Consider the following 71,519-nt stretch of genomic DNA (forward strand, 5'->3'; position numbering starts at 1 on the left):
CACAGGTTCAGGTTATAAAAAAGGTAAAGAGACCTCTGACCATTAGGTCCAATCGTGACCGACTCTGGGGTTGCTGTGCTCATCTCACTTTATTGGCCGAGGGAGCCGGCGTACAGCTTCTGGGTCATGTGGCCAGCATGACTAAGCCGCTTCTGGCGAACCAGAGCAGTGCACGGAAACGCCGTTTACCTTCCCGCCAGAGCGGTACCTATTTATCTACTTGCACTTTGACATGCTTTCGAACTGCTAGATTGGTAGGAGCAGGGACTGAACAACGGGAGCTCACCCTGTCGCGGGGATTCGAACCACTGACCTTCTGATCTGCAAGTCCTAGGCTCTGTGGTTTAACCCACAGCGCCACCCATGTCCCTCCGTTCAGGTTATATATGTGTGTAAATAAACCATGTATCATAAAGACACCACAGTCTCCATTGTGCCTTGTTTTCAAAAGGAAACAAGAACCCTCTACAATCTCGCACTGCTCAGAGATCGGGGTGACATGCAACAGTATATTTCACCAGGTGAGGCTGGTGCATTAAATCCCATCCCTCCTGGACAGGTAGCCTGGTAACACCTTGATTCGATGACATGGGTCTGCCTTTGAAGACTGCTTGCAAGCTTCCGTTTAAAATACAGTGACGACACAAAAGCTAACATCAGGCCAGGGGACCTGGGGCGGAAGGAAGGCTGCACCCACTGCCTCCCAGGAAGACCATTACAGCCAGTAGGATACCACAGCCAAATATGCTTTCCCCTTCCCCTCTGTGCCAGAAACTGTTCTGTTCCAGATGCCTGTTCTTCCAGGACTGCAGAACCAAGACGAAGAAGGGACACTCCAGCCCTATCTATCGGTTAGTGAGTGCTGGTTCAAGCAAGAACTGTGATGGCCTGGGAATCCGATTCAGAGGCTGAACCGGAGGAATCCCAGCCTGCACAGGAGTCCCTGCCTCCAGGGCCGGCTGAACTGGGGCAGGGCCTTGATTCTGAAGTGCCTGCACCTGTGCCGGATCCTCAGGAGCAGACACCAGCTGAATCCGCTCTGGCTCCAGAGGTGCTTGAGGACTCAGTGCCTACAGGTGAGTCTCCCCCTGGGCCCAGTAACCCTTCGGCATCTCCTGAACTGCAGAGGCTTAGGGCAGAGAGGCGAAGGGAACTGGTTGCTCCCAGGAGGAGTGCTCGCCTTAAGGCCAGGAGAGGCGGGTCTCCTGGGGGCCGGGACCGCCCCTGGCCTCAGAGAAGATAAAGGCCAGTTAGCCCGGTCCCAGGTTGCGGGAGCAACGTCGTTGTTAAGTACCTGTTCCTGCCCGGACCCAGACCTAACCCTCCAGTGTTCCTGTCCCCGCCTGGCTTCCTGCTTTGGACCTCGCCCCGCTCCTTGTGAACTGTTTCCAGGCTAGTGACCCAGGACCGGACTTTGACTACGCCAATGGTAACCTTCCCCCTGGGGCCAGCACAAGAACATTAGCAAAGGAAGGTGATCAGCCCAGCTTGAACTGGATAGCCATCTTTGTAGCTCTCCACTTTGTCCTGGTTGCTCTCCTCTGCCTCTTCCCCACTCCTTGTGTCTCTCTTGTGTTTTTGGTTTGCAAGGACGTGTCTCTGCCTCCCTCAATTGATGTGAGATGCTCTGGGAGCCAATCATGGTCTAGAAAGCAGGATGAAAACACAGCAAGCAAGCAAATATATAAATCCATAGGCTCCCTGAACTGGGGAATTGTTTGGAGTTTATTTTTATTTTTAAATTTCTCAAGAGTTCCAGCCTACCCATGCATCCTTGCTGGTGCTCTGCACAGCATTTTGCACCCAAAGCCATTCCCAGCCTGTGATTCTGAGGATCTGAAAAGTATGCCCTCTTCATATGCAAAGGCATATTTTGCAGAAGGCATATTTTGTAGGGAATCCTCCTGCCAGTACGCAGCAGGAAAGCCACGGTGAGGATCAAACACGGGACTAGGCAGGGAACCCAGGAAGGCTTGAACCCCGGGAAGTCTTGGTCTGTTAAATAAGCACAGAGGCAATTCTCATAATGGTAAAGAGGTTAGATGGAACATTTTGGAGCAAACTGCACTCAGAAGTGGCTAAGCAGAGTATTCTGCAGCGTGCCATGGAGACATTGCGTGGAAATAGCTCAGTGTGTCTTAAGCAGCTGTTGCTGCTGTTGCTGCAGCCGCCGTGCTGTTCCTGCTCTCTCAGCCACAGCTGCTAATGAACTCCGTGCACTAAATAAATGCTCTCGTGCGCACCCTCCCTGGGAAATGTTGGGCTTGCAGCAGCGAAGGTTAGGAAAACGGTGCAATGCAGGCGGCCGTCAGATGCAAGGCCTGGTTAGCTGCACTTGTTCCACATTACGTCACCCTTTATACGGCAGCAGAAGCCGGCTGAGTGTCTGGGTGGCAAGGCTGTGTGAGGATTTGGGGCCCAACAACGGCAGGATAGATGGGGTGGGTTGCATGAATTGTGTTTCATCCGTGTCATTAGCCAGCCAAACAAATCTGTCACTCGCTTTTACCTCTTGTTCTGTTCTTGCGTCTCTCTCTGTGTGTGAGAGAGTTCATCTCTCGGCAGCTTCATCATCAATCAATGGCTTTTATTCATGGCAAGACCACAGAAGTGCTGCGATGGGAGACAGCTGCACCTGTTGAACTTTGTGCTGTCATGCAGCTGCCGAGCAGCGAGGAGCCTTGCACCAAGGGGGTGGTAAAGGTAAAGGGACCCTTGACTGTTAGGTCCAGTCTCGGACAACTCTGGGGTTGCAGCGCTCATCCTGCTTTACTGGCCGAGGAAGCCGGCGTACAGTTTCCAGGTCTTGTGGCCAGCATGACTAAGCCGCTTCTGGTGAACCAGAGCAGTGCACGAAAACGCCGTTTACCTTCCCACTGGAGTGGTACCTATTTATCTACTTGCACTTCGTGCTTTTGAACTGCTAGGTGGGCAGGAGCAGGGACTGAGCAACGGGAGCTCACCAAAATTGCGGGGATTCGAACCGCCAACCTTCTGATCGGCAAGCCCTAGGCTCTGTGGTTTAACCCACAGCACCACCCGCGTCCCTGTAAGGGGTGGTAAGCTACAGTAAATGGCTGACACTTTCAGTACAAGTCTTGTCAACTGGCCAGACAACCTGCTCTGATAAAAAGAGATCATCTTTAATTTCAGCTCTTGTGCTTGGAATGGAAGACTTATTGATAGCTAAGTGTTGTGGAATTAGATACAATTCAGGTAGATCTTTTTATATAGTTCGTTAAGGTGACTGTATTAAGCTTGGAAGCAAAGAGGTAGGGGGAAAGTTTAATATATAACTTTAAAAGTTTAAAAACTATTATGAGAAATTGTTGTTGTTGTTTAGTCGTGTCCGACCCTTTGTGACCCCATGGACCAGAGCACGCCAGGCACTCCTGTCTTCCACTGCCTCCCGCAGTTTGGTCAAACATGCTGGTAGCTTTGAGAACACTATCCAACCATCTCGTCCTCTGTCGTCCCCTTCTCCTTGTGCCCTCAATCTTTCCCAACATCAGGGTCTTTTCCAGGGAGTCTTCTCTTCTCATGAGGTGGCCAAAGTCTTGGAGCCTCAGCTTCAGGATCTGTCCTTCCAGTGAGCACTCAGGGCTGATTTCCTTAAGAATGGATAGGTTTGATCTTCTTGCAGTCCATGGGACTCTCAAGAATCTCCTCCAGCACCATACTGTAATTTGAAAGCATCAATTCTTCGGCGATCAGCCTTCTTTATGGTCCAGCTCTCACTTCCATACATCACTACTGGGAAAACCATAGCTTTAACTATACGGACCTTTGTCGGCATGGTGATGTCTCTGCTATTTAAGATACTTTCTAGGTTTGTCATTGCTTTTCTCCCAAGAAGCAGGCGTCTTTTGATTTCGTGACTGCTGTCACCATCTGCAGTGATCATGGAGCCCAAGAAAGTAAAATCTCTCACTGCCTCCATTTCTTCCCCTTCTGTTTGCCAGGAGGTGATGCGACCAGTATGTATGTATGAGTGTGTATGAGAAATACATACTTTTAAAAATCTGATTAAAAAATCTGCTGTGATCGAGAAACACAGTGTTTGCAGAGTTTTGGGATTTGTTGCCAAAATTTTGTAATTACAAAAATATTTGCAATTTGTAATTCTTTTGTAGATGCAGGGCCTGAGTGATGCAAAACTCACAGGACATTAAACTCCCCCCCCCTTTGCTTCCTGCTACCCCTTTCCATTTGCCAGGTTACCCCCCACCTTTTTCTACACTAAACACATTAAGCTGCCTTGTCCTCAGTCAGACTTGGTCCATCTTTTTCAGCCTTGCCTACTGCGCCTGGAAGCCGATCTCCATTGTCTCCTGCAACATGACACCACTTTCTGTCAGAGGTGGGGAACTCGTGGTCCTCCAGATGTTCTGAAACACAACTCCCATTATTATGCTTTTCTAAAAAAAGAACGCCTGCCCTCCCTGCTCTGCATAACCTTGCTTGCTTAGCTGAGAAACACCTTGGAAAGGCTATAAAGGAAGCTCTGGGCATTTGCAGTGCTTTGCAGGACTGGGCCTATTGAACCAAACCAAACCAAATAAATCCAACTAACAGTGCAGCAGTGGTACAACCTGGGGTCACCATGAGGAGGGCATTAGCACAGACCCTCCAAGTGTTCCTTTTTTCCAGGGATAGGCCCGGATTTAGCAGAAGCCATCCCAGGTTCTGATTTGATCCTGGAATATCCTTCTTTTCCTTGGGACGCGGGTGGCGATGTTCCTTAGGACGTTCCTATTTTTATCAGAGAAAAGTTGGAGGGCATGGGGTTATGCAACGTCCCCAAGCTGAGGAGATAAGTAACCATACAACCTTTAGAAGGCATCTGAAGGCAGCCCTGTATAGGCAAGGTTTTTTTTTAGTATAATATTTTGTTATGTTTTTATATACAGTGGTACCTCTGGTTACAAACTTAATTTGTTCTGGGTGTTTAGTATCCATATTTTCGTTGGTTTAACATGGGTGAGCTCACCAAAAGGCAGGGCTCTTGCTATTAGGACTTGGTTTTTACTCGGTTCTTGGCCGGATACTGCTAACCTCAGTAGCCTCTCCAAACTTTTCTTCCGGAGGTATCCTTGAAAAGAGTTAGTGGCAGAAATGAACCCCATACTGGCTACGGAGACTTTGGAAGTGGGGAAGATCCATTTCAGTCCTTTATTCTACCAGCACGTGTTTGACTACAGAGCGGCAATACTTTTAAGCATCACCTGCAAACTTTCTGCCGCCATCTTAAGACGGAAGAAGTCTACAAATATTCCTCTCTGTTTTTGTGTCCGTCTGCGCCTCAGAAACTTGCAAACCTGCATTTTGAGTGCAAACTGGACCCTCGTTTTGTTTCTTAATCTGTTTTAGTAACAGGGCACCATTGTTTTGTCCAAAACCACCGTGATTGAGGTCTTGTGGATTTATTAAATTGGGAGTGGGGGAAGACAACTTCTTGCAAAATTGCACCAGGCTTGCTCAGTGAGGTGCATTTACTGTTGCCTCCATGCGACGAATTAACTGCCTGGGCAAATTCCAGAGGCAGTTTATAAAACATACAGATGGCATTCACAGCTGCTGCTTTCCATTCTTACTCCATCCCTGCTCCTGTTTTCAAATATGCCGGCAAAGGCTCGCCTCTGCTTTCCTCCCCCTTTTCTTAAAAAGACACCACCTGACCCTCAACCTCGAAGTCCTTTCATCCTACTATGGTATTATGTAGGTGTTGCAGTACATCAAGAAAGAAAACGCATTGCAGGCTTTTTTGGGAAGGGCGGGCCTCTCTTTAATCCCCTCCCCCAGTGCTCGCGGGACCTAAATTAGGTGCCCCATTTGAGCTGTTGGCCAAATGCTCTCTTAAAACCTTTCAGTCTTAAAATGATAAGTTTTGGTTGGAGTTGCTACCATCCAAAGCACACAAGCACTGCTTTTGACACCAGGTGGCACTTTGGACCAATCTGGCTCAGAGCTCAGTCTTTCATAGGCCATCATTCCAGAGCATCCATTGGAAAAAGGCTGGCGCAAGCCTGACAAACATGTGGGGCTCTCTGCTTTTATTTAGATAAAACTGCTTCAGTCGGGAACACACAGGCCCTGTTTGTTTCCTTTCACAGCACAAAGCATTTGGGGTGGGGAGGGAGGGGAAAGGGTGTCTGTAGCTCCTATTTCATGCTGGCTGGGACAACGCGTGGTTTGAGCATCTTAAGATGCTTTGCTTTGGACATCACTGGACACTCTCTCTTGGCTATATCTGCCAGGAGTGGATGCACACCCATAGAATACATTTTTGGAGTATGCAAGGTGTTATGTACTGAAGTTCTCACCCTGGGCCAGCAGGGGGATACTGTAGATAGTTTTCACTCAGGTCCACATATGCAAATAAGGAATTGAAAGTGACATTCAGGGGTGGAAACAGCAGGAAACCCCAACAGTGGAGGAGTGGAGATCTAAACTATCGGAATATACAGAGCTCGATAAACTAACGGGGAAAATTAGATATATAAAAGACCAAGTGTTCACTAAGGACTGGGGAAAGTACGTAGATTATCTGGAATGTATAAGTGAAGGGCAAATAACGCTAAAGGGATTTAAAGATGTACTGTGATAGATTATGGGATATTGTGTAAGGAAAATAGAGAACAAAAGTAGGTATAATGGCAATATCAACGATGAAACGTGTAACCTTATTTACTGCTTCGAATGATTTGCGGCCAAGCTGAAGGAAGTCCTGAAAGATATAGCCACGAAATAGGAGAGTTAAGAAAATAATAATTTTGTGTATTTTTGTATTTTTATTTATTTTTACTGTATGTTGTTTTTCTTTTATCCTTTTTTGTGTACTTTTTCCTTTACCTGTGTGTTAACCTTTGTTTTTCTTTATGGAATAACTAAAAAAAAATTTATATCGGGAAAGTGACATTCAGGGATTGGATAGTTACAGAAAGTCGTTACTGTTGTGTTGTAGTGGAGCTCTATATAAGCAGGCTGGCTGAACTCTTCAGTTCAGTTCTGTTCTGGCCTGTGAATAAACAAGAGCTGCTTGAAGAATCGCTGTGTCGTCTGATATGTTCACCCACAACTTAACACAAGGTAAAAAGGTAAAGGACCCCAGGACGGTTAAGTCCAGTCAAAGGCAACTATGGGATTCTGGCACTCATCTCACTTTCAGGCTGAGGGAGCCGGCATTTGTCCACAGACAGTTTTCCAGGTCATGTGGCCAGCAGGACTAAACCGCTTCTGGCGCAACGGGACACCACGATGGAAGCCACAGTGCACAGAAACACTGTTTACCTTCCCTCCACAGCCATATCTATTTATCTACTTGCACTGGCATGCTTTCAAACTGCTAGGTTGGCAGGAGCTGGGACAGAGCAATGGGAGTTCACCTTGTCATGGGGATTTGAACTGCTGACCTTCTGACCGGCAAGCCCAAGAGGCTCAGTGTTTAGACCCTCCACATGTCCCTGTCTACATACATCTGCTAAACCAGCAGATAGCTACCGTGGTTGTCCTTCAGATGTTGATGGACTCCCAAATCCCATCACCTCCACCCAGTATGGCCAACGGTCAGTGATGGTTGGAAACGGGAGTCCAGCCAAGATCCTGTTTTAAATAATATATCGTTGGCATGTTTGTCTGCAGCCACAGCCTTTGATGGAAGGCTCTGCTGACAGTGAATCATGTCTGTTGAGAGGTTTGGTTGGGAATAGTACTGCTCTGCTACATCCCCAAAGGTTATGGAATGTCCTGCAGGAGCCCAGGAAAAAGGGGACTTTCTGACCATAAATGCTCATTTCCTGTGACTCCCAGAAGGTATTCTGTTCTGTTCACTACTATGCCCTCTAGCAAACCATTATTAACTTCTCCCTAGGTCCTAATACCCAAGTGGGATGGACAGCAGGGCCGAACGGTGTCTGGTTTTCAACATTGTGATATATCACTAGCTAAACATTGTGATATACCAATATATATATATCACAATGTCTGAAACGTGGAGGTGAACAGGGTAATGTCCTGGCAACTGCTACTCCTTAGAAGTCTTTCATTTTGGGTTCTTTGGTTCCCAGAAGAAAATGGCAGCCACAGCTTGTGACGGCCACAAGTTTCTGCTTTGGTCGAACTCTTCCAAAGAGCTGGCTGTTAATGCTGTGAATCACCAGCGTAAGAAATTTTTGCAAAGGGAGAAGCAAATTTTGTTGGGCATGGTCCAACCTCCACCAGTACCGACTCTCCAAGTATCCCTATTTTCCAGGCACAGTCCCAGATGTACAGAGGCCATCCCACTTTCAGGTTTGATCCCGGAATGCCCCACTTTCCCTATTTTATTGGAGAAATAGGCGGAGAGTATGGAGTTATGTGACTCCCAAGCTAAGGAGATAAATTACTAGACAACCTTTAGAAGACATCTGAAAGCAGCTCTGTATAGGTAAGTTTTTAAAAAAATGTTTAATGTTTTATTATGTTTTTATATATATTGGAAGCTGCCCAGAGTGGCTGGGGCAACCCAGTCAGATGGGCAGGGTATAAATAATAAAACTATAATTATTGAATAGGACGTCCCTATTTTCATCGGAGAGATGTTGTAAGGTATGCCAATAGGCAGCGAATGAGGGCAGCCTTCCTTCTGATGCTTTAACCCCAACCTGCAAAAAGCCTGCTCAGCTTTCCCTGCAGCTGCAAAGGTAGAAAATCCACTTGGGAATTATGTCAACAGCTTGTTTTTGTCTAGATAAGCAATAAGCCACATGCCTAAGAAAACTGCTGGAGATATCAGCATTTTAAAGAAAAGGATCCCTACTCTCGACTTGTAGCACACGGCTTCTGGCTTTTGTGGACTAGCCTATGTGGGTGTTAAGTCCTGGAAGAGCCTTTCGGTCTCCCTTCCAGTTCCATAAATCTGATCCCCAAACACTTCTCTGTTGGGGATTATAGAGCAGGGTTGAAGGAAGCCATCTGATCCCCAGCCAACTCCTTCCGCACCTCGGGGCGATGCCTAGCAACGACAGGCAGATAAAACTTGTGAGCGGAGCGTTATGTATCGTTCAAGTAGCAACAAACCCCGAGAAAGCAAAAGCTCATAAACAAGATCTGTTCACTCTCTAACTCTGGAAGCAGGGCTCCTGCCTGGACCTTGCAATGTTGCTTGGAGAGAAGGACACTGAACCTGAGCATAGCTGTCAACTGTCCCTTATTTGGCGGGAAAGTCCCTTATCCCAGCGCTGTGTCCCACTGCTGTCCCTTATTGATGATGTCCCTTACATTTCCTGGGTTTCAAAGGAAGGAGCTCCTCTCCCTCCCTCCCTGCCAGCCAGGGAGGAGGGAGGCTCCAACTGTGTTGCTTGGCTGCGTTGCTCATCCAATAAGGAATCTAAGAACGACTGGGGGGTGGAGCTTACATGCCTTGTGCCAATCAAATCGGCCGCATTGCCTGGGGACTTGCCTTTGCTCAGCGCTTCCCAGCAGAGAGGTGACGGTGGTTTTCCTTGCTGCATCCCCTTTGCCGGGTTGCTGCGCTGTGGGAATCACCACTTGAGGCTTCGTTTGGCTGCTGGCTGGGCTTTCTGCCTTTGGCTTGGAGGGGCTCAGAAGTTGAACATACCCGTGCTTGGAAAATCCCTTATTTTGGCTGTTGATCCCTTACTTTTGAGGCTGCTGGTCCCTTATTTTCAAATCTGTAAGTTGACATCTATGAACCTGAGTGGGTTTTTCCCTGCACTGCCAAGTAGCTACAGCCACACACTTGAGGGTTGCCACAAAGGCAGCAGCCATAGCGTCATGGCAGGTAGACTTCAAGCCCACTACTGCTTAGAATCATAGAATTGTAGAGTTGGGAGGGACCCCGAGGGTCATCCAGTCCAACCCCCTGCAATTCAGAAATCTCAACTGAAGCGTCCGTGACAGATGGCCACCTAACTTTAGCTTAAAAGCCTCCAAGGAAGGAGAGTCCACAACCTCCTGAGGGAGGCAGTTCCACTGTCTCACTGCTCTTCCTGTCAGAAAGTTCTTCCTGATGTTTAATTGGAATCTCCATTCTTGTAACTTGAAGCCCTTGGTTCAAGTCCTACCCTCCAGAGCAGGAGAAAACAAGCTTGTTCCCTCTCCCATGGACAGCCCTTGAGATATTTGAAGATGGCTATCATATCTCCTGTGCTGGTCCCGGGGGAAAGGTTACCGAGAGGCAAGGTCAGGGTCCTGGGTCGAGGGTCTGTAGATTGGCCTCCAAGGGTGGAGCGGGGTCCGAAGCGAGGAACTGGGCAAGGACAGAAACTCTGAAGGTGCAGGTCTGGGTGCTGGCCGAAACAGCTCTTCAATGACGTTGCTCCTGCAACCTGGGACCGGGCTGACTGGCCTTTATCTTCTCTGAGGCCAGGGGCGGTCCTGGCCCCCAGGAGACCCGCCTCTCCTGGCCTTAAGGCGAGCACTCCTCCTGGGAGAAACCAGTTCCCTCTGCCTCTCTGCCCTGAGCCTCTGCAGCTCAGGAGAGGCTGGAGGGTTACTGGACTCAGGGGGAGACTCGCCTTCCCCTGACAGGGCTGGGAGAGGAGCACCTGTAGGCACTGTGTCCTCAATCACCTCCGGAGCCAGAGTGGATTCACCTGGTGCCTGCTCCTGAGGATCCGGCACAGGTGCAGGCGCTTCAGATCCAAGGCCCTGCCCCAGCTCAGCCAGCCCTGGAGGCGGGGACTCCTGTGCAGGCTGGGGTTCCTCCGGTTCAGCCTCTGAATTGGACTCCCAGGCCATCACATCTCCTCTCAGCCTCCTCTTTTCCAGGCTAAGCATACCCAGCTCCTTCAACTGTTCCTCATAAGGCTTGGTTTCCAGGCCCTTGATCATTTTGGACACGTTCCAGGAACATCTTCAGGAATTAAAAACATGCCCACTTCATAGATGAAAACAAGCTCTTCCTTCCCACCCACCAGACTCCATTGACTCTTGCTGGCTTTACAAACCAGGTGGAAGTGAGGTAAACATAGAAGCAGAGTCCAGGGTAGACTATTCTGAGGAAGGAGGCCCCAGACTTTGGCCCTCCAGGTGTTGCTGAATTAAAGCCCCATCAAGCCATCGGCCAGGGATTATGGGAGTTGTAGTCCAGGAACATTGGGAGAGTCATAGGTTACCTATACTGTTCAAACACATTTCAGGATAATCCCTGAAGTAGATTACCATCAAAGATAGCTGAATCTCCTTTCAATGACTACAAATACCTTGCCTGTCTTCCCAGCTTTGACAAACTTGGCACTGAGAAGTTGGGTTTCTTTGTTTTTTGTTTCAAAATAGGGGCCTTTGAATTTCAACCCATGGCCAGGGACCTAGTAAGGTAAAGGTACCCCTGCCCGTACGGGCCAGTCTTGACAGACTCTGGGGTTGTGCGCCCATCTCACTTATGAGGCCAGGGGCCAGCGCTGTCCGGAGACACTTCCGGGTCACGTGGCCAGCGTGACAAAGCTGCATCTGGCGAGCCAGAGCCGCACACGGAAACGCCGTTTACCTTCCCGCTGGTAAGCGGTCCCTATTTATCTACTTGCACCCGGAGGTGCTTTCGAACTGCTAGGTTGGCAGGCGCTGGGACCGAGCAGCGGGAGCGCACCCCGCCGCAGGGATTCGAACCGCCGACCTTTCGATCAGCAAGTCCTAGGCGCTGAGGCTTTAACCCACAGCGCCACCTGCGTCCCTGGCCAGGGACCTACTGCTAGTTAATTTGGGAGTTTATGAAACTTTTATTCAAGCAGCTTACTGAGAGGATGCTATTTAATGATTAATAAAGACCTCGAAAATTTGCTTTAGTGAGGTTCATTTATGGTCAGAACTATTATGCTAAAAATAGGATTAATAAATTATGAAGGCTCCCATTCCTGACAGGGAAAATCACTGCAGCAATGTATTACTCTTAACTTCCAAGGTGCCCATCACTTAATAGTTCATTATCAGCCATGGGCAAGGAGAAGAAAGGCAGCCATTATTATTTTATTCAGGACAGGCACCTTCCAGAACCCCTAGCACACAATCATAGGTACATTTGCCCATGCTCAGAGGCACTCCGGCTTCTTAAAGGGCCCTTGTGCCAAGGCCTTGCATTACAAAACACAGCTGAACACACCGGACAAAGGAATGGCATCCAGTAATCTAGTGGCGAAAAACAACAACAACCCCGAATATTTGGCAAACGTCTCCTTCAGCATGCTTCCCAGTGCAGACCAAATATGGAGCAGCAAAAGGAGCTATTGAGGAGGGAGAGGAGGAAAAACACAACTCTGTGAGGAAGAATTGTTCTCTTAATAAGGTTTTCATCTCATCAGGGGTTGCAATTTATGTATTAGAAGCCTAATAATAATCACACGCTGACGGCAAAATACCTAAGCTCCAAGGAATGATTTGGCTTAGCGGGCAGGTCATGCTAAGCGACTGACCGACTTTCGTCCCTCACGCAAAACGAAACTTGCTAACTGCCAAATTAGCCCAAACATTTTGCATTTGGGGATGCGGGAGTGAGAGGGGGGTCGAAGAGAAACAGAATTAAACACCTCAGCCCGAAAATTTATTATTATTATTATTATTATTATTATTATTATTATTATTATTATTATTCTATCAAATTCAAAATCTTTCGGCGATCGTTGTGGTTTCCCTCCTTCTGTAGATTCTCAATTCTGGCAAAATATATGGGGATAAAAGGTTCCATATCTTCCATCTGGATACCCTCCCCTCTCTTGTGCATACACAGGCATGCACTTTTTACCAATGAAGGCCTGGATGTGTGGGGTTTGGGCCTCATGGACGACCGTGGCCTGAGATAACCCCATGTCGAAATCCCAGACCAAGCAGAGGCTGGAAGGGAGATCCTGGAAAACCAGCTGCTGCCCAGCGAGGACAATGAAGCCGCTGTCCTCAAACCCAGCGCGGTTAACAATTGTGCCTTTTTTATTTCATTTTGGCAGAGAGGATGAACAGGCAGCCTCGGCTAATCCTGCCTGTGAATAGATCCCTCGGTGCCAGCGCAACTGCGGCACTCAGCCCGCTAACTCGAAAGGGAGAAGGGTTGGCTACCAAGCGTAGAAAGCAGCCACTGAAATCTCAAGAGTCCTGAAGTCCTGGTGTGTGGACAAGGCACTGGCTGCTCAGAGGAGAGGTAGAAAATGGAGACCCCCCCCTTCTTCGTCATATGCAGAGATACACCCGAGGCCTAGCTCAAACCAAGACCTATAAGCAGGGTTGGCAAGTTTGTGGCCTGAATTCTGCCAGGTGCTCCAAAAATCTGGAGGGTTATAGGTTAGCCACACCCTGATCTCAGTGGGCGCTGCCATGGTAGATCACAGACCCTCTAAATGCCCCCATTTTCCAGGGATTTACAGAAGCTCTCCCGGTTTCTGATTTGATGCCAGAATGTCCCACTTTTCTTTAGAACATCCTCGTTTTCACCGGAGAAATGTTGGAGGGTATGGAGTTATGCGACCCCAAAGCCAAGGAGATAAGTAACTAGGCAAAATTTAGAAGACATCTGAAGGCAGCCCTGTATAGAGAAGTTTTTTTTTTTTTAAAGTTCAGTGTTTTCCCTAATTTCATCAGAGAAATGTTGGAGAGTATGAGATCAGCCTACAAGACATTTGCTCAACTCGGGGGGCTCTGTCCCCCAAATCCCTTTGCTCCCCTTAGTTAGAAGCACATGACCGCTCCAGATTTTGCTTTATTTTTTCTTAGTCCTAGAATACTTGACCATATGCAGAGGTGGTTTTCCACACAAGCAAATCACACTTTGCAGGCAGGCTTGGACCCCAGAGCCACCACATCCCCTTAGAGTTTGGCATGCATTTGATCCAGAGAAAAGTCCTTCGATGGCACCAGAGGGTGGAAAAAGTTAATGGTGGTGGTGAAAATTAAATTGGTTTGTGTTTTAGGAAGAACGAGCTTTACACCCACCAAGAACCTAAAACAGTACCCATCCCCAGTGCTGGATTCCCAGATATATTAGGGAGCATGGAGTTATTATTTTGATTTGCAAGAAGAAGTTGCTTGACACACACAGCCACCTCTGTTCCCTTCTCTGGTCCAGGGCCCAAAGTCAGCAGCTTTCTCCCTCTCCTCCTCCAATCATTGCAGATTTGTCCATTGGCAACAATCCGTGGCTCAACCTCACTCTCTGCCAGGGCCCTTAATGAATGCTAATGCGACAATACTTCCTGGCCTCTTGACACACACGTACGCTGCGCTCCTGTCTATCAAGCCCATTTCTCCAAATCCTCTCGAGAGGGAATTTGCATGGCGGCATTTCCATACCTCCCGATAAACGTGCCTGGGTTCCCGCTGCCCCGAAGCAGCATCGTCCAGATACAACGTGGGAAGGAGAGACTTCAGACACAAATGCGCCTTGAGGGAAAACGAAAGAATGACTTCTCTTTGGCGCAAACCAAAACCATGCAGCGCCGCGGAACTGGAAGCCAACAGCAGCAATAAATTGCCAAAACAATGTCCTGGTTAATTTACTACCCGTGGCACAGAAGTGGAGCTCTCCTTCCTTCTCCACCCCTCCTTTTTCCCCAGGGAAAAGATATGATGAAAAAGCTCCCACCCAAACTCTGCTTTGGAATCAACCTTAATGCAGTGGTCAAAAGCATTTCAAGCAACAAGAGAGTGTGAAGTCAGTGGCGTAGCATGGGGGGTGCAGGGGGGCCCAGCTGCACCGGGCGCAACATCTGGGGGTTAGGGTTAGGGGGCGCAAATCCACGGGTTAGGGGGCACAAATCCATGGGTTAGGGGGCGCAAATTACTTGCCTTGCCCCGGGTGCTGACAACCCACGCTACGCCACTGTGTGAAGGCACGGCAACAGGGAGGAAATGGGCTCCTCCCGTGTCGCTGGAGTGGCTCTGAGAGGGTCAGTTGTCCCTCTCCTATCTCTTGAATCATACGAAGCAAATGAGAGAGGCACGGATGTCCTGCAATTGAAGGCACTAGAGGGTGTGACTGAGAGGATGCTGTGAGGAAAGATGGCTCCTGACGACACAGCTCCTGACCTCTCCAACCATCCTGCCAGCCACCTACCTGGCCGTGCCTCACCTGTTCAGTAGTGAAGCTACCCCATGGTCCAAGGCCTTAAATGCACTTCTGTTTACCATTCCCCTACAAAGTGTTTCAGCCCCCCCCCCAGCCTCCGCTACCATCTTTCTCCCGCCTTTCCCAAACCGACGCACACCTAACCCACACCCGCCGCCATTTTGTCTTCTCAAATGACCACCTTTTTTTTTCTGCCAACCCATCCGCAGCTCTTTATTCCGCGACCGGACCTGTGTGGGAGCGCTAGCCCCGCACTTCGCCTTGCGCATACAATTCACGAACACGCACGCACAGACATGTACACATGCTAAAGGCATGGCTTGACTGCCCCACGCCATGGCTGTACGAAGAGGCCAGTGGCCTGGGCAACCTACACATCATACGCTAGCTCCAAAATAATTGCTCTGAAGAGAATAAGAAGATTTCTGCCCACCCCCCCACCCCCGATATCTGTGCCTCACGCAGAGATGCGCTCCTTTTCCTCAGAGGTCATGCGCTACCTGAGCATTTTCTGTGTCCTGTGCAATACTAGCCTCACATCCAGGCGTTGTCAATGTATGCATAGCATTTCGCGGCTTCAGGCAGAAACGTTTTTTCCCGGGGGAAGGCTGCCTGTTTTCCCTCGGGCCTACATTCCCGGGGAACGGCGCAGAGACCTCCCCCTGACCAAATACTGTACAAAGAGATATGAACAAGACAGGCAGTGCTCTGCTTCAGCCCCTGGGGGGGGGGGTCTCCTCCGTCTCCTCTCACATCACCGAGCAGCTCTTGGCCCGGTCTTTGCGGATCTCGGTGTCAGTCAACAAGTCCGTCCGAGCGGGCAACTGCGCCGCCCGCTTCAGCCCTCGCTTTGAGTTGCTGTGCTTGAGGTGCTTGTGGATGCGGTTGACGGACGCCAGAGTGGTCACGTGGAAAACGTCCCGCACGCTGTTCTCCGAAACCTTGGAAGAGCATTCCACGTACGCCACGGCGCCCAGCTGCCTGGCCAAAATGCTGCCCTGCGCAGGGGGAGGGAGAAAAGCGCCAAAACATTACGCCAGAATCTGGCCCCTGTATTTATTCTTCTGCTTTTCCCCTCTCTCTCACACACCTTGGTTTCATAAGCCTCCCCCTTGATTTTGCCAAGACCTGCTCCCTTCCGTCCTCTAAAAAAACAACGCACAGCAGTAGAGTTTGGATTCGATATCCCGCTTTATCACTACCTGAAGGAGTCTCAAAGCGGCTAACAATCTCCTTTCCCTTCCTCCCCCACAACAAACACTCTGTGAGGTGAGTGGGGCTGAGAGACTTCAAAGAAGTGTGACTGGCCCAAGGTCACCCAGCAGCTGCATGTGGAGGAGCGGGGAATCGAACCCGGTTCCCCAGATTACAAGTCTACCGCTCTTAACCACTACACCACACTGGCTCTAATCCGTACTCCTAGCACTAATACGGAGCCCCCACCAGATGCTCTCGGCTCACCACCTTTCCTAGACGCTGCTAACTCCATGTGTTTCTTTAACATCACAGCTAGCAGTTAATTTTAGTTTTTTCCCTAGAAGGTAGAAAGAGAGCAAAGTGCTTCTTTTAAAATATATATATCTATAACACAAAACGAGCAAGGGAGGAAGAGCTGGTGTGTAAAACTAGGGAGGTGTGAGAAAAAGGCTGGGGTTTGTGAGTGCCGGAGTGCAAAGCAATGTTAAGCACTCGCTTTGCTGGGTTGGCACGAAAGGCGTGTGCAGAGACTAATGCTCTCAGCTGCCATTCGGCTCCCCTCTGCCCCCTGCCCCCCCCCGGGAGGGAATGTGCAAAAGGAGCATCAAAGAGTGCGCTGCCTCTGGCACCTTGTCCCTTCCTGCCTGGTATTTCAGATGCACTTGCCTCTGAACATACGGAGTTGGGGTTTTATTCACCTTAGTTTCTGCCTTGCTCATTTCATTGGCCACAGGGTGGGTTGCAGTACAGACAGGATAGGGAGGAATTCTTTAAAAACGTGACCATATATGGGTTGGAAAAGCACCCCCCCCCCATTTTGCAGATTAATTAGCAGCCCTGAGAACATGGGCTGGCTCGTTAGCTCACATCACCTGCAATTACCTGCCCTGCGGTCCTTTTTTTTTTGCTGCCTTCCACTCATTTCCTGCCAGAAAACACTTCTGGGGGTAGGGAGTTCACACACACACACACACACACACACACACACACACACACAAGTGCATAAAGCAGAGAAGATAAACATAGCTAACATGCACTGGGTGCTTTTAGTCAACTGGGGCAATACATGTGTTTGGCTCCTGCACATGTCAGGTGCAAGAATCTATGCATCCTTCAGACTTCTGAACCCTAAGTTTTTAATGTGATCCATGCAACGGTCACTTCCAGGCTTGACTACTGTAATTTGCTCTACACGGGGCTGCCCTTGAAGCTGTCCCAGAAACTCCAGCCGGTGCAGAATGCTGCAGCGAGGCTCCTCACGGGGTCTCTGCCACGGGAGCATATTCACCCAGTGCTTTTCCAGCTGCACTGGCTCCCGGTGGAGTACAGGGTCAGATTTAAGGTGCTGGTTTTGACCTTTAAAGCCCTTCACGGCCTAGGACCCTCGTACCTACGGGACCGCCTCTCCCGGTATGCCCCACGGAGGACCTTAAGGTCCATATATAGCAACACGCTAGAGATCCCGGGCCCTTAGGAAGTTAGATTAGCCTCAACCAGAGCCAGGGCCTTTTCAACTCTGGCTCCAGCCTGGTGGAACGCTCTGTCTCATGAGACCAGGGCCCTGCAGGATCTGATTTCTTTCTGCAGGGCCTGTAAGACAGAGTTCTTCCACCTGGCCTTTGGTTTAGAATCAGTTTGATTCCCTCTCCCTCTTTCTTTTTCTTTTCTCCTCCTGTGAAGAGGCTGCATCCTAATGTTTTAATGTTATATCTTAATCTTTTAAATTGTATTTCAATCAACTTGTTTTTATTATTGGTTGTTAGCCGCCCTGAGCCCAGTCTTGGCTGGGGAGGGCGGGGTATAAATAAAAAAATATTATTATTATTATCATCATCATCATCTCAAGGCCAATGATCAGTTTTTAAAAGCAGAGGTGCTACAGGGGGTGGGCAGGCTCAGGCCTGCCTCATATCCACATCTTCTGGCACCAAAGACTTCCTATCTCACTTACTTGAAATGCACCTTTCGCCTGCTCAGAGCCAGTCTCTGTTTTTATTAGCATATCTTGAAATCGAGGCCTAACACTGAGTTAAGCATGGTGAGCCCAAGCTATAAGTAAAACAACAATGATGACAACAACAACAACATACCTGCTCATGTGTGACGGGGATAAGGCGCTGTTTGGAAAGTTCCCGTAAAGTGTTCAGGTCGGTGCGCATGTCCAGTTTGCAGCCCACCAGAACCACCTTGGCGCTGGGGCAGAACTCCTGTGTCTCCCCCTGCCACTGCGGGGGAACAAAATCGGGAAATAAAGAACAGTGGGGTTAGAAAAACTGGCTCAATCGCCTGCTGTCAGGGCTGGAGTCAGACGCAAGGCTCCGTTGTCAATGAAGTTAATACTTTATTCAAGGAAACGGCATACAACTCAGCAACACTTCTCGGCACGTCTTGCCCCTATGGAGCAGGACTGAAGACCCCTGCCTTCCACCCCGTCTAAGGCTCCTCCTCTCCCAGATGTTTCCCAAGCAGTCTCAAACTGCGTCTGTGCACCTCTGGCCTCCATTCTGCTCTCATTATCCTGCGCGTTCTTGGAGACCAGCGGGGAGGGGAGCTCGTCGCAGCTGAAGAGGGAGACTCCCTGGATTCTTCAGCAGCCTCTTGAACCCCCCTCCTCTGCTTCATCCTCTGAGTCTGAACTGCTCCCTGTCACCGGCTCTTCCTGCTCACTAAACCCTGTTGTCCCTTCAGCATCCAATTCTCCCTCTGACCTCCCCTCAGTGTCCCACCACCAATCCCCGGGCTCTGATCCTTCCTCCTCTGGGGTTTCCCTTGGGGCTCCCACCACCCCTCTTCGGTCCAGCCAGTCCCCGACACCTCTCACCTCCATTATGCTACTTTTGCCATTTTCCATTTGCCATTTTTTAAAAGCGCTCTCTCTCACAACACTTGTTGCTATTTAGACGAGCAACAAAATACAACCGGTAATGTTTTTTCATGCGATGCCACATTCCATAAATCAGCAACAATACAGAAAAGCAGCGTTCCAGGAAAGGAAAGGGCGTTGCTTGCCGATATTCAGCACATAAAAATGATACACTACCCCTTTGCAAAATTTAGATTACAAGCTGAAGATTTCTGTTGTAAAGCTTTCAGGTTCTGACATGTTCTCTTTTCAACAGTTTTTGCACAATGCCTGGGCTGCTTGGGCATCTAAATAATATATTGGTAGAGTCTGTCTTATTTTGCTGAGTGATGATGGCTCTGCTCTCTGCATATACTCCAAGGCTTCCTTTTCTTTTCGCTGCTGTGCCCATTCCATGACTTCATTGTCGCCCCACCCCAGGAACAGAAATTGGTATTGGCCAACGTACTTCAGTATTCCAAGAATCTCTGCTTCAATCATCAGCTATAAAAGCAAGTTTCTAGCCCGTGAGGCTGAAAACACTTCAAAGTGTGGGAAAGTCTCCAGTGTTATGGGGCTGGGCTGAGAAGGGTTCTGTCAGTGATGGGGACTGCTACACAGCCTTGAATAAATCTTTGGAGGGGGTTTTTTTCCTACCAGCAAATAACAGAAGCGCAAATGGGAAAATTCAGGATTATTTGCATTGTTCATACAGATTTCTGGCACAGAATTTGGGTCACCTTGGTGGCTCCACCGAGCCTCAGCTCAGTAGAAATCAAGTCTCTACAAAGTTGTTTATTCAAAGAGCGTCAAATGGCTTCCCTTCCCCTCTGGCCTTACAAGCTGTGTGGAGCCAAAGCTCAGTGGGAAATCAAAAGCCGGTTCCTATTTTGCAGCCAACTCCAGTTTTGCACCCAACGGGCAGCAATTACAAGGGCTCCCCCCGCTCCCCGATGCATTCACATTTCAGCCTGGGGGCACAACACTCCGCTTTCAAAACCTCCCATATTTATATCAGTATCAAAAAGCTACACCCCCCGATTTCTGCTTCGCAGCACCTGAGGTGCAATTTCTGCCACACAAGCCTGTGCAGTGTTCACTGGAGGGAAGCAGAAAGCTGTTTGGAAAAGAAGTCCTATGGGACACCCATTTGTTCTAAGCTTCAAAAAACCCTCAACACGTTCCTCTCAAAGCCTCTGGGAGGGTTGCTGCAGAGACAGACCGAAGGTGAGCAGTGAAGGGTATAGATGGGAACAGGAGCAATTTGCCAGAACGCGCAGAGATAGCCCATTTCAAAACCCTCTTAGTGTTTTCCCCACCCAGAAGTCCAGAACTCAAAGTCAGTTGGGACTAGGTGGGTTCCAAGTCTTGAGGCATCGACTTCTGGGAACTTTTAACTAAAATAATATAAAGTTAAAGCCTCACCCACAGTGTCACGTAACAGAAACAGCTCTTGGCTCCAGCCGTTCTGATTTAAAGACTGAAGAAGCTAAATATGCAATGTTGCCAGGCACATTTGGGGCTCTCGGTTATGCTGGCCGTAATCCACAGCTGGCACAGAATATTCCGCAAATAGATGTGAGAAGAACAGCATCGCTGTTCCATTTGCAGTCTCCTGTTTTCGCACGTGGACAGCGCTCCCCGGATAGCAGCATTTGCCGGCAAGTTGTCAGAGATATTCTAGGCAGGAGGACTAGAGTCTTTCCCCTGGAGTCCCATCCTCAAATTCCCAGAACGCAAGCTCCAGAAGGGAAACTATGTCAGAACCGAAGCTTAGAGCCTGTTCTTTTTCTTCTTCTTTGGCGATCACTTGTAGCCAAGTAAGATTGTCTTCCATAAACACGGTTTTAACAACAAGTCCGTAAGTGACTGTGGAGGCCAATTCTGGACCCACACGTCCTTCCACAGTGGGGACATTGGTTTCCGGGTGGGAGTTGATCACGGTGTGGATTTGCCAAGCGTGCCTTCCTCTTAGCAAGTTTCTCCCTTGCATCCTGAGTTTGAGTGTCTTCAAAGCCAGCTTAGAGCACAACTGTGATTCTGGAGTCCCGCTGTATCTTCTAAGATGTCAGCTCTCCCCAAACTGAAAGATCATCCCCTGCCCCATCCCAAACTCCCCAGTATATTCTAGCTGGCTCACCTTTTTAAGGACACTGTCTAAGGTCTCTGGGCGGCTAATGTCAAAGCAGATGAGAACAGCATCCGAGTCAGGATAGGCAAGGGGACGCACGTTGTCATAGTATGTTGAGCCTGTGTGAGAAACACACATAACATTAGCTTGTTTGTATTGAGATTATACATGGCATTTGGCCTTTTAACTCAGAGGGCTTATCCCCTAACAGCTGAAACAGAATTCCACACAGAGCCGACACATTTTTTGAAATTAAAATCCGGAAATTTCAAATTTGCAGGACTGAATGATAAATGGCTTCCAGTAGATGGTAAGTGATCTATGCACAACTCCACACCCCCTGGTTTATATTATGGTTGTTTTAAAGCTCCTCAACTCATAATTAAGAAACTGTTTAAAAGAGCATCTATCAGATTTGGGAAACATGTGCATTTAAGTACTTTTGCATGCGGTTTGGTCAAGCATTCCCCCTCCCAGTTCATTTCAACTTTCCTGGGGTGCGTGCAAACCTGAATGCCCTCCTAATTTAGATTAATTTAATTAATTTGTATACCACCTTTCATTTGTTGATTTCAGGGAGGTTCGCAACATAAAAAACTACAAGATACAAAACACAATCTATCCAGTTTGGAGGCCCAGAAGGTTCTCAACCTGCAAAATGAGGCAACACCTTTTTTTTTTTAAAAGACAGAACTACACACAGTTTCTAAAAAAACCCGGTTTGCAGAAGTAACGCGAGTGCAGAAGGCTTAACCCCTTTCCCCGCCAAAGTGTTTTCCAATGGTTGCTTTCCCTCCAGCCAGAATTGCTTTAAGTTTCAGAGCCCAGCAGAGGAGAAATCCAGGAGACCAGGAATAAAAAAGCATTGTTGACCCAGCGCTTAAGAAAAGATTGTGGGTCTAGCAACTGGCGTTTGACCACCAAAGCAGACCAAGGGTAATAAGGTAAGAATCGCCACGCAACAAAATTATCCCTCCCTGTCTAAGAGTCTCCAAAGCCCTGATAGACAGTTGGCTTTCCTGAATATCTATTTCCAAGTCCCAATTCCGTCATCGTTACCCATTGGGTGTCCATGGGCAAATTATAGCTTCCCAGTTCCCATCTGTAAAACGGGAACAACAACTGGTCTTAGAGGGCTGTGAGCAGTGTTCAAAATTAGCCAGATGCCAGGCACATTTTACACCTGGCTATCGGCAACTAACAACCAAGTCAAGATGCCTGGGCTCCAGGATGGTGCCTGACATCTGGGGATCATTGGATCGGGACTGTTTTCACACACAAATACCCCACCCTGTAGAATTCTACCAGTTATATTATATCTGCTCAATCACAATGATTTCTGGAACCAAAATGCTTTTTCTGTGCAGCCTGAGCAGTCAATAACATTAAACTGTAGCAGCTTGTCTTCCCTTAACCCACCCCACTGCCCTGCACACAGTTCTGAAGAATGTTCCTACGTTATGAATGGTCCAGGTCACCATTAAGAAAAAGAGCTAGGAATAGCCCTATATATATGTGGACTGTCCCTGGATCAAGTGACTTTTCCTCCTTAAGCTCTCAAAGTTCTTAAGCTAGATCAAGGAGGTTGTCATTTGAACCAGCCAGATGTTTAACTGAGAATCAACCACAGTCAGCCCATCATTTGAAAAATAAGACTTGCCCCAAACGGCAACTAGACATTCCGTTTTGGTCGAATGTAACCTGGGTTTAAGGAGCCATTTGGCACCTAGCTTCTATATCAAACATTGGCTGTGGTGGCAATTATAAACAGATGCTGTATATTGCTTTGTACTTTCGAAGTGCCATGCAGGAAATTTCATGTGGCCGTGGACTGGAAGCCAGGGAACTAACATCCCTTCTGTTTAGAATAGGTAACCTGAAGTAAATTCCCCCACCTTGCTTTCATCACGTAGAAGTGGTGCCAGGATACCAGTGCAGCAGAGACCATAAATTAAAGATAAAGGGACCCCTCACTGTTAAGTCCAGTTACAGACGACTCTGGGGTTGCGGCACTCATCTCGCTTTACTAGCTGAGCTTTCCAGGTCATGTGGCCAGCATGACTAAGCCGCTTCTGGCAGACCAGAGCAGCACATGGAAATGCTGTTGACCTTCCCGCTGGAGCAGTACCTATTTATCTACTTGCACTGGCGTGCTTTCGAACTGCTAGGTTGGCAGGAGCAGGGACTGAGCAACAGAAGCGCACCCCGTCGCGGGGATTCGAACCTTCTGATCAGCAAGCCCTAGGCCAGGGGTCAGCAAACTTTTTCAGCCATGGGCCGGTCCACCGTCCCTCAGACCATGTGGTGGGCCAGACTATTTTTTGGGGGGGGGGATGAACGAATTCCTATGCCCCACAAATAACCCAGAGATGCATTTTAAATAAAAGCACACATTCTACTCATGTAAAAACACGCTGATTCCTGGACCGTCCGCGGGCCGAATTGAGATGGTGATTGGGCCGCATCCGGCCCCCAGGCCTTAGGCTGCCTACCCCTGATCCAGGCTCTGTGGTTTAGACCACAGCGCCACCCGCATCCCAGGCCATAAATTAGCAGGCTGCAATTATATATTCTGCCGAAGCCGAATCCACAACAGCACATGCCCCTCCAAAATGCAAATGGGAACAAACGCTTTGATTTGAGGCACAAATTGCCAATGCCTCACTAGACAGCAATGGTCTGTGGCATGACATTTTCGGAGGTTTCGGTTCAGCTGCGTGAGAAGAGTTCAGCTTCTTGGGAGGGAAGAAGGAACAGGTGCTTGCTTATAATGGACGAAGGGAGGGAGGGACAAACCAACGGGCGATACCTCACCGCCCAGACTGGACCCGTTCTGAACCTCCCCTTATCTTAGCAATAAATGTCCTCTTCTGGATTAGTCCTTAGGGACGGGAGCACTTGCTACTTCACAGCTGAGGAACTGCCCCTCCTGGATAGCAGCTACTACTACCAGCAAGAAATGACCAGTCCTTCATTTCCAAGGCTGGGAATGAGCTACCTGGATGTGATCTCTGACCTGCAATCTCAATTATATCTCGAATGACTGTGCTGACTCGGTGGCGAGGGATAGGCACGCTCCAAGCGCTGAGATGCACTCTATTACTATTTCCAGTGCTGGAGCACCGAGCCCTTCTTCCCACACCAGAACAAAGTGTGCAGGGTGAAGCAAGGTGTCATGAGATGCGTGTGGCTGCCGCCAATAAACCAGCAGCTACGTGCCTAGCTCTCATCTCCCCTTCAAGGTCATGGACCGGCTGGATGCAAGTGAATGGTGGGAGGCCCTCCCGGGAAGAAGGCTCAGAGTCTGGGGATTGGTGGTGGGATGATGATAAGTGGTCAGAGGGAGAAGACTGGGAGGAGGAGGTGCCGGAAGCTGAAGAGGTATCAGGGTTTAGTGAGCAGGAAGAGATTGTGGCAGAGAGCAGTCCAAAATCAGAGATAGAAGCTGAAGCAGAAGAGGAGGGAGGCCAAGAGGCAGAGATGAGTCAGGCTGGTGAAGAAGCCAGGGTGTCTCCCCCTTCTGCTGTGACAAGCTCCCCTTCGCCCTGATCTCCCAGGACCAGGAGAGGTGTGAAGTGAGAGGAGCAGAGACAGGTGTGCTGGCGGAGTCTCATATTGCTTGGGAAGGACCCAGGAGAGCAGGAGTCTTAGGCAGCCATGGGAAGGCGGGGACCTTCCGCCTCCACAACTGCCTCGTGGGGGAAAGACCTACCAAGAAGAGTTGTTGTGCTCCTTAGGCCTGGACCTAATGGTCAGGGGTCCCTTTACCTGTACCTTTATCTCGGCCGGCGACCACTGAGAGGGGGGGGTTAATGTGGAATGGTGTGGCACTAAGGAATGGGACACAGCTGTACTTCATGCCACAGGCAGGGAAAGGGGAGAAGTCAAAAGGCAGCGGCTGTTTTCGGGAGCAGCTGCGAGTGCATCTCATAATGTCTACTTCCGCCCTCACCCGGTTACAAAAGCAAGGCGGAGCTGCCTGCAAAGTCCCAACTCATCCAAGTTGCTACTCTCTTGCCAGGTCAAGGACTGCAACAAACAGCTGCACTCTGCACCCAGAACGGAGCCAATCCATCATCTGCTCTGGCAGATAGTGACATTCGTTGCACAGGGACGGTGGCCCGCTCCGGTTCAGAAGCAGCGATGCCCAATTTTGCTCTTGGCATCTTGTAGCTCTACGCTGTGCCAGGACCTGATCACGGCAGCCAAAGTGCCAGAATATCAGAGAGAGAGTTTGACTGCGGGGCCACTGCGCACGCTGAGCCAAATCGACAAAATCCAAGCATTACAAAGGTAGGTGGGACGCAAGAGCTCATCTCTCCCGATTCCCCTGCTGCATGATAGGACTAGCCCCGGACATATCTACCCAGAGCTGAACGTGCCACTATCAGGAGGGCTGGGTGCTCTGCACACAAGCTCCCGAAGGCACAGCCCCGTTCGCTGTAGCTGCTTTTGAAAGACGGCGCTGTGGGTTAAACCACAGAGCCTAGGGCTTGCCGATCAGAAGGTTGGCGGTTCGAATCCCCGCGATGGGGTGAGCTCCTGTTGTTCGGTCCCTGCTCCTGCCAACCTAGCAGTTCGAAAGCACGTCAAAGTGCAAGTAGATAAATAGGTACCACTGTGGCGGGAAGGTAAACAGGGTTTCCGTGTGCTGCTCTGGTTTGCCAGAAGCGGCTTAGTCCTGCTGGCCACATGACCCGGAAGCTGTACACTGGCTCCCTCAGCCAGTAAAGCGAGATGAGTGCCGCAACCCCAGAGTCGGTCACGACTGGACCTAATGGTCAGGGGTCCCTTTACCTTTTACCTAATGTTCAAATCCAAGTCCGGGAAGAGCCCAAGCCTAGGGATGGGGAAACAGGAGCAAGGGAAAGATTCTGCTGCGTCTTCCAAGCAAACAGGGCAACGCTGCAGAGAAGAGATCTAGGCAAACAGTGCCAGTCTGACACAAAGAGGGAGCCCTAATTGCTTTTGCAATGAGTCACCTCTGAAGCACAGCACACAATGACAGGAGCATTAACAACAAGCAATATTCTTCACACAGCACCGTATGTCTCCCGCGTCTTAAGGAGACCAACAAGTGGCATCAGACCCACAAGCAGTGTCAGAAACTTAGATATATAATCTAATCACTAATATCTAATCACTAATAATAATAATAATAATAATAATAATAATAATAATAATAATAATAAATTATTTATACCCCGCCCATCTGGCTGAGTTTCCCCAGCCACTCTGGGCAGCTCCCAGTCAAACGTTAAAAACAGTACAGCATTAAACATTAAAAGCTTCCCTAAACAGGGCTGCCTTCAGATGTCTTCTAAAAGTCTGGTACAGTGGTACCCCGCAAGACGAACGCCTCGCGAGACGAAAAACTCGCAAAACGAAAGGTTTTTTCGTTTTCGAGTTGCCTCGCAAGACGAATTTCCCTATGGGCTTGCTTCGCAAAACGAAGCTTGCCCCGGGGACAGCGGGTCTTCTCTTTTGAAGCAAGGGGCGGCGGGGAGATCGCTTCTCCCCACCGCCCCTTGCTTCAAAAGAGGTCCGGAGGCAGCTCTTCCCGCTGCCCCCGGACCTCTTTTGAAGCAAGCGGCTGCGGGGAGATCGCTTCTCTCCGCAGCCGCTTGCTTCAAAAGAGATCCCGGACCTCTTTTGAAGCAAGCGGCTGCGGGGAGATCGCGTCTCTCCGCAGCCGCTTGCTTCAAAAGAGATCCCGGACCTCTTTTGAAGCAAGCGGCTGTGGGGAGATCGCGTCTCTCCGCAGCCGCTTGCTTCAAAAGAGATCCCGGACCTCTTTTGAAGCAAGCGGCTGCGGGGAGATCGCGTCTCTCCGCAGCCGCTTGCTTCAAAAGAGATCCCGGACCTCTTTTGAAGCAAGCGGCTGCGGGGAGATCGCGTCTCTCCGCAGCCGCTTGCTTCAAAAGAGATCCCGGACCTCTTTTGAAGCAAGCGGCTGCGGGGAGATCGCGTCTCTCCGCAGCCGCTTGCTTCAAAAGAGATCCCGGACACCTGCCCCAGCCGCTGGGCTTCGTAGCGCTGCTGCGAAGCCGGGCGGGGGGCGGGAACACCTGCCCCAGCCACCCCGCTTCGGAACGCTGCTCCGAAGCGGGGTGGGGGGGCGGGAACACCTGCCCCAGCCGCCGGGCTTCGTAGCGCTGCTGCGAAGCCGGGCGGGGGGCGGGAACACCTGCCCCAGCCACCCCGCTTCGGAACGCTGCTCCGAAGCGGGGTGGGGGGGCGGGAACACCTGCCCCAGCCGCCGGGCTTCGTAGCGCTGCTGCGAAGCCGGGCGGGGGGCGGGAACACCTGCCCCAGCCACCCCGCTTCGGAACGCTGCTCCGAAGCGGGGTGGGGGGGCGGGAACACCTGCCCCAGCCACCCCGCTTCGGAACGCTGCTCCGAAGCGGGGTGGGGGGGCGGGAACACCTGCCCCAGCCGCCGGGCTTCGTAGCACTGCTGCGAAGCCGGGCGGGGGGTGGGAACACCTGCCCCAGCCACCCCGCTTCGGAACGCTGCTCCGAAGCAGGGGGGGGCGGGAACACCTGCCCCAGCCGCCGGGCTTCGTAGCGCTGCTGCGAAGCCCGCGCCCCCCAGCCTTCAGAAGAGGTCCGGGGACAGACTGTCCCCGGACCTGGTCTGAAGGCGGTTTCCCTAGGAACGCATTAATTGATTTTCAATGCATTCCTATGGGAAACCGTGCATCGCAAGACGAAAAAACCGCAAGACGAAGAGACTTGCGGAACGAATTAATTTCGTCTTGCGAGGCACCACTGTAGTTGCTTTTCTCTTTGACATCTGGTGGAAGGGTGTTCCACAGGGTGGGTGCCACTACTGAGAAGGCCCTCTGCCTGGTTCCCTGTAACCTCACTTTTCGCAATGAGGGAACCGCCAGAAGGCCCTCGGAGCTGGACCTCAGTGTCCGGGTTGAACGATGGGGCTGGAGATGCTCCTTCAGGTCTAGTGGGCTGAGGCCGTTTGGGGCTTTAAAGGTCAGCACCAACACTTTGAATTGTGCTTGGAAACGTACTGGGAGCCAATGCAGATCTCTCAGGACGGGTGTTATGTGGTCCCGGTGGCCAGTCCCAGTCACCAGTCTAGCTGCCGCATTCTGGATTAGTTGTAGTTTCCAGGTCATCTTCAAAGGTAGCTCCACGTAGAGCACATTGCAGTAGTCCAAGCGGGAGATAACCAGAGCATGCACCACTCTGGCGAGACAGTCTGCAGGCAGATAGGGTCTCAGCCTACGTACCAGATGGAGCTGGTAGACAGCCGCCCTGGACACAGAATTGACCTGCGCCTCCATGGACAGCTGGGAGTCCAAAATGACTCCCAGGCTGCGCACCTGGTCCTTCAGGGGCACAGTTGCCCCATTCAGGACCAGGGAGTTCCCACCCCACCCCCATGGAATATCTTGGCACTTTTTTGGGATGAGGATGGTTCATTTCATTTATATACCGCTTTATATTCCAAGGAACAAATCTCAAGGTTTACAACACATTAAAACATCAAATAAAACAATCCAATAAAAACCCCCAAAATCCAAGCTTCAAGGGAAACATTTCAGATCCTTCTCTTAAGTGACATTTTGCTTCCCCCAGTCTGGCATGCAGAGATCTCCGCACCGTCGCAATTGGAACTGCACCGGCAGCAAAACGCGCCTGGCGCCTGGCTAATTTCTAACACTGCAGGGTGGAACTGTAGCTTCTCCTGGCGAAAGCTGAACTGGAAAGCTGCGGGAAATGTTGGCATGGAAGCTCAAACAACAGAGCTGTGAAAAGGCTGTGGTTCTCTGGTTCCAAAAGGCCTCCCAAAGGCCCCAATCCCTCTGGAAAGGAGCAGCATCTTCGTATTTTCTCCCTACGTATATCGGACGTCTTTCGTTTTCCTGGTGCAACGTAGTGCTTTCCCTTAAGGCTGGTCCAGAAGCTGCAACTGATAAGGAATGCTGCAGCAAGGTTGCTGACGGCAGGCTTGGGGTTGGGTTTCCTTTATAACATGAAACACCATTGCTGAAAGAACCGCACGGGCTGCTAATATGCTACCAGAACAAGTTTAAGATCCTGCTTTCAGCAGACAAAGCCCTGAGCAACTTGGGATCTGATTATCTTCAGGATCACCTAACCTTACATACCCCTGCCTGGTTGCTGCATACCTTGAAATAGGCACTGCTAGTGGTGTCACAAGCTCCTTGCATCTACAAAGAAAACTCCCCAGGGCTTTTAGTGTTGTGGCACCTGCCCTTTGGAATGTTCTCCCGGTAAATTATCAGGCAGGCGTCAACACCACTGGAATTTAAGCACCTGCTTAAAACAGGTTTGTTCAGCTAGCCTTACTCCAACAGGTGATCCGGTAAAGTTTATTTGATTTGTTGATTTGTTATTCTCTGTGTTGTTATTCTTAAAAAGCAGAGATATCCCCTTGCTGACAAAGGTCCATATAGTTAAAGCTATGGTTTTCCCCGTAGTGATGTATGGAAGTGAGAGCTGGACCATAAAGAAGGCTGATTGCCGAAGAATTGATGCTTTTGGATTCTGGTGCTGGAGGAGACTCTTGAGAGTCCCATGGACTGCAAGAAGATCAAACCTCTCCATTCTTAAGGAAATCAGCCCTGAGTGCTCACGGGAAGGACAGATCCTGAAGTTGAGGCTCCAAGACTTTGGCCACCTCATGAGAAGAGAAGACTCCCTGGAAAAGACCCTGATGTTGGGAAAGATTGAGGGCACAAGGAGAAGGGGACGACAGAGGATGAGATGGTTGGACAGTGTTCTCAAAGCTTCTAACATGAGTTTGACCAAACTGCGAGAGGCAGTGGAAGACAGGAGTGCCTGGCGTGCTCTGGTCCATGGGGTCACGAAGAGTCGGACATGACTAAACAACAAGTGTGGTTTTTTTAACTGATGTAAATTTACTGGCGAGTTTTACGCTGCTCATGGTCTTGATATCTTTAAAAGCATTTCGTGGTATAAAAATATTTATTTTCTCCCCCCCCCCCAAAGTACTTTGCGGGTAAAGAGAAGCTGTTGCAAATTAGAGAAAAGCCAAGCAGCCTGCCTCCTTGCACCGGCGCAACTCTATCCATCACAGAATAGTCCAGGGGGAATAAGAGGGCTTGGATGGCGCCCAAAGGTGCATTTTCAAAAGCTGCTCTAATAACGTGAGGAATCGGTTCCTCCAGATGAAAGCCGTATCATCTGTCAAAACCAAGGTGACACCGTGCTGATCAAACCTCAAGCACCTGGGCACCGAATATACCTTGCTGCCTCTGAAGAATTGGATTTTTTTCCTCCGGCCTTTATGTCCATTACCAGCAATCGCTCTCATTTCAACCGCACATTTTAGCTACTGAACGGTTTTCACATTCTGCCTCCACTGTGAGATCGCCAGGCTGCTGCAGAACGACTCACTCACAGCCGCTCTGCATGATCTGAGCCCAGGGATCTGAGCCCAGGCATCACTTAATGTCCTGGGGGGAAAGAGGGACTCACGCCTGCTTCAAACCTGTGCTCAGTCTCTGCCTCTGAAGCTCTTGCCCCCCTGTTAGAAATTCAAATATGTAAGCTAGGGGGCAAATGGCTCCTTAAACCAAGGTTACAGTCGCCAAAATGGAATGTCTAGTTGTCGTTTGGGGGCAAGACAGCTCTAAAGTCTTATTTTTCAAATGATGGACTGACTGGTTGATTCTCAGTTAAACATCTGGCTGGTTCAAATGACAACCTTGAGCTGGGTTAGGAACTTCGAGAACTTAAGGAAGAAAAGTCACTTGATCCAGGGACAATCCATATATACCGTATTTTTCGCTCTATAAGACGCACCAGACCATAAGACGCACCTAGTTTTTGGAGGAGGAAAACAAGAAAAAAAAATATTCTGAATCTCAGAAGCCAGAACAGCAAGAGGGATCGCTGCGCAGTGAAAGCAGCAATCCCTCCTGCTGTTCTGGCTTCTGGGATAGCTGCGCAGCCGCACACATTTCCCCTTACTTTTTAGGAGAGAAAAAGTGAGTCTTATAGAGCAAAAAATACAGTATATTGGTCTATTCTGACCTCTTTTTCTGCTCCTGCTGACTGATGACTGCTCCTGCTCAGAAAAAGCATTTTGGTTCCAGAAATCATTGTGATTGAGCAGATGAAATATAACTGATAGAATTCTACTGGGTGGGGTATTAGTGTGTCAAAACAGTCCAGATCCAATGATCCCCAGGTGGTGGAGATGTCAGGCACTATCCTGGGGCCCAGGCATCTTCACTTGGTCGCGAGTGGCTGATAGACAGGTGCAAAATACGCCTGCCTAATTTTGAACACTACCCTCCATTCCAGATTGGGGTGGGGTGGGGAGAGAACCTACTTCGTAGCAGGCCGAGGGAAAGCAATGTACTGAACCCGACATCCCTATAAAAATCCAGTGCAACTGAAGAACCATTGTGCAGTTTCTTTTCCGAGTAGTGATGTATGGAAGTGAGAGCTGGACCATAAAGAAGGCTGATCACCGAAGAATTGATGCTTTTGAATTATGGTGCTGGAGGAGACTCTTGAGAGTCCCATGGACTGCAAGAAGATCAAACCTATCCATTCTGAAGGAAATCAGCCCTGAGTGCTCACTGGAAGGACAGATCCTGAAGCTGAGGCTCCAAGACTTTGGCCACCTCATGAGAAGAGAAGACTCCCTGGAAAAGACACTGATATTGGGAAAGATGGAGGGCACAAGGAGAAGGGGACGACAGAGGACGAGATGGTTGGACAGTGTTCTTGAAGCTGCCAGCATGAGTTTGACCAAACTGTGGGAGGCAGTGGAAGACAGGAGTGCCTGGCATGCTCTGGTCCATGGGGTCACGAAGAGTCGGACAGGACTAAACAAAAACAACATCCAAACACTTTTTTGGTCCACATCCTCCTCCCCAGCCTTGAACACCCCACGACCAAGCGGAAAGGGATGTACCAAGCTTATCCCCCACTCCCAAAAAAACAAAACTGCACGAGAAATAGCCGATCAATTGTCCCCATGCCAGGGCCTGCCAAAGGAAAAGCAGAACTAGCAGGCTTTGGGTCAATAGAATCTAGACTGGTCCCCAGGCTCAAGCCAGAGAAATCCACCACCCAATTATCTAAGAAATGCAGTCAGCCTGGATTTACCAGAAGTGGCCTGGAGTGCGAACACCTCCAAAAGCCAATTAAAATCGCTGTGAAGGTCTGGCCAGTTCACTAAGGAGCAGCAGCTAAAACCTTGCCAGAGAGAGAGAGAGAGCACTGCAGAATGAAAGCATCTCTCTTCCAAATCACTCTCTTTTAGCCTGGATTACTCAGTCTGTATACTAATAAGCAACATGTGGTTAGGGCACTAATTTGAGCCCTCCTGCATCCCCCCTGTGATCCAGCTTCGGGTGGATAGGAGAGAGGAAGGAATTGTGTATGTTTTCTAAGTGCAGTGTTTCGAAAACAAAAAAATGACCACGGACGCGCAAACAGCAATGACCAGAGACCAGAACATGACGATGGAAGAGGCTGGTACAGAGACCAACATTCATCAAGTGTTCCACCATTCTAGTCCGACCATAGTTCTCAGGGGTGGAGCAAATCTGGGGCAGAAAGGCAAGCAAGGGGGGAATGATCAGGAACACAGAGTGAGATTTCCGCACACCCCTTGTTTGCAGGCGTCACTTACCCAGACTAACCTGATGCAGTCAGCAAGGTTTCCGCTCAGTCACTAACAGCAGCAGCATTCAAACCGGCTTTTAACTGCGGCTGCAAGTGAAGCCACAACACAGTTGCATCCCATAGAACCAAATGGAGCAAACCATGACCCCTACGGCCAGGCAGCGCCTGTTTCGGATTAGGGTTTGTCTGCAAAAGCTGCACGTCTGCCAGAGGGCTATGAATCAGCATGCAACCAAGCCAAAAGCTTAGAGAAATGAGACCCAATAAGTAAATGGCACGATCGCTCCACTGGAGTCTGCCTGGGAGCTTGCAACAAAGTCAGTGGCAGGTGGCTCTTCGTAGCTCACAAGGTTCAGAATGCCTCCAAGGCTCTTCTCTGTGGACGGGGACACCAAGAAACGAGGAATGTGCAAAAATGGCAACAGGCTGGAAGGGAGCCTGTGGAAGGGAGCATGCACTAAAATGGAATTTCACGCAAATCCCAAGTGTCTGTGATTTGGGGATTTTCTCCTTTTGCTTCTCGACACACAGAGGTCCATTCACCCACCCAGAAAGAAAACAGAATGGACCACTGATTCCAGCAAGCTCAGTAATGTCTTCTGCAGCGCTCCTGTGCTCTAAGTTAGGGACTCTCTACCAGCCCTACTCAGAGATGCTAGGGAATTGAACCTGGGAACTTTTGCATGCAAAGGAGGCAATCTGCACTTGTGCTAAGGCCTCCCCCCTTTTTTTAATAATATAAAAAATCCACTCATCCCTCTCTCCCGGCAGATGCTGTTTTCACAAGAGCTTTTGGAGCTGCTGCATTACAGAGCAGCCACAAAACCCGCAGTAACAGTTCCCTAATGATCTGGAATCGCTCCTCATTTCAGCAGAAGCAAGGTCCTCCATGAATGTATCAGAGTTACCATTCAGATAGCTTTCCCCCACTGGACCAACTTGCTCCCCTCTGTTTTCACCAAGACCCCTGCTGGCATTTCTGCCACGCAAGGGAAGTATAAAATCAGACACACAAAAACACCTCCTCCTCCTGGGAGACTAAAGCCAAGAAATGAACAGCTCATCAACTCCCAACCATTGCTTCCCAATTCCTTCCACAAGGCTGGAATTGGTTTCCAATGATTTCTCTTGGTGCTGGTCAAATGCGCTCTGGGCGACCCAAAATGGCACGCCTGCTCCCTGCAACACACCTTTTCATGCCTGGCCCAATACCTCATTTTATCCTTTTTCTTTTCTTTTCTTTTTTGTGCGTGCAAAAGTCACCATCAGTTATACTGTCCCCATAAGGAACGAGGGCTGTGCGCCACAACATAAAATGTGAGATACCTCAAATCCACATTAAGGAAAGGCTGCCTCTTCAGAGACACCTTAGCAGGGAGATTCTCTCAAACGCTTAAAGCACAGAGTTTTTCACCTTGCCATGGAAATTTCACTTGATCGGGCAATAAGCACCCTAGTAACTAATGTGGGTGGCGCTGTGGGTTAAACCACAGAGTCCAGGGCTTGCTGATCAGAAGGTCGGAGGTTCAAATCCCCACGATAGGGTGAGCTCCAGTTGCTCGGTCCCTGCTCCTGCCAACCTAGCAGTTTCAAAGCACAAAGTGCAAGTAGATCAATAGGTACCACTCCAGTGGGAAGGTAAATGGCATTTCTGTGTGCTGCTCTGGTTCGCCAGAAGCGGCTTAGTCATGCTGGCCACATGACCCAGAAGCTGTCTGTGGACAAACGCCAGCTCCCTCGGCCTATAGATCGAGATGAGCGCACAACCCCAGAGTCGTCCGCGACTGGACCTAACGATCAGGGGTACCTTTACCTCTACCTAGTAATAACAAGTGAAAAAGTATCTAAATTCTGCACCGTGACAACACTATTCTACAACCTGAGTAAGTTAATCAAACCAAGTACATTTCTTCCACAATTTAGTCTTCTTCTGCCCCAGCTCCCAAGACCAGTTGAAGCCATTTCCATTGCGTCCCTCCCACCTTGAAGCATTTTCACAAGACGTTGCCCAGATGCCCCCCACCCTGCAGCCATAGGGGCTAGTAATTTAACATACTCAAAAAATGCAAGGCATTGGATTCCTAGGGTGCTGAATGTTCCCTTAGAAAGCGAGATTCTTGAGATCTGGCTGTCAGCAAAGGGCAGGAGAGAGAAACCTTTTGCAGAATCAGGCTTGACTGAGCAGCTACTTAGCTCCTACATTGCCAGGTGCCCTAAAAGGGGAACGAAGAACCAGAAGGACAGGGAGCATTTAAACAGCAAGGTCTTCCTAAAGATGACTATTAAACAATAAATAAGTGCAGAAACAGATCAGGAGCCTCCGGCAGCTGCTTAACAGGGCAGAAATCGGAAGGCAAGATTTCCCTAGCATGGAAATTCAGTGGGGTGGAGTGGGGTGAAACTTCACCTGTTGGGTTTCTGCCTGTCATACAATTGTTCAGGCCCTGACCGGGGGGGGGGGGGAGTTGAGAATCCTTCCCGACTCTCCCCCACCCTGCCAAACAGAATGGGAACTGGGGATGTACTTAGAGCCCCGGTACGCTCCACAGAGGAAGCATTGTGGCAGAGCCGATCGCTTTCCCACAAGCTGCCATTCACTTGGTTGTGCTCCAGCAGCCATTTCAGGATTCCCCATGTGATGTCATGGCAACGCCACATGCAAATTTCAAATTGCTGGGGGTGGGGAGCGAAGACTTCCATTTATCTCCTGAGCAGGCAACCAAGAGCAGCCCCCGCTGAGACACGGACAAACTCTGCAACCGCCAACGACATTCTGGAGCCCAGTTTGCCCTCCGCCATGGCACCAGCATTCTCGCAGAAATGGGCCCCGAGAAGGGGGGAAAAACCCTTCTGCAAAAGGCCGCATTGTCTTCCCGCCCTTGTCATGTTTTTATCGCACGCCTCGAGGTGCTTCACGAAAAAGTGTCTCCTTCTTGTGCCAAACAGGAGGAACGTCACCGACTGTGCAAAGCCACAGCAGATTTGACACCCCAGTTTCCCCTCATCGGAGGAGGGAGAGAAATGAAAAAGCAATGCAAGTAAACAAGATCTCAAGGAATCCTTGGGAGACGTATGTGAACACCTGGTTCCTTCCATTAGTCTGCAATTGGTAGGAACGGAAGGGCCAGAATTTGAAATATGGCCCACTCTCCAAGCAGGGTGCGGCCACCTTTACGTTTCTTTGCAGCCCCTGGCGTGTTAGCAACATATCGTCCAATGCCTCTTCTTTATCATAATAAGACAGCAAATGTAGTCTGGTGCCATTTCTAAGCCCCAAAGCGCAGAGTTCAAATTTAACTGCCCCTGTTTTGAATCTGAGGCTGTGAATACATGAACTGGAAGGCGCCCCAAGCTTCATCTTGTCGAATCCCCTGCAATGCCTATTTTGAGAACAGAAGAGGTATAGGCATGTTGTTAGTTCTTTAGCAGGAACTCGGGGGAACCTTGTCTGGGGAAGCCCCAAAATCCACCTAGATCTGTAATCAATAAAATTGTGGCCATCTCTCATCCAGACCATCGTCTGCTCGAGTTTATTAATCACATCTTACATTTAACCAGGGGACACGGGTGGTGCTGTGGGTTAAACCACAGAGCCTAGGACTTGCCGATCAGAAGGTCGGCAGTTCGAATCCCTGCGACAGGGTGAGCTCCCGTTGCTCGGTCCCTGCTCCTGCCAACCTAGCAGTTCGAAAGCACGTCAAAGTGCAAGTAGATAAATAGGTACCACTCCGGCGGGAACGTAAATGGCGTTTCCGTTCGCTGCTCTGGTTCGCCAGAAGCGGCTTAGTCATGCTGGCCACATGACCTGGAAGCTGTACGCTGGCTCCCTCGGCCAATAAAGCGAGATGAGCGCCGCAACCCCAGAGTCGGCCACGACTGGGCCTAATGGTTAGGGGTCCCTTTACCTTTTTACATTTAACCGCTGCCCGTGTGTGGCACTATGACTGGGCCCGCAATAAACAAGCAAACTTCGTGGTGAGTTCCCCTGCTGCGTACTGGAGAATGGAAAGAGAGAAAAGCAACTTTCCCCTCAGAAAAAAAGCACTTGGGAGTTGGGAATATGATGCTCTGTTAACACCACTCCTGTTCTGAAGTGATGCGATACTCCTGACACCCTACTCTCTAGTCCTTAGCTGTGAAGTGAGGAGTGAGCAACAACACAGAGGGGTACCCTCCTTCTCTCCCGCCCCCCACCGCCCGTCCCAACTCTCCAGCTGCCTATTTGTCTCCTTAATCTCATCAACATTCCTCCACATTCTTTATGTCCCCCCCTTCCGCAAAGCGGGGGATCTTTATCAGGAGCCGCAGGTTCCCACACTCCTCTCTGAGCTAAAGGCTCGCTGGATGGATGGTGGGAGTGCCGGCAGCACAGGAGAATTCCACAGCCAAAGTCTTTTCTCCATGTTTGGAGTTTTTCAAAAAAAAGGATGCAAGATGCCTTTCTAAATAAAGATGCTGTTGGCAGCGCTCAGTTTCCTTGAGAAAGGTGCTGGGGTTCAAGCCTGCCTGGGAACCAGGATTCTGACCTGCCATCACCCAATCCCACATGAGATGTTTGGTAAGGGAAAAGCAGTCTTCTTGCTACTTCCAATATTCCAGCACCAAAGTGTCACATCTCACGCACAAACATACCAGAGTCCCGGGCGAAGGGAAGCCTGGCTCAAACTAAACAAGCCCCTTCTTGATCCAAATGAAAGCTTCCAAAACTGAAATACAGTGGTACCTCAGGTTACGTACTTAATTCGTTCCGGAGGTCTGTTATTAATCTGAAACTGTTCTTAACCTGAGGTACCACTTTAGCTAATGGGGCCTCCTGCTGAAGCCGCGCGATTTCTGTTCTCACCCTGAAGCAAAGTTCTTAACCCAAGGTACTATTTCTGGGTTAGCGGAGTTTGTAACCTGAACCGTCTGTAACCTGAAGTGTATGTAACCTGAGGTACCACTGTACAGTGGTACCTCAGGTTACAGAGGTTACACAGTGGCAGCGGGAGGCCCCATTAGCTAAAGTGGTACCTCAGGTTAAGAACAGTTTCAGGTTAAGAACGGACCTCCGGTAAAATGTGAAGTTTTTATGGTTAAAGTAAGTGGGGAGGGGAAGATGGTTAGAAATTATGATATATGTAAACTGCTAAAGATGAAGTAAAATGAAAATCAGGTAGGTGGGACTTGGGGAAGCCCACTTAACAATGTTTAGAAAAATAAGGATATGACAAGAATTTGTTTGTATTGTTTGTCTTTTCTCTTTGTGTTTTTTATTTGTGTTATAAAATGAATATATTTTTTTGAAAAATAAAAAGGAATGGACCTCCGGAACGAATTAAGTTCTTAACTCGAAGTACTACTGTATACACCCACTGACTGCTGTGTATTCTTGGGCAACGGCAAAGCTGTAGCATCCTTTTTTAAAAAAAATAAAATAATATTTATTAAAGTTTCAAAAAATTACAAAAAGAAAGAAAAGAAAAAGAAAAACAGAAAATACAAAAAAAGAAAAAATTAAAAACAAATCCCTCTTTCCATATCTTGTCTTTCATTTACTTCTTTCCTTGACCTCCTCACACCTAAAGCTGTAGCATCCTCAGTTAGGCATGTTTTCAGCGCCAGGACTCAGTTCCACAGAGAGCCAGAGTGGCATCCTGGCTTACAGATTGCACTATGGCCAGAGAGACCCAGGTTTGAGGCACTGCTCTCACCTTGCACCAGTCACACTTTCTGCGCACAACCAACCTCACGAGTAGGTAAACTCAGTGCGCAAGCCTGAGCACCACTGAGGACGCGCGGGAGGAAAAAATGTAATAAATAAAATAATGAATGAACTGAACCCACTATAACTCATTCAGTAGATCATTCAGTAATCACAGGGTCATGGGTTCAAGACCTACGCTGGGCAAAAGATTCCTACATTGCAGGGGGTTGGACTAGATGACTCCCAGGTTCCCTTCCAACTCTGATTCTAAGTAATGATTGAGCACATCAAACCATGTGCCAAGTGTTTTTTTGCTCACTGCTAAGTAGCCCAGGAAGCCTTTTATGGCTCACTCAACTCATGCAAGCTCTCATTTCATTTAACCCACAACTCTCTAAAAGGCATTAGGTTTCTTTCTCTAGACAATTTTATTTCATTACCCCACTGGGCCAGCAACTGGTTTCTGAAAAGTTATGAAGTGTTACCTAAGGCTAACATTCATCCAGTGCTTTACCAACTGCACTGGCTCCCGGTGGAGTACAGGGTCAGGTTTAAGGTGCTGGTTTTGACCTTTAAAGCCCTATGTGGCCTAGGACCCTCGTACCTACAGGACTGCCTCTCCTGGTATGCCCCACGGAGGACCTTAAGGTCCACAAATGACAACATTTTGGAGGTCCCAGGTCGCAAGGTGGTTAGATTGGTCTCAACTAGGGCCAGGGCCTTTTCAGCACTGGCCCCGACGTGGTGGAACGCTCTGTCACAAGAGATTGGGCCCTGCAGGACTTGACATCTTTCCGCAGGGCCTGCAAGACGGAGCTGTTCCGCCTGGCCTTTGGTTTGGACTCAGTCTGACCCTTATGTTTCCCTCCCCTTATGGTCTTGATTTATCGGCTGTTTTAAAATGAGTCTGCATATTAAATTGCATTTTAACCTGTATTTTAAATTGGTGGTTTTTTTTGTTTATTTCTTTCTCTTTCCCCCATATTATGTTATTACTGTGATTTTATTGGTGTTAGCCACCCTGAGCCCACCTTTGGCCGGGGAGGGCAGGGTATAAATAAAATTTATTATTATTATTATCTGCCCTTGGGAGCTAGCTGTTGGTCTCTGGTAGTTAGAGCTTGGCACTCTGCACATCCTCAGAGACATTCTCCTCTATGATCTCCCAATGTTATCTTCAAATTCTAAAGATGGAAGATGGAGCAAGCTTGTTTTTTCTTGCTCTGGAGGGCCAGAACCGAACCAATGGATTACAAGAAAAATGAGATTCCAACTAAACACCAGGAAGAACTTTCTGGCGGGAAGAGCTGTTCGACAGTGGAACGGATTCCCCCAGAAGGTTGTGGACTCTCCTTCCTTGGAGGTTTTTAAGCAGAGGTTGGGTAGCTATCCGTCATGGATGCTTTAGCTGAGATTCCTCCATTGTGGGGGGGTTGGACTAGATAACTCTCAGGGTATTTCACATATTCACAGCCTCAGATTCAAAACAGGGGCACACTGGGAAATTTGCTATCTCCTTGCGACGCTTCCCTCACCAGTCCTGTCCCTGTGAAAGTCGTTTTCAGGATCACTGCATCGCCCAAGGCGAACGGCACCCCCCCTTCCCCTCTGCTCTCCACACACCAAGATTTGCATCCATCCATCAGCACAGACTTTATCCAAGCAATTTCAGCACATTCTCTGGGGAAAGAGGAAGAGAAAAATCGATAAGCCGTTTCCCTCGCTTCGGGAAGAGCACCAAGAAAAACAGAGACTAGCAAGTGCTTTATCTCTCGCCGAGCCGGCAGCTCGCACAATGCTTTTTAAAAAAAAGAAAGAAAAGAAAATAGAAATTTGGGGTCAAATCTGCCGGGGTCCAAGGGAACGGGTGTTCGTTGACTCTGAAAAACAGAGCACAGAAGCAGCAGCCCAAGAAAAGAGGCAAAGGTTAGCCCTACTTTTCCTCCAGCACTTTCCACAAACCAGGGAAAGAAACCAGAACCATGGAAGTAGAATTATCAATTCATGCCTGAGGAACTGGTTTTTTTTTTAATAACTTGAAAGCTTGCATAATCGTATACCAAGCTATGTTGTTCCGGTAAAAAGCATCTTTTACCTGCTTTGTATTTCCAGTGCTTTGGGGGAAATGACAATAAAACACACATGCAGAGGGCCAGAGTAGACAAGCTAAAGGTGTGAGCGTTTAATGTGTCCAGTTCCCACCCCCACCCCCTTCTAAATTTAAGCTGCTAAGAAAATAAGAGGATATTGATGGGTACATTGGTGTGCAATGGAGTCGGGCAAGGGTTCAGCTTCCTTCGGAAACTTCCCTCTGGAGACAAGTGTCAGCTTAGAGGGGCAGGATGGAAAAAACCCTCCCCACACTTCCCAACTGCCCCCTGTGGCTGTGAAGTGCAACCACACGGCTGCCTTCAAGATTTCATCTAGTTTGGTCCTCTGTCATCCTCCACATCCTTCCGGAAACTCAACCACAATGTTCCTTTCGCTTAAACCCACAGCTCCCCAAAACAATACCGACCAAACTCAACAGTGATGCAGCTACAACATCTGTCGTTCTGCCCGGTCACTGAGGTCCAGCTCCGAGGGCCTTCTGGCGGTTCCCTCGCTGCGAGAAGCCAGTTACAGGGAACCAGGCAGAGGGCCTTCTCGGTAGTGGCACCCGCCCTGTGGAACGCCCTCCCACCAGATGTCAAAGAGAAAAATAACTTTTAGAAGACATCTAAAGGCAGGCCCGTTTAGGGAAGCTTTTAATGTTTAATAGGTTATTGTATTTTAGTGTTTTGTTGGAACAGTGGCGTAGCGTGGGTTGTCAGCACCCGGGGCAAGGCAAGTAATTTGAGCCCCCGAACCCGTGGATTTGCGCCCTCGAACCCTAACCCCCAGATGTTGTGCCCGGTGCGGCCGGCCCCCCCTGCACCCCCCACGCTACGCCACTGTGTTGGAAGCCACCCAGAGTGGCTGGGGGGACCCAGCCAGATGGGCGGGGTATAAATAATAAATTATTATTATTATTATTATTATTATTATTATTATTATTATTATTATTATTATCTCCATTTGTGAAGTTTGTGATCTCTTTCAGCTTCTGCCTTCTGGAAGAAGGTACAGGGTTATAAAGACTAGGACTAGGACTAGCCGGCTGAGAAACAGTTTCTATCCAAATGCGATTTTGGTTTTAAACGCAGTGTAAGGTAGTCTCTATGGGAGTATACTGTATTTAATTATGGGGTATCAGAGTTTTTAGGGGGTCAACCAGGCTAGGATAGCAGGCTTGTTGGTTTTTGAATGTCTGATATAGATTTTTTCAATTTCGTTGTTCTGTATGGGACAATGACAATAAAGATTATCGTACCGTATTATTGTTTTGTAAGTGGGGTGGGTGAAGAACCTGGGGCCCTGATCACTATGTTTGGGGCTGATGGGAGAGGGAGTCCGACCTGGTTTGGAGGGCCTCAGGTTTCCCGCTCCTGCCATAAAGCATTGCATAGTGAAATGGAGGCAAATAAACAATGAAAAACTGAAACGCACTTTCCCATCGTTCTCATGAAATCCAGCTATGGAACAGAAACACTTGTCACACGGAAAACCTGTAGCAACTCAACTCTTTAAGTGGGTCTCTTATAGTGGAACTGGGTTTTGGTTAAAAACCAACATCACAACAAATGAAATAGGCTTTTACATTCTAGACCAGGGTTTCCCAAACTTGAGTCTCCCGCTGTTTTTGGACTACAACTCCCATCTTCTCTAGCCAGCAGGACAAGTGGTCAGGGATGATGGGAACTGTAGTTCGAGACCCAAGTTTGGCGAAACCCTGTTCTAGACATGTGGTACCTCCGGTTACGAACTTAATACAAGGAAATACAAGGAAGACAAAGGAGCTTGTGGTGGACTTCAGGAGACAGAAGAGCAATGTCCAGCCACTTTTGATTGATGGGGTCTGTGTGGAGAGGGTAACAATGTTCAGATTTTTGGGCATTGAATTACAAGAGGATCTGTCCTGGAGTGTCAACACAAGGGGGCTTGTGAAGAAGGCACAGCAGAGACTGTACTTTTTAAGAATCCTAAGGAAAAGCCATTTTCCGCAGAAACTGCTGCTTGCCTTCTATCACTGTGCCATTGAGAGCATGCTCACTTATGGCTTATGTGTGTGGTACGGAAGCTGTACTACCCAAGACAGGATGGGGTTGTGCAGAGTTGTTAAGGCAGCAGAGAGCATTGTTGGCTGCCCACTCTCCACCTTAGAGCAGATTTATGCCACAAGGTGCCATAGGAAGGCACTGGACATAGTAAAAGATCCATCGCATCCTGGTCACTGTCTCTTCGAGCTCCTGCCGTCGGGACGGAGATACAGGACGATGATGACAAGAACGAGCCGTCTCAAGAACAGCTTCTTCTCCAGAGCGATCTCAGCCCTGAATGGGAAACCTGGACTTTGAAAGTCATCTAATCTTCCTTGCTGTATTATACTGTATTGTTTTAATTAGTGTTTTTATAGTTGTTTTGATTTTGTGTGGAGTGCCCTACCTGGGTGGAGCAGCCAAGTTATTTCGTTGTCCCCGAGAGGGGGCAATGACAATAAAGATATTATTATTATTATTATTATTATTATTATTATTATTATTATTATTATTATTATTTTGTTCTGGAGGTCCGTTCTCAACCTGAAACCGCTCTTAACATGAGGCGCGCTTTCGCTAATGGCACCTCCCGCTGCTGCCAGCGCTCAACTTCCACTCGCATCCCAGGGCAAACATCGCAGCCCGGAGCATCTACTTCCGAGTTAGCGGAGCTATTAACCCGCAGCGTTCGCAAGGGGGCAGTACATAACACGAGGTACCACTGTACAGTAGTACCTCGGGTTAAGTACTTAATTCGTTCTGGAGGTCCATTCTTAACCTGAAACTGTTCTTAACCTGAAGCGCCACTTTAGCTAATGGGGCCTCCCGCTGCCGCCGCTGCACAATGTCTGTTCTCATCCTGAAGCAAAGTTCTTAACCTGGTACTATTTCTGGGTTAGCAGAGTCTATAACCTGAAGTGTCTGTAACCCGATGTACCACTGTATAGGAAAATGCCCACACTCCCAATCTCCACCTCATTTGCAGCTGATGGATTGGTTTTGGCTACTTTTTTTGGGGGGGGGGAATGCTCACCACAATGTCTTCCATCCACCCCCTTTCTCTTTTGGATTTTAAAACGACTGCCTGCTGTGATATCCGAAGCGCTGCCTTTCAATGCTTAAACGGAGGCTGCTGCCAGCGGCAGCGGCGGCAGCTGGAGGAGAGCCTTGTTCCTGGAGGGACGCATTTGTCAGCGCGCTTGCGAGGAGAAGAAATAAACGGCAGGGGACATCGCAAGTGACTTGCAAAAAATGAAGCTCTGGGCCAGACATGATGCCAAGGCATCTGGGAGAAGCCTGCATGATTCAGGACAGCCCAAAGCCTGTTGGGAGGGGGGAGGGACACCGATCCTTTATTCGTTTATAGGCATACTGTCAGCACATGAGCAGCATAGCTGGCAGGAACCTGGGCAAAACCAAAGCACTGGTCTGGACGTGACGCTGGGTAGCTTTGCGGGAAGCAGTACAGTCACACCTCGGGTTAAATATGCTTCAGGTTGAGCATTTTCAGGTTACGCTCCGTGGCAACCCAGAAGTAACAGAACACGTTACTTCCGGGTTTCGCCACTCGCGCATGCGCAGACACTCAAAATGATGTCATGCACATGCGCAGAAGCGGCGAATCGCAACCCGCGCATGCGCAGTTGCAGATTGTGTTCTACTCAGGATGCAAACGGGGTTCCGGAATGGACCCCATTCGCATCCAGCTGTACCACTGTATTCTGGAGGGAGGGATGTCTAATTTTGGGTGGGCCAATACTTTATTTCAAGGTGCAAACATTCCCTTATTCCTCAGTGTGGCCTAGGGGCACGATGCATTTGAGAAACATGCTTCAATGCAGTCCTTTAGGACAGTGTGTGTGTGTGTGTGTGTGTGTGTGTGTGTGTGTACACACACACATGTGTTATGGCTAGTCCATATATCAATATATCACCCAAAACCGGTTTGAAGTTCATAGCGTGATATCAGTTTCGTAATTTTTGACCTGGCAATATATCGCAAATCATGGTATATACAATATGTGCGCTATGCAAAAATCACAATATGGGGGAAACCGTGAAGCAAGCCAGTGCTTCTCTCGATTCCTGCAGGCCCTGTTAACTCTGCCAGCTCAGCTCTCTCTTGCCTCATGCAGGGGGGCAGCGAATCACAAGAGCAGGCGCCGGCAAAAATCACAATGTGGGAAAAACTGTGAAGCCAGCCGATGCCTGTCTACATAGCTCAATCCTTATTTCAGACACTGTGATATAGCAGTATATTGCATTTTTTAGCTGGTGATATACAGTGGTGAAGGAACACGGGTGGCGCTGTGGGTTAAACCACAGAGCCTAGGACTTGCAGATCAGAAGGTCGGCGGTTCGAATCCCTGTGACGGGGTGAGCTCCTGTTGCTTGGTCCCTGCTCCTGCCCACCTAGCAGTTCGAAAGCACGTCAAAGTGCAAGTAAATAAATAGGTACCACTCCAGCGGGAAGGTAAACAGCGTTTCCGTGCGCTGCTCTGGTTCGCCAGAAGCGGCTTAGTCACGCTGGCCACATGACCCGGAAGCAAAGCGAGATGAGCGCTGCAACCCCAGAGTCGGTCACGACTGGACCTAACGGTCAGGAGTCCTTTTACCTTTACTATACAGTGGTACCTCAGGTTACAGACGCTTCAGGTTATAGACGCTTCAGGTTACCGACTCCGCTAACCCAGAAATAGTACCTCGGGTTAAGAACTTTGCTTCAGGATGAGAACAGAAATTGTGTGGCGGCAGTGGGAGGCCCCATTAGCTAAAGTGGTACCTCAGGTTAAGAACAGTTTCAGCTTAAGAATGGAACTCCGGAACGAATTAAGTTCTTAACCCGAGGTACCACTGTACTACGATGCTGAAAACCAGATATCGCCCAGCCCTAGTGTGTGTGTATCAAAGGGTTCTGATTTCCAGTCGTGGAGGGTGCATGATATGGGATCGTCTTAAGCTTATTTTGGGGTACAGGGGCATGTGAACATCAGTCCCTTATTCAGGCTGGTGTGCCGAACCAGGAACCAACCTTCGCCTCACATACAGCAGCTCACGAGACCCAAGCTAGACCGAAAGAGGTGCAAGAGTGGTTGCACTGGTACAAGACAACCCACTTAAGACTCTGAAACCATTTGTAGTCCCAGCAGTGCTGTCATTCCCACCTCCCGCCTCCCCCAAGGGACTACTGTTCCCCAGAGTCTCTAGAGAAGGATGGCTGTAAAGGAGGAAGAGAACAAATGGAACAGAACAACAGTACAGATGGCATTCCTCCTTTGTGAGGAAGGAAAAACCACGGGTACCTATTCAAAGATACTCATCAGTTCTTTATATGGTCAGGGATTTGGGGGGTGGGGGAGAAAACCTCTGCAAGCCACTTCCCAGAAGAGCAAGGCCTTTGGAGAAATTACACGCCACCAGGAGTTGGAGGGGTGATTTTAATTAGAAAGTGACCAATGGCTTCCACCACCTGCAATTACGGACAGGTGGATCGGTCTAGTTTGCACGAGTTCATGCTGGATGCCTGTTCCATCCCATTTCCACTTCAATGTTCACATTTTAAAATCGGTGCCAAGAAAACCCCACCGTATTTAAATTCATCTTTTATCTCAAAGCACACATTTCTAAATGCATTTTATCCTAAAATACACTTCTCGGCTGAAAAAAGGGGCGAATAAAGAAATAAAATTCAGAGAAGCGCAGAAGCGGGAGAATAATTATGTTCCGATCAGTGGATTTTAGCCTGGGAGACACGAATTAGGTGGGCTTGCTTAAAAATGCAGACCAAACAAAATCCGCCCTCACCCCTATCTGTAATGCAGTGAGATAACACACACACACACACACACACACAAACAAACATAATAAAGGATGTCAAATTACATATTGCCAGGGAAGGAAGAAGGCAATCAAAGTTTCCTTATGGAAATAGTAAGAGTTGTGGTGTTGTTGTTTATAAAGCCTGGGAGAGGGCTTTTGTGGAGACCCAAGCCCAGAAGGGCTTCGCTTGAGGCAGGCTATTCACGGTCCTCAGCTTTGCCTCTGGAACAAGATTTTAAGATGGAACGAATAGGGAGGCTTGAGGTGAGCCATGAAACTTGACTGCAGTTTCCAGGGCTCAACACGGAAATAACCTAAGCATTAACGAAAGAGAAAGCCTCTAGGCAGCAACAATTGACCCCTGTGATATTGGGGATTATGGATTCGCTGCAACTTCCAAACAGACCGGAGCTTCTCGCTTTGAAATAAAAACACACCACATTTCCCAAAGGAAGCATTTGGGAATGACGCGTTGAAAGACTAACACCAAGAGGTGCAGGATTTGAATGGTTACACTTGTTTCCTCCTCGTTATTAGCTTTAAAATAGTTTCAGGATAAAAGCAGCGGTGTAACTGAGAACCCTGCTTTTTAAAAAAAGCTAACAAGAGGCAGTGGCAGAGAATTAGAACAGGGGTCAGCAAACTTTTTCAGCAGGGGGCCGGTCCACTGTCCCTCAGACCTTGTGGGGGGCCGGACTATTTTTTTGTGGGGGGGGGATGAACGAATTGCTATGCCCCACAAATAACTCAGAGATGCATTTTAAATAAAAGGACACATTCTACTCATGTAAAAACACGCTGATTCCCAGACTGCCCATGGGCCAGATTTAGAAGGCCGGATTGGGCCGGATCCGGGCCCCAGGCCTTAGTTTGCCCACCCATGAATTAGAACATCCACTGCTGTTCCTATCAGGAAGGCTTAACGTTCCTTTACATTCTTGCCACCCTCCCTCCAGACTTGCAGCACTTGCAATGCAATAAATTAAGCAGCTGTAACTCCTATTCTCCCTTGCAGACAGTTTCTGTGCTCAGAAATGTTCCTAATCAATTACTTTGGGCATGTGAGCACCACCACCCAAGCGCTCAAATCTCGGAGGGTTTCTGCTCCAAGCCAACCAAGGGCAGGCTTGAAGAACATTCAAAGCTGCTTTGCCAGACCAGACTGAAAACCCACCCATTCTGGAGCAGGATTTCAGGGGCTGTAGAACGAAGGTTTGAGCCCCGGGTGGAACAAGAGGCTTCATTTATCTCGCCAGTAACATAACACCTTCCTTGCTGCATGGCAAAGCGCATATGAAACAGGACGGCTAATTTCAAAAGTCCTTTGGGATGTGGCAGGCGTGGGTGTCATACCCCACAACATTTCTCTGATGAAAATAGGGGCGTCCTATTCCATGATTGGGACGCGGGTGGCTCTGTGGTCTAAACCACAGAGCCTAGGGCTTGCCGATCAGAAGGTCGGCGGTTTGAATCCCCGTAATGGAGTGAGCTCCCGTTGCTCGGTCCCTGCTCCTGCCAACCTAGCAGTTTGAAAGCACGCCCAAAAGTGCAAGTAGATAAATAGGTACTGCTCCAGTGGGAAGGTAAACTGCATTTCCGTGCGCTGCTCTGGTTCGCCAGAAGTGGCTTAGTCATGCTGGCCACATGACCTGGAAGCTGTACGCCGGCTCCCTCGGCCAATAAAGCGAGATGAGCGCCGCAACCCCAGAGTTGTCTGAGACTGGACCTAATGGTCAGGGGTCCCTTTACCTTTTCCTTTATTCCATGATTATAATAATCATAACAACAACAACAATTTTATTATTTATACCCTGCCCATCTGACTGGGCCGTCCCAGCCACTCTGGGCAACTTCCAACATCTATAAAAACATCATTAAACATTGAAAAACTTCCTTATACAGGGCTGCCTTCAGATGTCTTCTAAAGGTTGTATAGTTCCTTATCTCCTTGGCTTGGGGGGGGGTCACATAACTCGATACCCTCCAGCATTTCTCCGATGAAAACAGGGACGTCCTAAGGAAAAGTGGGACATTCCAGGATCTAATCAGAAACCAAGATGGCTTCTATAAATCTGGGACTGTCCCTGGTAAATAGGGATACTTGGAGGGTCTGAGGTGTCAGTCAGTGTTCAGAGGCAAAAATCCCCCTACAGAAGTAAGGTAAAGGACCCCTGGACAGTTAAGTCCAGTCAAAGGCGACTCTGGGGTTGTGGCGCTCATCTCGCTTTCAGGCCGAGGGAGCTGGTGTTTGTCCACAGACAGCATTCCGGGTCATGTGGCCAGCATGACTAAACCACTCCCGGCGCAACGGGGATGCAGTGAAAGATGCCAGAGTGCACGGAAACGCTGTTTGCCTTCCCGCTGCAGTGGCACCTCTTTATCTACTTGCGCTGGTGTGCTTTCGAACTGCTAGGTTGGCAGGAGCTGGGCTAGAGCAACGGGAGCTCACTCTGCTGCGGGGATTCAAACTGCTGACCTTCTGATCAGCAAGTCCAAGAGGCTCAGTGTTTTGGACCACATCGCCACCCCTCCTGTGACATTGAGAAGCCCTTTCTATCCTGGCTTATAGGGATAGGGAACCTGGGGCCAGGCACATGTTGCTAGGAGCAACATTCCAGCCTAGTGGCTAGGAAGTGGAAATCTATCGATGTCCGGTGTGCCACAGGTAGCCCACACCTTTCCAAACCGATGGTGGACACCATCCCTAAAAGCCTCTCATCTCCAAGTGCAGTTTTCGGTCATTAGCACACACGGCTTAATAGGACACCGATAGACCAACCCTCCGCCAATTTGCCATGAGCCTAGATGATCCATTACGAAGCATTTCTGCGACTCTCCTCCCTTGCAGAGTCTGTGGCTGCAGCTCGCTCTCCTGTTAGCCACGGAACGTTTGCCAGCTCCAAACAACGCTCGCGTCTCTGCGCCGTTAGCTTTCGTGATCGTTTTGTGCACCGCGCTCCGGCCTCCCACAGCAGGAGGATTGTTTGCTCGCTTCCTCCTCCCACAGCCCAAGGAAGAGACGCTCTTTTCTCTACCCAGACAGAAGAGCCTTTCTGCAGCCTCCCGAGGAGCCACCGGCAATTTCGCCACAGCTGCACTGCACACAGGAGAGCCCTTTACGCAACTCGACAAAAGCAGGCGGGAGGTGCCGTGCCAAGCGAAGGCTCTGGCCGTGCCAATCGCGAGGCTGCGAAGTTAATAAATGCAAAAGCTGGAGCCGAGGCAGAGGAAAGAAGAAGCCCCGGTAATTTGGATGAGCCTTCTCTCAAAACAAAACAAAAAATGGGGACATTTATCCTACACATCATGGCCAAAGCATTGCATCTTCTTCTGCTCCTCCTCTGTAGCATCAAGCCTGAAGCACAACATTGCCCCTTCTCTCACATATGGAAAACCACAAAGAAATGGGGTTTTTGGGGGGGGGAGGGAAGGGGTTACAAATAAAAGGCAAAAGGCATAAAAGGTAGCCAGGCTGAGCCAGACAAGCCCCAGAATTGCTTCCAGGATCCAGCTGCTTCTAAAATGCTGGCAAGAACTCAACGTTCCCTCTTTGCAGGCAAAGAAAGTACGAAAACGGGCCCTTCTCCCCTTACATTCCTTCCAGGGGCGAGGTCTGCCCTCGGATCCGGAGCTTTTCGTGCCTCATTCATTCTTGGCCTCACCCTGAATCTCAGAATTCATTCTGTACCTTCTCACAGGTACTCCTAGGCAGGTGCTACCAGGAAACAGGACACCAAAAATAAAGAGGCCACAGAGTGGATAGGAAGGCAGTACTTTAATTACTGCAGGTGGGGGCGGAGGGGGGTGGAAGAGGCAGGGAGGGGTCCTTAAATGAAATTGGAAAACTCCAGCATCATGATTTCCACCCCCACCCAATTTTAGCCAGATCATGTTATCCCCCTATAACCTTTTCAAAAAAGTAGGTAGAGCAGGCCATGTAATCCAGAGAGGGTTATGAGCGGTGTTATAGTTGAGGGGGGAAATTTTATATAAGGGATATCCGAGATGGGATTTGAAGCAGGTCTCAGCAGCAGAATCACCTTGTAATGCTGATGCCCAGCTCTGGGAGAAGCAAACTCTGAGCATATACAAAGAGTCTTTCTCTCACCACCAGTTCATCACAACTGCTCCCCCGCCACAAAGGGCTTGATGTGTAACTAGGTTTTACTACAGCTCAGCACCAAGATGCAAGTACCAGTGCTTAGCCAAAAAATATGAAAGAGAGATTTTCCCCTTACTGCATTTGAGATTAAGGGAAAGGGTTTTCCAGAGAACAGCACAGGCTTGAGCCTTGGGGTAAAATTATAATAATCCCAAGAACGGTTGCAAGGAGAATGCTGGAAAACACTGCGCGAGTGTTGACGGCAATTTCTGGAGCCAAGAGAAAAAGGGAACCTGATAATCCTTTGTGGAAGTCAGTGGGGAAAAAATTTAAAGCCTGATGGTGGTTTAACTCAGAGTGTTTCCAAAACTTGGGTGTCCAGCTGTTTTCGTACTACAACTCCCATCATCCCTAGCTAGCAAGCATGATGGGAGTTGTGGTCCAAAAACAGCAGGAGACCTAAGTTTGGGAAACTCTGGTTTAACTAATGCTCCAAGTTAAAACTATAAGGGAGGAAAGTATCTACCCGAACACATGCAAAGCACAAAACTTCCAAACCAGGCAGCTGCAGCCAGGAAAGAAAGATATTCCAAGCAAGGTTAGGAATGGTCAAGAAGAACAAGGAAACAAATAAACTGTCTCTTAGATAGCAGTGGTGCTAAAACTCCTGGAATAACTCAGAGGGCATGTTCATTTAGGTAAACAGGAATATGTCGCAAAAACTCTCAACTGGGATAGGCAAAATTCAGCCCAGTTATCAGTTCCAGAGCGCTCCCTGCCCCCAACCCAAGTTTCAACCCCGACTTTCCCAAGCGCAAATCCCTCCCTCCTGCTCCTCACTCACCTGATGTGTCCCACATGTTGAGTTCGATGCGCTGCTTTTCGATCTCAAAACTGGCCGTGTAGTTCTCAAACACCGTGGGGACATAGTTCTGCAAGGGAGGGGCAGCAGAGACAACAGAATACATGAAACCACAGAATCGGGGGCCATGCCGCCGACTGGGAGAAACATCCCCCCCCACACACACACTGCAAGCACCCCCAACCCAGATCTCGCACACCTGGGTCCCTGACACACTCGCGGCCAGACCCCACAACCCAAAAGCAACATTCCGTTTCTGAAAGCAAACATTTACGGTGCACGCCTCTGCCTCTTTAAGACCTTTCGTCCTAATTTGTGGTTCGTGTGGGATCCTGGCCATGTTCCAGTAAAAGCAAAAGAGAGGTTCTCTCTAGTTGCTTAGAGGATGTTCTGTCCCAGGACTCAGCCAAGGCACTGAAAAGAGGCTCTAGGTCTTTTACTGAGTTCTGCAACCCTCAGTCCCAGCAGAGGCCGACTTTGTGCAAGGACAAAATTTGGTGCCCCCGCAAAAAAGAATATTTCTTATTTTCACAATAATTCCTTTTGGTAGAGTTGCTTTCTTACTAGCCTCTTAGTAGCTACCTGTATATTATTATTATTATTATTATTATTATTATTATTATTATGGCCCTCAGCTAGAGGGAACTAGATGCTCTGCCCTAAATCCAGCTGCCCCACAAAGGCAGGCAGGTTGTTCTGGGTTTCTGACATTCCGCCTGATGTTCCAGCGGTTCCTCAGTTCCATAGTTCCCCTACAGAACCCTAAATCTCCCTCCCAGCTTGGCCTGAACCAGACTCCTCACTTGAACCTCCTCCATCTCCTTCACCCCCTCTCAAAATTGCCCCCCCCAGACACCCAAACTCTCTAACCTAACCTGCTAAGTCAGTCTAACCGAAAAAGAGGATTTTTGTGGCACCTTGGAAGATGAAGGAATCGATTATGGCAGAACGGGGGAAGCCCCCCCCCTGTGCGGAGAGTCCCTTCTAGGTCCCTTCAGCCCCCCCCAAACCTACTTTACACCCCACATGACACACACAAACCCTTGCATTTTGACCCTCCACTTCCATATTATTTCAGTTCTGTGTGTTTTGCCTCTCGCTGCTCCCATCTCGCCTCTAGCTCTCCCAACAGGTGACACAAGCCGTATCCCTTCTTAAGACCCCCCAAATCCCGCAGTCTCCGGCCACATCCGAGGGAACACCCTATCCTGTAGGCACCATCTAAAAACACGGGCTCTCCGCCCTCTCGGGACGATGCTGCCGTCGGGGATCCAAGACCTGGGACCTCCCGCAAGCGCAAAGCGGGCGCTAACCCCACCGAGCTGCGGTTCTTCGACGTCCTGAGACCGGCCGGCCGCCCCCTCGGAGGAACCGGAGACCCCGCTGGCCAACCCGCTCGCCTTGCCTGGACGCCGCTCTCCAGCTGCATCTCCCGAACCCCCCACCCACCAATACCCACCCACCGCGACCGTCGGGGGTCCCCTCCGGCTTCCCCGCCCCGTCGGATGTGGCTCCCTCTGCGGGAGGCTGCCCCCCCCCCCGCGCCCCGTACCTCGGGGTAGGTGTCCTTGGCGAAGACGTGGAGCAGCGCCGTCTTGCCGCACTGGCTGTCGCCCACCACCACGATCTTGCAGCGGGCCAGCTGGCTCTCCATGGCGCCTTCCGAGGCCGGCAGGCAAGACGGCGCGGGACGCCGCTCAGTCCCGGCGCCGGGAAAAGAGCAGGAGCAACATCGCCTCCGCCGCCTCTCCGCGCTGGCAGACAGGCTCCTGCCGCGGCTCCCCGGCTCCCGATGCCGCACCCCCTGCTCCGCCCTCCCGAGCCCCCGTCTCGCCGCCGGCCCCCTCGCGGCGCTCCTACCCTCCCGTCGCCAGCAGGCGGCGCCCTGGAGCAGGCGGCCCCCAGACCAGCCTCGCCGGCGCGTCCGGAGGGTCCCTTTTGCTGATGCGCAACCGGGGGGGCGGGTTTAGCTCTCTTCCACACCCCCCCGGGATGCCAATATTTTATTTTATTTTATTTTATTGGAATAAAATATTGGGGGTGGCGAACCCCAAGCAATTGATCACAAAACGCACTGTTTTGAATGGCAATCTCCATCAATGGGGGAGGCGGACCCTCAAATATTTTATGGGGGGCGCTGATGAGTTGCTCCTACCTCTCCGCGCCCCCCCAAACTCCATCTGCCTCGATGCATCTCGGATATTGAGGCTTCTTCGACAGCCCCGCTTTAGGAATTATCCCGCAGAGGCTTCCGTCCATGGTGCAGAACCGCGACGCCCCCCAAAAAAATCGCCATGCCCCCGTATTTTTTTAAAAAAGCCCCCCCCCCGCTTGATCATGGAAAGAAGAAGGGGGAAAACTTGCAAGGTCCTTTCCTTCTGTCTTTTTGCCCCCAGTATCTCCCTGTTTGGGGCCACCACGTGGGGAAAGGAAAAAATGCAATTGCTTGGACGGGCAAACGCAGATCAGTTTCTTGCTCCCCAGCATTTGTGTGGATTTATTGCTAAACCCCACTTTAAAAATAAAATAAATCCTGTTGTTTTACCGCCCCCCAATAAGTGTTTTCTATCTCTCAACGTGCTTCCTTCCCCCCCCTGAAATGAGAAATTAAGATGCAAAGTAGATTCCCCCCCCCCTTTTCCCTAGCACCGAATTTGGGCGGAGTGTTTAAAGAAAAAAAGGAAGGGGGAGATGCCACTCCCAAGACAGAGATGCCGTAGTGATGCAGAGAGAGAGAGAAAAAAATTCTCAAAACATTTGCAGAAATAAAAGAGCAGCACACGCGCTTGGCTCCCGGTCGGCGGCGTCATCGTTTGTTTCCTTCTTTGGCCACCGGGGGGCGCCGTTCTTCCCTCAAGCGTTGGGCGAAAGAGGAGGGGGAGGAAACGGTTCTAATTAACGCAACTAATCATGAGAGCTGGGCGAGCCTAAAAATATTTAATTATCCTATATATTGTGCTCGCTCGGCAGGCCCTCGCCCCCCGCAGAAAATGTTACCCTTGTTTTCTGATTGGGATTAATTTAGAGCATTATCTGAAAATTCACAACCCCTTTTGCTGCTATTAGCACTCAAGACTGCTGTTGGTGAGAAAAACATTACCTAGACAGCATCTTAAAAAGCAGAGACACCACCTTGCCAACAAAGGTCTGTATAGTTCAAGCTATGGTTTTCCCAGTAGTGATGTATGGAAGTGAGAGCTGGACCATAAAGAAGGCTGATCGCCGAAGAATTGATGCTTTTGAATTCTGGTGCTGGAGGAGACTCTTGAGAGTCCCATGGACTGCAAGAAGATCAAACCTCTCCATACTGAAGGAAATCAACCCTGAGTGCTCACTGGAAGGACAGATTGTGAAGCTGAGGCTCCAGTACTTTGGCCACCTCATGAGAAGAGAAGACTCCCTGGAAAAGACCCTGATGTTGGGAAAGATGGAGGGCACAAGGAGAAGGGGACGACAGAGGATGAGATGGTTGGATAGTGTCTTTGAAGCTACAAACATGAGTCTGACCAAACTGCGGGAGGCAGTGGAAGACAGGAGTGCCTGGCATGCCAGGGGGTCACGAAGAGTCAGACATGCCTAAACAACTAAACAACAACAATAGGTATAGGAAACATGATGGTGCGGAAGCTGTCCTATTGCTCTGCTTCAAATGGTAATGGTAGGCTGCCGAGGACATCTGTATCTCAAAGGAGGCTGCTCGCTGTGTCTCTGCATGAGTCGCTGCTCTGGTTGTGCCTCTTCCTCTCCTTCCAGGTGGAGGTGGGTAGTTTTATTGCATCACTCATGACACTGGGCATGGTCAAAGAACGCAGTGCAGAATCGCCATCCCTCAAAAGAAACTGCCCGGTGCCTCTCTGAATGAGTAACTGTTCTAGCATCGGTTGGGTTGGGGAGTCTGCCTCGGCTGTCAGAAATGTGGGGAAAGCAGGAGGAGAGATCTTTAAAAATGGCTACTGGTATCTTGGTAGTACTCAGGTTCCTGGGGTGGGGTGGGGTGCTAGTGGAGGGGTAGTCCCTTGATGGGGGACCCATCCTGCTCCTTCTGGGGTGCTAATAATAATAATAAAAAATTTTATTATTTATACCCCGCCCATCTGCCTGGGATACAGGTGGCGCTGTGGGTTAAACCACAGAGCCTAGGACTTGCCGATCAGAAGGTCAGTGGCTCGAATCCCCGCGACGGGGTGAGCTCCCGTTGCTCAGTCCCTGCTCCTGCCAACCTAGCAGTTCAAAAGCACGTCAAAGTGTGAGTAGATAAATAGGTACCGCTCCAGCGGGAAGGTAAACGGCTTTTCCGTGCGCTGCTCTGGTTCGCCAGAAGCGGCTTAGTCATGCTGGCCACATGACCCAGAAGCTGTACACCGGCTCCCTCGGCCAATAAAGCGAGATGAGCGCCGCAACCCCAGAGTCAGCCACGACTGGACCTAATGGTCAGGGGTCCCTTTACCTTTACATCTGGCTGGGCTTCCCCAGCCACTCTGGGCGGCTTCCAACAAAATATTAAAATCCCGTAATACATAAAACATTAAAAGCTTCCCTAAACAGGGCTGCCTTCAGATGTCTTCTAAAAGTCTGGTTGCTGTTCTCTTTGACATCTGGTGGGAGGGCGTTCCACAGGGCGGGTGCCACTACCGAGAAGGCCCTCTGCCTGGTTCCCTGTAACTTGGCTTCTCGCAGTGAGGGAACCGACAGAAGGCCCTCGGAGCTGGACCTCAGTGTCCGGGCTGAACGATGGGGGTGGAGATGCTCCTTCAGATATACTTTTCCCACCTTTGGTCCCTGCCCTGTACTCAGGTCTCACCTGCAGCTCCTGGGAGCAGTTTTGACTTCTCAACTTAACCTGCCCCATAGAAGTCAAAAGGGGGCCATGTTCCGGCAGAGTGAAGCCTAGATGTCTGCCAGAACTGGCCTCCTTTCAGTGCTTTGTAATGGTGATCATTAAGGAAGCGCAGCGTTTGCTGCTAATCACCCTCTTTAAAAGCACTCTAAGTGCAGCCGGATACATTATGGTCACAAATAACTGCTTAAAAAAACACCCAACCTAGTGCCAAAGAGCTGTTCCTACTGGGATACGTAGAGAAGGAAGGAGGGATGGTAGGGGTGTTCCTGTCCCCATGCAGAGGGTTTTGTTTTTCCAACACTTTTAAATTCCCGGCATGCCTCGCTGCTACGCACCGGTTGGACGCAGAGGAACGGTGGGAGGAAACAGCTGGGGGACCCCCAGAGGAAGAAGGCTCAGGTCCTGGGGAGTTGTGATCCGAGGGGAAGCGGTGTCGGAAGTGGAAGGGGGTAACAGGGCTGAGTGAGCTGGGAGAATCTGTGGCAGAGAGCAGTTGAGAATCGGAGGCAGAAGCGGAAGGAGGAGAGGAGGGAGGCCGAGAGGCATACAGAAGTCAGGCTGGTGAAGAAGCCAGGGTGTCTCCCCCTTCTGCTGTGACAAGCTCCTCTTCGCCCGGGTCTCCAGGACCAGAAGAGGCATAAAAAGGGCAGAGGAGACGTTGGCTCCATGCAGGCACAGTCTCCGATTGCTTGGGATAAACTGTGGAGAGGAGGGAACCTCAGCAGCTGTGGGGAGGCAGGAACCTGTTAGGAGCTCGTCCTACACTCGAGTAGGACCCTGGCAGAGACACATGCGCGACTGGCATGTTCTCTCCCTCCTGGTCAATCGTTCAGGAGCTTTAAGAGCTTTCTTCAGCCCGAACGTCACAGCGACCGATGCCAACAGACACCGGCACACTTAGGGATCCACAGAGTCTTTGCAGATTGCGTGACAGACCTCAGCAACTCGGCATTTTGGCTAATCTACTTTATTTACATATAAACACACACGGAGCACTGCAACATGGCTCCCTCTCTCTCGAGCATCAGACAGCAAAGAGAAAAAGAACAAAGGACAATAGTCCCACTTCACGGAACACAGGAACACAAACATCCTGTTTCCGTCACTTCCCACTCTGTGGAGTCAAAACATACACCATTGTGTGATAGACAAAAATCCCATGACTGCAATCATGGAGCAGGAATTCAGTCTCTGCAACACCTTCATGGGGGCAAGACCTGCCATAGATGAGTTGCTGTGCTCATTTGGCCTGACACTCCTGTGCAGATCCCCATTTTTGCTAATAAAGGGTTAACTCCAACTTGCTTGGTGTGATTTACCGCTGGTTTGCTCCTATCTCTTGCCCTCTGTGGTTTTCACCCTTCCAACAGCCTTCTGCTGGGATGCTGCTGTTTACTGCCATTTCGCAGCCTGGAAAACAGGTCAGGGTCCCTATATTCCAGGGAGAGTCCCAGATTTACAGAAGTCGTCCCAGTTTCTGGTTTGATCCCAGAATGTCCTGCTTTTCCTTAGGATGTCACTGTTTCCATCAGAGAAATGTTGGAGGGTGTTGCAGTTATGCGACCCAAGGAGATAAGTAATTATGCAGCCTTTAGAAGACATCTGAAGGCAGCCCTGTACAGAGAAGTTATTAAATGTTTGATGTTTTGTTATGTTTTTATATAGGTTGGAAGCTGCCCAGGGTGGCTGTAGCAACCCAGTCAGATGGGTGGGGTATAAATTATTATTACAGTGGTACCTCGGGTTACATACACTTCAGGTTACAGACTCCGCTAACCCAGAAATAGTACCTCAGGTTAATTACTTTGCTTCAGGATGAGAACAGAAATCGTGCGGCGGCAGTGGGAGGCCCCATTAGCTAAAGTGGTACCTCAGGTTAAGAACAGTTTCAGGTTAAGAACGGACCTCCACAACGAATTAAGTTCTTAACCCGAGGTACCACTGTATTATTATTATGGAATAGGACGTCGCTTTTCATCTGAGAAATGTCAGAGAGTATGCATATCCAACCAAAGATCACAGGGTGGTTTACAATATGAAAGCACAAAATACATGTCATAATAACAAACCGAAACCCACCCATCTCAATATAACAGGTCACAGATATATTTTATTATTATTTATTAAATTATGGGACTTTGCCTCTGGGTGGTAGCAATTATAAGCAAATGTGTTTTTGAGTATTTTCTGAAGATTCTTCCCCACAACCCTTCACATCTGCAGCTAGGAAAGCACACTAAAAAGGTAAAGGGCCCCCTGACCATTAGGTCCAGTCGCAGATGACTCTGGAGTTACATGCTCATCTCACTCTATAGGCTGAGGGAGCCAGCATTTGTCTGCCAACAGTTTTTCCGGGTCATGTGGCTGGCATGACTAAGCCACTTCTGGCGAACCAGAGCAGCACATGGAAACATTGTTTACCTTCCCGCCGGAGTGGTACCTATTTATCTACTTGTACTTTGACGTGCTTTCGAACAGCTAGGTGAGCAGGAGCTGGGGCTCACCCCGTCGCAGGGATTCGAACCGCCGACCTCCTGATCAGCAAGCCCTAGGCTCTGTGGTTTACACCACAGCACCACCCGCGTCCCAGGAAGGCAGACTACCTGCTCTGAAAAAGGCACGGCCAATTTACAAGATGAGGGGCTGGGTTCATAGCTCAAGCTTTGGGAACTCGAGCGATGAGCGTAGGCTAATGCATTTCTACTCCTCAGGGTCAGAGGTCCTCACAACCTGCGCAGGGTGGAGACAGCTGTGTCAGCCTTAGACACGTTACCACTTAAAGACAGATCTCAGTTTCTCTCTTTCTCCTCTGGAAGCTGCCGCTCCATGTCAAGAGGGATGCATCGTGTCAGCCTTGCCACTCTGATGTCCTAAAAATGTCTATCTGCGACATCTCGCCATTTCAATTAGCCGAGTTATTTATTTATTTATCGGATCAGAGCTCTCAGCTAATATCCGGCAGCCTGAGTCATGGAGCCAAAGACAAGAGAACTCCAAAGATTTACTGTAATGGGAAATTTTAATTTGTCAAGAATGGGACAAAATATAAGAGAGAGAGAGAGAGAGAGAGAGAGAGAGAGCGCGAGAGAGAGAGAGAGAGGGGCAGGCAATGGAGATTAAAACATTGTTGGCAGCGTCACTGAGACATTTATTAATGGATGAGCAGTTGGGGTCTAGTTTCTTATTTCTCCAAGCAGGTTCATCTTTCATGAATAAATGTTAGCGTTTTCCCAACTGGAAGCAGAGACATCTCCTGGCATCGGTCCCCATGCAAACAGCCCCTGCAAAATTTATCACCAGTGCAAAGTGAGATAAGGATGTGCAGATTTGCTCAATGAAACTACAGCTGTGGCCCAGATAGAAAAATCCAAATTGCAGGTTATAGCACATATACATGAGGACAGACGATTGTCACCATCCACAGAAATATTCTAGAAATATTCTGGCCTCGGTCCAGTATCCCTGAAGGAGCGTCTCCACCCCCATCATTCTGCCCGGACGCTGAGGTCCAGCTCTGAGGGCCTTCTGGCGGTTCTCTCATTGCGAGAAGCAAAGCTACAGGGAACCAGGCAGAGGGCCTTCTCGGTAGTGGCGCCCGCCCTGTGGAACGCCCTTCCAGCAGATGTCAAAGCGATAAACAACTACCTGACATTCAGAAGACATCTTAAGGCAGCCCTGTTCAGGGAAGTTTTTAACGTGTGATATTTTACTGTATTTTTGGTTTCTATGGAAGCCGCCCAAAGTGGCTGGGGAGGCCCAGCCAAATGGGCGGGGTATAAATAATAAATTATTATTATTATTATTATTATTATTATTACGTCTTTGTAGCTTTGGCTAGAGTGCCTCTAATCATGCGTATGTGTCTAAACGTGGGCATGTTGCATAACTCAGGTTCATGGGTTAGAACCCCATGTTGGGCAAAAGATGTCTGCATTTCAGGGGCATAGCTGTCAACCGTCCCTTATTTGGCGGGAAAGTCCCTTATCCCAGCGCCGTGTCCCGCTGCTGTCCCTTATTGATGATGTCCCTTAAATTTCCCGGGTTTCAAAGGAAGCAGCTCCTCTCCCTCCCTCCCTGCCGGCCAGGGAGGAGAGAGGCTTCAACTGTGTTGCTTGGCTGCGTTGCTCACCCAATAAAGAGTCTAAGAACGACTGGGGGGTGGAGCTTGCATGCCTTGTGCCAATCAAATCGGCCGCGTTGCCTGGGGACTTGCCTTTGCTCAGCGCTTCCCAGCAGAGAAGTGACGGTGGTTTCCCTTGCTGCATCCCCTTTGCCGGGTTGCTGCGCTGTGGGAACCACCGCTTGAGGCTTCGTTTGGCTGCTGGCTGGGCTTTCTGCCTTTGGCTTGGAGGAGCTCAGAAGTTGAACATACCTGTGCCCGGAAAATCCCTCATTTTGGCTGCTGATCCCTTATTTTCGAGGCTGCTGGTCCCTTATTTTCAAATATGTAAGTTGACAGCTATGTTCAGGGGGTTAGACTAGATGGCCCTTGCAGTCAAGGCCTCGTAGGACGCTTCTACTGCCATCACCTCCTGTCAGTGCCACGGGTCCCCACAGGCCGCTGCCACAAGGACTCGTAGGCCACCACCGTTTCTGCTGCCAAATCCTGTTGCCACTGCTAGGCCTCACAGCCCACTGCCATTACTGCCACCGCTTTCCGTCACCACCATGAGGTCTCGCAGCCGCCACCGCTACTGCCGCCACCTCCCGTCACTGCTGTGAGTCCTTGCAGTCAACCGCTGCTACTGCCATCATTCTCTATCACCACTGAAAGGCCTCGCAGGCCACCTCTGTTTTGTCATCCCGGCAAGGCCTTGCAGGCTGCCACCATACTTATGGCACCTCCTGTCACCGCCATGAAGCCTTGCAGGGTGCTATTACTGCCGTTACTGTTATGTACTGAAGTTCTCACCCTGGGCCAGCAGGGGGAGACTGTAGATAGTTTCCACTCAGGTCCACATATGCAAATAAGGGATTGAAAGAGACGTTCAGTGATTGGATAGTTACAGAAAACTGTTGCCTTGTAGTGGAGCTCTATATAAGCAGGTTGGCTGAACCTTCAGTTCAGTTCTGTTCTGACCTGTGAATAAACAAGAGCTGTTTGAAGAATTGCTGTGTCGTCTGATATGTTCACCCACAACTTAACAGTTACTCCCTGTCATGGCTGTGAGGCCTCGCAGCCCACCGCCACTGCTGTCACTCTGTCTCCACCTTGCGGGCTGCCACCATTACTGCCGCCACTTTTTTGTCGCTGCCGGAAGGCCTCACAAACCACCACCGCTACTGCCGCCACCTCCTGTTGCTGCTGCAAAGCCACACACTCTGTGCTGGTCCCGGGGGGAAGGTTACCGTTGGCGTAGTCAAAGTCCGGTCCTGGGTCACTAGCCTGGAAACAGTTCACAAGGAGCGGGGCGAGGTCCGAAGCCGGAAGCCGGGCGGGGACAGGAACACTGGAGGGTCAGGTCTGGGTCCGTGCAGGAACAGGTTCTCAACAACGACGTTACTCCCACTACCTGGGACCGGGCTGACTGGCCTTTATCTTCTCTGAGGCCAGGGGCGGTCCCGGCCCCCAGGAGACCTGCCTCTCCTGGCCTTAAGGTGAGCACTCCTTCTGGGAGAAACCAGTTCCCTCCGCCTCTCTGCCCTGAGCCTCTGCAGCTCAGGAGAGGCTGGAGGGTTACTGGACTCAGGGGAAGACTCACCTGTAGGCACTGAGTCCTCAAGCACCTCTGGAGCCAGAGTGGATTCACCTGGTGCCTGCTCCTGAGGATCCGGCACAGGTGCAGGCGCTTCAGAATCAAGGCCCTGCCCCAGCTCAGCCGGCCCTGGAGGCAGGGACTCCTGTGCAGGCTGGGATTCCTTCGGTTCAGCCTCTGAATCGGATTCCCAGGCCATCACACTCTGCCGCTACTGCCGTTATTCACTGCCATGAGACCTTACAGGCTGCTGCCATTACTGCCGCCCCCTCTCGCTGCAGCCACAAGGCCTCCCAGGCCACCATCGCTACTGCCGCCGCCTCCCGTCACTGCTGTGAGTGGCAGGTCGCTGCTGATACTGCCATCACTCTCTATCACCGCCACAAGGCCTTGCAGGCTGCCACTGCTACTGCCGCCAGCTCCTGTTGCCGCTGCGAGGCTTTGCAAGTCGCCACTGATTTTTCTGCCGCCACAACGCCTAGCAGGCCGCCTCTGCCCCCTCCTGTCACCGCCACAAAGACTCACAGGCTACCGCTGTTTGAGCCACCACCGCAAGTGCTTGCAGGTTGTCGCGGTTGTTGCCCCTACTGCCAACATGTACTGTGGTCATGGCAAGCTGTTCTGCCACTGCTGCTTCTGCCTCCATCATTCCTGCTGGCAGTCTGGCAGTCCCAGATTATTTGTATTCACTATGACTCATCGCCGTACTTTGGATTTCCCTGAATACCAGCATTTGGTAGCAAAGTCCAAAACCCAAAGTCCTGTTGGGATGCATTTTGGCTTGCCTGCTGATGAAACTGAGTGTGTGATGTTTGATAATATTGTCATGTAACCATTTTAGACCCCTAAGTATACTAGTAGTCATCAGGACATTGTCCTGTTCGTCTCTGTATACAGTAGTTCCATCTGAAATATTGTGGTAGATTGCAATGTTCTGCTGCAATGTTTGCAGTATTTAGCAGGTGATATTGTGAGGTTAGCTGCTGGTAACATTGCAGCGCTTAGCTGGCTAGCTTTTACACACAGGGCCGGATTTAGGTTTGATGAGGCCCTAAGCTACTGAAGGGGACATGGGTGGCACTGTGGGTTAAACCACAGAGCTTAGGACTTGCCGATCAGAAGGTCGGCGTGACGGGGTGAGCTCCCGTTGCTCAGTCCCTGCTCCTGCCAACCTAGCAGTTCGAAAGCATGTTAAAGTGCAAGTAGATAAATAGGTACCGCTCCGGCGGGAAGGTAAACAGTGTTTCCATGCACTGCTCTGGTTCGCCAGAAGCGGCTTAGTCATGCTGGCCACATGACCTGTATGCTGGCTCCCTCGGCCAATAAAGCGAGATGAGTCCTGCAACCCCAGAGTCGGTCATGACTGGAACTAATGGTCAGGGGTCCCCTAAGCTACTGAAGGTAATGGGGCCCTTTATATGTCCAGCTGTCCTTTGTCAACAACAAATTGTCACTGTTTTTTGTGTTGAATATATGCTATATGGCAATTTATGGACCTAATGGGTATCTAAAGCCATTTGCACATAACAAAATATGTATTTTATCAACGTAATTGTTGAACTTATCTTATATTTTGGAAATGTACATCCAGTTTCTTTCTTTTTAATTTTTTGAGGGCCCCCCAAGAGAGTGGGGTCCTAAGCTATAACTTGTTTACTTATACATAAATCTGGCACTGATTACACACATTGTGATTCACGATACATTGCCAGCTCAAATATTATGAAACAATTATCATAATGTGAACTTCAAACCGGTTTTGGATTATGTATGAATATATCTGCCAGCCCTAGCGTGAGCTAGCTGAAATTGAGTAGGTTAAGTAGCTCTCTGTGTTCAGCAGCAAAGAAATCCAGTGGGCTGTTTCAGGAGACACACGAGGCCCCAACAGCCAGTCCTTTTTATTTGCAGTATTTGTTTTGCCGGCAATGCTTGGTCACTTCCTTGTTGAGGCTGAATTTAATAACCACTTTCCTCGAGTCATTTCGCAAAGTTCCCTGTTTCACCAGAAGAGGGCAGGCCATCCCAGAAGCCGAGAGAAAACAGTTACCAGCTGCAGCCACAAGAGGGCGAAGCTGCGGTTTTCTCCAGATCCGAGTTTGAGCCAAGAGCTGCTTCTTCGGTCTTGCAAATTATATAGTGTGTTGTTTTTAATTACCGGTTGGAGAATAACTGCGATTCATAACATAGTGCCATAGATAGATATTGAGATATAAGATTGCACAATTGAGAAAATAAAAGAAAAAGAACCTTTAATGCAAAAAAGGAGAACATTTCAAAATATTTCATTCTAGTTCTGCTTGTTTTTCAACTCCTTACCTTAATTTACAGTGTATCTTGTGGAATTAATTAATATTTATTTCCCAGAGCATTGTTGTATATTCCCCCTTTATTAGTGGTTTAAAAACAACAACAACCCCCCCACCCTATTTCCTCTCTTCCTGCTTCAAATTTCTTATTAAGCCTTAAGTTCAAATTTATTAAATTCCTCTGAAAAAAAGCTTTTTGGGGTTTTTCCTACAGTCATGCATGGGGGGGGGGGAGAAATTAAGGGATGCTCCACTCACTGAAGGGCCGTCTAGCTTAAAGAGAAAGCACCCTCCGAAATGAGGGCAGGTGGGCCTTGAATCTGACCGTCAAGACGTAGCACCTGGACAGCAGATAGTTAGGCACACAGGTAACCACTTAAATTTACAATAGAATCACAGAACCATAGAATTGTAGAGTTGGAGGTGAAATAAAAAATTTAAGGTCTTATATATATAATAAAGGTAAAAGGACCCCTGACCATTAGGTCCAGTCATGGCCGACTCTGGGGTTGCGGCGCTCATCTCGCTTTACTGGCCGAGGGAGCTGGCATACAGCTTCTGGGTCATGTGGCCAGCATGACTAAGCCGCTTCTGGCGAACCAGAGCAGCGTACAGAAACGCCGTTTACCTTCCCGCTGGAGCGGTACCTATTTATCTACTTGCACTTTGCCATGCTTTCGAACTGGTAGGTTGGCAGGAGCAGGGACCGAGCAACGGGAGTTCACATCATCGCGGGGATTCGAACCGCCAACCTTCTGATCGGCAAGTCCTAGGCTCTGTGGTTTAACCCACAGCACCATCCGTGTCCTATATATATAATAAATGTTCATAAATGTACCAATCAAACCACATACATAAATATATAAACCACATATCTGAAGCAGCACAGGAAAACAGCCCTGGAACCACTTTGACTCCCAAACTGACCAAATGATTTCTCTGCAAGGTCAAGGAAAATGGAAAAGCCTGCCCATTGTCTTCTCCTTCACAAATCCTGTCTTAAGGGTATGTCTGTGTATGAATAGGGTGAGCCTGTGACCTGGCTCAGGAACGAAGTATTTATCATTACAAAAGACTGGCCAGGCTCCCTAGGGTATCCAATCAAGTCACCATTAACAGGTAACCTGCCAGACCGGAGGTAAACAATGCACTCAGATTTCTGTTGTAGACCTCCCTTTCTGTGATGTAGGTATGATGTTTCAGGGGGTGGTCTTGGACTGCAGGGCAGGCAATTTAAAATGTCTATATAAGGGCGGACACACCTTGGTTCTGGGTGCGTCCTGCATGTGAGGGGAGCACCCTGTTGCAACAGTTCAATAAAGATCAGACTTATTAGCTGCTTTGCTTCTCAGTATTCTCTGGTTGGCCTCTGTTCTTTTCTCCAACCTATGGAGAACCTGCAAAGGACTCTATAAGGGCTCTTGTGTCCCCCATAAGGGAATAAGGGCAGATTTACGTTTATTACAGAGGGGACCCTGGGGGTCATCTGGTCCAACCCGCTGCAATGCAGGAATCTCAGCTAAAGCATCCATGACACATGACCATCCAACCTCTGCTTAAAAACCTCCAAGGAAGGAGAGTCCACCACCTCTTATGGGAGTCTGTTCCACCGTCTAACTGCTCTTACTGCCAGAAAGTTCTTCCTGATGTTTAGTCGGAATCTCCTTTCTTGGAGCTTCAAGTCCTTGGTTCGAGTCCTGCCCTCCAGAGGAGGAGAAAACAAGCTTGCACCCTCTTCCATTTGATAGCCCTTTAGATATTTGAAGACGGCTATCATATCTCCTCTCAGTCTCCTTTTTTCCAGGCTAAGCATACCCAGCTCCTTCAACCATTCTTCATACGGCTTGGTTGTTGTTTAAATTTTTTAATGGTTATTATTGTTGTTGTTCATTAAATTTGTATTCTGCCCTATGCAAGGTCTCAGGGTGGTTCACAACATCAAAATAAATATATGGCCTAGGACCCTCGTACCTACAGGACCGCCTCTCCTGGTATGTCCCACGGAGGACCTTACGGTCTTCAAATAAAAACATATTGGAGATCCCGGGCCACAGGGAGGTTAGGCTGGCCTCAACCAGAGCCAGGGCCTTTTCGGCTGTGGCCCCGATCTGGTGGAACGCTCTGTCACAAGAGACTAGGGCCATGCGGGATTTAACATTTTTCCGCAGGGCCTGCAAGACAGAGCTGTTCCACCAGGCCTTTGGCCAAGGCACAGTCTGACCCCCTCCTTTGGTAATCCTCATAGAACTCTAGCCCAGTGGTTGCCATTAATTTGATTCAGAATTGATTTTAGAATGAACTGATTTTAGAATGTATTTCAATTAATTGGTTGTGATTTTATGTAACTGTGTTGTTTTTATTGTTGCTATTGCTGTTGTTATTGCTGCTCTGAGGCCCGGCTTCAGTTGGGGAGGATGGGATATAAATAAAATATTATTATTATTATTATTATTATTATTATTATTATTATTATTATTATTACAAGTGAAACTCGGAAAATTAGAATATTGTGGAAAAGTTCATTTATTTCAGTAATTCAACTTAAAAGGTGAAACTAATATATGAGATAGACTCATGACATGCAAAGCGAGGTATGCCAAGCCTTTATTTGTTATAATTGTGATGATCATGGCGAACAGCTGATGAAAACCCCAAATTAACAATCTCAGAAAATTAGAATATTAAATGAAATCAGCAAAACAAGGATTGCAAATAGAGCAATATTGGACCTCTGAGAAGTAGAAGCATGCACATGTACTCAGTACTTGGTTTGGGCCCCTTTTGCATCAATTACTGCCTCAATGCGGCATGGCGTAGATGCAATCAGCCTGTGGCACTGCTGAGGTGTTATGGAAGACCAGGATGCTTCAATAGCAGCCTTCAGCTCTTCTGCATTGCTCGGTCTCATGTCTCTCATCTGTCTCTTGGCAATGCCCCATTGATTCTAAAAGGGGTTCAGGTCAGGCGAGTTTGCTTGCCAATCAAGCACAGTAATCCCATGGGCATTGAACCAGGTTTTGGTACTTTGGGCAGTGTGGGCAGGTGCCAAAGTCCTGCTGGTAAATGAAGTCCGTATCTCCATAAAGCTCGTCTGCGGAAGGAAGCATGAAGTGCTCCAAAATCTCCTGGTAGACGGCTGCATTGACCCTGGACTTAATGCACAGTGGACCAACACCAGCTGATCACATGGCCCCCCAAATCCACCCAGACTATGGAAACTTCACACTGGACTTCAAGCATCTGGCATTTTGTGCCTCCCCATTCTTCCTCCAGACTCTGGGTCCTTGGTTTCCAAATGAGATGCAAAAGCTGCTCTCATCAGAAAAGAGATTTGGGGAGCCAACTTTTTTCAAGCAAACCATGTCCTTTCCCCCCTCCACGATGCATTGCCTATTCCCCCCACGTCCCCCATCCCACGTCCCCAGTGATGCATAAGCAATGGCGCAACTAATATGGAAATGTTCCACCTTGACAGCACACCTGCTGCTCTGCTGTACGGTCCAGGCGCCCTGCCAGGATGCCTAGCTGGCGACGTATGTCTTTTTCCCTTTCAGAACTCACTCTGTTCCTGATGCTGTTGGATCAAAGCGTCCACTTTGCCTCAGGTGTTTCTTTGTCACTGGATGCTGCTAGGTAGGGGTCCCTCTCCCACCCCCTCATTCAGTCTGACCTCAGCTGCCCCCAGGATGAGACCGTGGCTATGGGCACACTGGCCCTTTAAAGCATGTTCAAGCACATTCTTTCCCTTCAAAGAATTCTGGCCCATATCTCTAATATAGACCCAGAGATATGGTCCAGATAGGGGTTTCTATTAGGAATAAGGTTGGCTTGTATTTCTTAAAAAGATGAGTTTATGAGACACAGTTTCTTTTTCTTTTCTATTTTCTCTTTCTCCTTTTTATCTGTGTCTTTTTTATTTTTTCTAATTTTATTTTTCACTCTTCGGTATATGTTAGTCTTGTTGTAGGTTAAGTCAATGTAACTTTTTTTCCTCCCCATTGTACAGTTATTTTCTTTTTTTGTATGTACGTAATATGTATATTGGGACGCGGGTGGCGCTGTGGGTTAAACCACAGAGCCTAGGACTTGCCGATCAGAAGGTTGGCGGTTCGAATCCCCGCAACAGGGTGAGCTCCTGTTGTTTGGTCCCTGCTCCTGCCAACCTAGCAGTTCGAAAGCACGTCAAAGTGCAAGTAGATAAATAGGTACCACTCCAGCGGGAAGGTAAACGACGTTTCCATGCGCTGCTCTGGTTCGCCAGAAGCGGCTTAGTCATGCTGGCCACATGACCTGGAAGCTGTACGCCGGCTCCCTCAGCCAATAAAGAGAGATGAGCGCCGCAACCCCAGAGTCAGTCACGACTGGACCTAATGGTCAGGGGTACCTTTACCTTAATATGACATGGGTGGCACTGTGGTCTAAACCACAGAGCCTAGGGCTTGCTGATCAGAAGGTCAGCGGTTCGAATCTCAGCGACTCCCATTGTTGGGTCCCTGCTCTTGCCAACCTAGCATGACCCAGAAAAACTGTCTGCAGACAAACGCCTGCTCCCTCGGCCAGTAAATCGAGATGAGTGCTGCAACCCGAGTTGTCAGTGAATGGACTTAATGGTGAGGGGTCCCTTTACCTTTACCTTTAATTTGTATGTTGCAAAAAGAAAAGAAAGAAAAGAAAAAAATCTGGCCCTTGTAGTTTAAGGATTGCTGGGAATTTTTAACTCTTTGAGTGCCCAGAATTCCTCAAGGCAAAGGAAACACCTTTAAGCTTTATTGTCAACACAACTGTAGGCTCTGTACACACCAAAAAGCACCTTTAAAGCATCTTTCCTCAGCACCATAGAATCCTGGGAACTGTAGTATGTTAACTGGTTATTATACTTCGGTGAGAGGTAAACTATAGTTTCCAGGAATCTTGGTGGGTACTTTAAATGTCTATCAAATGTGCTTTCTTTCAATGTTTAGTGTGGATTTGCCGTGATGAGAGAGTTCAATTGAAAGCACTAATGTGCACAAAAACATTTGTGTGGGGGGAGGGGGGAATCAGATTTGTGCGACCCATATGCATGTTAATACAGTGGTACCTTGGTTCTCAAACTTAATCCATTCCGGAAGTCCGTTCCAAAACCAAAGCGTTCCAAAACCAAGGCGTGCTTTCCCATGGAAAGTAATGCAAAATGGATTAATCCATTCCAGACTTTTAAAAACAACCCCTAAAACAGCAATTTAACATGAATTTTACTATCTAATGAGACCACTGATCCATAAAATGAAAGCGATAAACAATGTACTGCAGTCACATAATTCAGTGTTTTTCAACCTTTTTTGGGCAAAGGCACACTTGTTTCATGAAAAAAATCACGAGGCACACCACCATTAGAAAATGTTAAAAAAATTAACTCTGTGCCTATATTGACTATATATAAAGTAATTCTCTTGAATAGGAATCAAATAAACACAAATAAAGTATTTTATAATTACTTTATTATGAAATAGTAAGTAAACAGAAATATGAAAAATTATAAAATACTTTATTTTTAAATCTTTCGAATTTTTCAATTTTTCCCACGGCACACCAGGCAACATCTCGCAGCACACTAGTGGTTGAAAAACACTGACATAATCAATCAATCAGTAGCTGAACTGGGTTCCACAGTCACAAAAACAAAACAAAAAGAGCCACAAAAACAAAAAACACAAAATAAATAGCAAAAACAGACAGACCTCAGCATAACACTCAAAACAGAAGTGTGGCACTCAAATCAGAAGTGTAACATTCAAAACGGAGCGCTGTTCCTGCGAGATCTTTTCCCTCTCAGTGGAGACTCAGCTACACAGCTGCAAATATAACGTTTTAAGAGCGCTATAAAAATGTGACACTAGGTGGCGATGGTGAGCTTATGGCAAATTCAATATATTTTTCTTTTTATATATATATTAATTTTTATTCGTTTTCCAAACTTTAACAAATCGATCCAAATTATTTAAATTTAATACAATTTTTTAAAAATATAATTAGGTTTCCCGCTTCTGTTTCAAAAATATGTCCATTGCTTCTTGATGTTGCCACTTCATTCTTCTTTAATCACCTTCTCATCCTTCTATTAATTTTAGTCCATTTTCATAGCTGGCCTTTCTTGTTTCCTTGCAATCAGCACCTCTGTTGTTTCCCAACAAATATCCATTTCAAGTGTGCAACCCTTCCATGACTCTGTTCCCAGACCTGGTGTGTAGACATAATTTATTGCCATTGTCCTTTGTCCATTCACATTCCACTCCTTTAACAAACTCAAAACGTTTTTTAAAAAAGCATTTTTTCAGTGTTTTTTATATTCCAGATGTGCCCCCCCACAGGCTTAATGTTCTTTTTTAAAAAAATACTGTTTGTAGAAAAAGTTACACTTACTTTGGATGGGATACTTAATTCGGATTTAAAATTGCACAGTAGCTGATCTGCATTAAATCACAGCCCTTCATTTTGATGAAACAAACCCATGTTTATTTTAAAAGACAACAACAATAACTAAAAGTTTAGTTCATTCGCACGTTGACCTATAATTCAGAACCAAGTCAGACCTCCTAAGTACAGACTTAAATGCCAGGCAATCTCTGTACTTAAAGACTCCTGGACTTTGCGATACGGATCAGTTTGCTGGTCGTATACACAACGCCGATTTTCCTAATAGGTTCAGCCATATAGAACCACGAGTTGCTAGAGGAGTCTGTCTCTGAGCGGCTGTTTACATATGCAATCAGACAATTTCACGGTGTATAAAAATCATCTGCAAGCACTGACTTTCTGGATTTCCTCAGTTGATTAGTCACTTCCTCAGCCAACTCTGTAGCCCAATGCTGCTGTTATACACCAGTCTTGTAACCCAAGTGTTGCCTTTTCTTTTTAGGATTAACACAGAACTCAATATTTTGGGTAGAAAACATTGCACCAACTAGACTGGTGACTGGGGGCGGCCGCCGAGACCATATAACACTGAAAGACCTCCATTGGCTCCCAGTACGTTTCTGAGCACAATTCAAAGTGTTGGTGCTGACCTTTAAAGCCCCAAACAGCCTTGGTCCAGTATATCTGAAGGAGCATCTCCACCCCCATCGTTTTGCCCAGACACTGAGGTCCAGCTCCGATGGCCTTCTGGCAGTTCCCTCACTGCGAGAAGCAAAGCTACAGGGAACCAGGCACCCGCCCTGTGGAACATCAGATATCAAGGA

At 48.9% G+C, this 71,519-nt stretch overlaps 1 protein-coding gene across 1 annotated transcript; it reads right to left on the reverse strand.

Moving 5' to 3' along the window:
* Positions 1 to 15,228: 15,228 nt before the first annotated feature.
* RND2 (Rho family GTPase 2) lies at positions 15,229 to 53,240 on the reverse strand. The gene is made up of 5 exons (XM_081884452.1): positions 53,007 to 53,240; positions 51,437 to 51,524; positions 21,226 to 21,335; positions 18,334 to 18,468; positions 15,229 to 16,044 (listed from the first exon to the last, which is right to left on the reverse strand). The coding sequence occupies exons 1-5, from the start codon at positions 53,106 to 53,108 to the stop codon at positions 15,796 to 15,798; spliced, it is 684 nt and encodes a 227-aa protein (XP_081740578.1). The 5' UTR covers positions 53,109 to 53,240; the 3' UTR covers positions 15,229 to 15,795.
* Positions 53,241 to 71,519: the final 18,279 nt, after the last annotated feature.

The sequence above is a fragment of the Podarcis melisellensis genome (genome assembly GCF_964234715.1).
Source record: "Podarcis melisellensis genome assembly, chromosome: 13".
Taxonomy (NCBI): Eukaryota; Metazoa; Chordata; class Lepidosauria; order Squamata; family Lacertidae; genus Podarcis; species Podarcis melisellensis.

Bases quoted from the DNA above. Each gene is read 5' to 3' on its own strand.
- RND2 (XM_081884452.1), bottom strand. From the start codon at position 53,108: ATGGAGAGCCAGCTGGCCCGCTGCAAGATCGTGGTGGTGGGCGACAGC. The intron at 51,525-53,006 runs GTACGGGGCGCG...CCTCCCTTGCAG, and splicing joins CCAAGGACACCTACCCCGAG to AACTATGTCCCCACGGTGTT. The intron at 21,336-51,436 runs GTGAGTGAGGAG...TTTCTCACACAG, and splicing joins CAACATGTGGGACACATCAG to GCTCAACATACTATGACAAC.